At 42.6% G+C, this 72089-nt stretch overlaps 2 protein-coding genes and 1 pseudogene across 2 annotated transcripts in view; all 3 read right to left on the bottom strand.

Moving 5' to 3' along the window:
• The window catches only part of LOC115173686 (thioredoxin-interacting protein), a 4074-nt gene extending 2789 nt beyond the window's left edge, over positions 1 to 1285 (bottom strand). The window contains exons 1-3 of the mRNA XM_029731993.1: positions 782 to 1285; positions 145 to 220; positions 1 to 48 (exon numbers count right to left, since the gene is read on the bottom strand). The exon at positions 1 to 48 is cut by the window's left edge and continues 100 nt beyond it. Of these exons, the coding sequence (XP_029587853.1) occupies positions 1 to 48; positions 145 to 220; positions 782 to 1037 (380 nt within the window). The 5' untranslated portion in view covers positions 1038 to 1285. The remainder of the gene's footprint in view (positions 49 to 144; positions 221 to 781) is intronic.
• A 16398-nt stretch (positions 1286 to 17683) lies between these two features.
• On the bottom strand, positions 17684 to 48509 carry thbs3b (thrombospondin 3b). The gene is made up of 23 exons (XM_029731992.1): positions 48079 to 48509; positions 33000 to 33206; positions 31819 to 32072; positions 28570 to 28672; positions 26710 to 26736; positions 26481 to 26563; positions 26015 to 26066; positions 25262 to 25410; positions 24838 to 24978; positions 24513 to 24587; positions 24155 to 24307; positions 23569 to 23679; positions 23279 to 23386; positions 23011 to 23170; positions 22531 to 22649; positions 22385 to 22437; positions 21237 to 21430; positions 20748 to 20926; positions 20609 to 20657; positions 20246 to 20442; positions 19840 to 20012; positions 18411 to 18550; positions 17684 to 18322 (listed from the first exon to the last, which is right to left on the bottom strand). The coding sequence occupies exons 1-23, from the start codon at positions 48161 to 48163 to the stop codon at positions 18267 to 18269; spliced, it is 2868 nt and encodes a 955-aa protein (XP_029587852.1). The 5' UTR covers positions 48164 to 48509; the 3' UTR covers positions 17684 to 18266.
• Positions 48510 to 52072: 3563 nt separating this feature from the next.
• On the bottom strand, positions 52073 to 63534 carry LOC115173180 (metaxin-1-like; annotated as a pseudogene).
• Between the last annotated feature and the right edge of the window lie 8555 nt (positions 63535 to 72089).

Genomic DNA, 72089 nt, shown 5'->3' with positions numbered 1-72089 from the left:
AAGTACTGGACATAGCCAAACTTGCCTTTGTAGGAAGACACAATCTGCCTGTGGGGAAAGAAAAAAATAAGGCAGAGCCACATACAGAGGAAGCTTTATATTGTATTAACTCAATAAAATACAGGCCAATGCAAAAAGACTTACCCTTGCTGGGGGAGCTCAAATCCAAACATGTACTCGTACTTGTTGCCAGGTCTAAGGATAACTGATCCATCATGATCTGAAAATTTTAATAAAGTGATTTAATAATGGTGATTTGCCTGATTAGTGGAAACAGCAAGATACAAAGTTGCTTTTTTTAATGCTAGACAGTCAGCTATGTTAACTTCTAAAGCCTAGTGTTGGAGGTTTGCCAAGGACACCATGCTACCCTCAGCCTAGTACTGTGAAACATAGATAAATTCTTGAGACCTCAGAATGGGATTCCCTGTATACACTCCACATGTACTACTCAGCCACTGCTGCCAACAGCTTTTGCGTTGGCCAGTCATTCACTCCATGAAATTCAACTCTGAAATCATTGACTACTGAAGTAGTAGACAGTTTCAGATTAAAAACAGCTCATAACTGCTAGGTAAACTAACTTAATACTTCACATGATTCTGTAATTCGATCCTTACAGCGACAGTCACATTTGAAATGCATGTAATAGTCACAAACTGATCGTCTACTACAGTAACTAGTCATCAGCACCATATGGGTATCTACTTGGCTAACGTTACACTTGAAAATAAGTTCTTTATCATATTGATTTTACGGAACAATTCAATGAGGATCTTACCAGCTGGCTGGTCAACAAGTTGAACAACTTCTTCGTATCTCAAGTACTCATTCTCCTCTCTGCATTTCTGCTTTCCTTTGGCATATTCCACTTTGGCGCATCCAACTCCGAGCACCCTCATAGCCGAGACTCTGGTCACCTCCGCTACTTCCACCACGATCCTCCCGGCTACTTTGTCTCCACTGCAGTAGAAAGCCTTGCTAGCATCGCTGAAAATGACCTCGAAAGTCTTCACTCTCTTTGGCATAGCAACCATGTTTGCTATTTAGTCGATATAAGTCTAATAGTTACACTGCAAGAAGTTCAGAGTTATTCCAACTCCAAATCAATGTTTTGTTGTTCAATAAGACGGCCAAAGTCAATATAATGAATTGAGTGAGGTTTAAAGAACTACGACTGTGAAACAGGGCAAAAAGCTTGCTTTGGTGTAAAACTATCCTCAAGTATATCCAGCCTACTGTCACGTTAACTTTAGGACACCTACAAACAAAGGAGGAAGGCGCAGCTTTTATATGAAGAAGCCAGCCAGTGATTTACCAGCGTTGTTGATCGCTTCAGCTGAGCATGTGGAAGCAGAATGCACAGCATGGCACAGCGCATGAACATCGATGTTTGTGTCGTCTGTAACCAATCAGCGCCCGGGAACGGCGCGTGGACACCTCGTGCCTGAGAGGATAGAGCGAGTGCTCAGCAGCTGTCACAGAAGAAGGGCTTTTGGAGGAGTGGCTAGATTCTTGTTTGTAGCTTTTTAGTCTGTGGTCTTTTGGAGAGCGAAATTAACTTCACAAGCCTGGGACAGGAAGGATAACTCTTAAATATACTATTAGTATAGTTTTTTTTTACAGCCCCGTCGAGGTACGTTTTGTTCAGATTTGTCCCTCCTGGGAGTGGATAAAGAAGTGTTATGGCACTACAAACTACACTGAGTGTTCAAACAATTAGGAACACCTGCTCTTTCCATGACATAGACCAGTGGTTCCCAACTTTTTTCAGTTATTGTACCACCAACGGAATTTTGCTCTGCCCAGAGTACCCCTAAAGTACCTACCCCCTCATGTGCATTTTACTAGTAGGCCTATGGTCTCAATGAGTCTTCTCAAGTACCCCGTGTGGATAGGCTAAGTACCCCCAGGGGTCCTAGTACCGCTGGTTGGGAACCATTGACATAGACTGACCTGTTGAAAGCTATGATCCCTTATTGATGTCATCCGTTAAATCCACATCAAGCAGTGTAGATGAATGGGAGGAGAGAGGTTAAAGATGAATTTTTAAGCCTTGAGAGAAAACGAAATCAAATATTATAGGTCGCATACACGTTTAGCATTAGTTATTAATGGTGTTGCGAAAATGCTTGTGTTCCTAGCTCCAACAGTGTAGTAATATCTAACAATACAAAACAATACACACAAACCTAAAAGTCAAAGAATTTAATTAAGAAATATTAGGATGAGCAATGTCGGAGTCCGGAGAATAAATACATATATATATATATATGCAATACCAGTCAAAAGTTTGGACACACCTACTCATTCCAGGGATTTTCTTTATTTTAAATATTTTCTATGTTGTAGAATAATAGTGAAGACATTAAGATAGCCCTATTTGGTAAAAGACCAGGTCCATATTATGGCAAGAACAGCTCAAATAAGCAAAGAGAAATGACAGTCCATCATTACTTTAAGACATGAAGGTCAGTCAATCCGGTAAATGTCAAGAACTTACAAAGTTTCTTCAGGTGCAGTCACAAAAACCATCAAGCGCTATGATTAAAATGGCTCTCATGAGGACCGCCGGAGGAAAGAAAGACCCAGAGTTACCTCTGCTGCAGAGGATAAATTCATTAGAGTTACCAGCCTCAGAAATTGCAGCCCAAATAAATGCTTCACAGAGTTCAAGTAACAGACACATCTCAACATCAACTGTTCAGAGGAGACTACGTGAATCAGGCCTTCATGGTCGAATTGCTGCAAAGAAACCACTACTAAAGGACACCAATAAGAAGAACAGACTTGCTTGGGCCAAGAAACACGAATAATGGACATTAGACCAGTGGAAATGATGGCGTGGGGTGCTTTGCTGGTGACACTGTCAGTGATCTATTTAGAATTCAAGGCACACTTAACCTGCATGGCTACCACAGCATTCTGCAGCGATATGCCATCCCATCTGATTTGCGCTTAGTGGGAATATAATTTGTTTTTCAACAGGACAATGACCCAAAACACACCAAGATGTGTAAGGGCTATTTGACCAAGAAGTAGAGTGATGGAGTGCTGCATCAAATGACCTGGCCTCCACAATCACCCGACCTCAACCCAATTGAGATGGTTTGGGATGAGTTGGATCACAGAGTGAAGGAAAAGCAGCCAACAAGTGCTCAGCATATGTGGGAACTCCTTCAAGACTGTTGGAAAAGCTGGTTGAGAAAATGCCAAGAGTGTGCAAAGCTGTCAACAAGGCAAAGGGTGGCTACTTTGAAGAATCTCAAATATAAAATATATATTTTGATTTGTTTAAAACTTTTTTGGTTACTACATGATTCCATATGTTGTTATTTCATAGTTTTGATGTCTTCACTATTATTCTACAATATAGAAAATAGTTAAAATAAAGAAAAACCCTTGAATGAGTCGGTGTGTCCAAACATTTGACTGGTACTGTATGTATATATGATGGGATGTATAGACATTATGGACCAAAAGTATGTGGACAACTGCTCGTCGAACATCTCATTCCAAAATGATGGACATTAATATGGAGTTGGCCTCTCCTTTGCTGCTATAGCAGCCTCCACTAGATGTTGGAACATTACTGCTGGGACTTGCTTCCATTCAGCCACAAAGAGCATTACGCCTTGATCACACCGATAGTGTCATTGCATTTTGGTACACTAGAAGTGTATTAATTTCCATTGGAACGCTGTGTTTGCATTGCAGCCTTGCTTTGCAGAGGCAGTTGCAGTGCGTTCTTTGTGGTGCATGCATTGGATTTACATTTTTTTTTAATTTCACCTTTATTTAACCAGGTAGGCAAGTTGAGAACAAGTTCTCATTTACAATTGCGACCTGGCCAAGATAAAGCAAAGCAGTTCGACACATACAACAACACAGAGTTACACATGGAGTAAAACAAACATACAGTCAATAATACAGTAGAGAAATAAGTCTATATACAATGTGAGCAAATGAGGTGAGATAAGGGAGGTAAAGGCAAAAAAGGCCATGGTGGCAAAGTAAATACAATATAGCAAGTAAAACACTGGAATGGTAGATTTGTAGTGGAAGAAAGTGCAAAGTAGAAATAGAAATAATGGCGTGCAAAGGAGCAAAATAAATAAATAAATACAGTAGGGGAAGAGGTAGTTGTTTGGGCTAAATTATAGATGGGCTATGTACAGGTGCAGTGATCTGTGAGCTGCTTTGACAGTTGGTGCTTAAAGCTAGTGAGGGAGATAAGTGTTTCCAGTTTCAGAGATTTTTGTAGTTCGTTCCAGTCATTGGCAGCAGAGAACTGGAAGGAGAGACGGCCAAAGGAGGAATTGGCTTTGGGGGTGACTAGAGAGATATACCTGCTAGAGCGCGTGCTACAGGTGAGCGCTGCTACGGTGACCAGTGAGCTGAGATAAGGGGGGACTTTACCAAGCAGGGTCTTGTAGATGACCTGGAGCCAGTGGGTTTGGCGACGAGTATGAAGCGAGGGCCAGCCAACGAGAGCGTACAGGTCGCAGTGGTGGGTAGTATATGGGGCTTTGGAACAAAACGGATGGCACTGTGATAGACTGCATCCAGTTTATTGAGTAGGGTATTGGAGGCTATTTTGTAAATGACATCGCTGAAATCGAGGATCGGTAGGATGGTCAGTTTTACGAGGGTATGTTTGGCAGCATGAGTGAAGGATGCTTTGTTGTGAAATAGGAAGCCAATTCTAGATTTAACTTTGGATTGGAGATGTTTGATGTGAGTCTGGAAGGAGAGCTTACAGTCTAACCAGAGACCTAGGTATTTGTAGTTGTCCACATATTCTAAGTAAGAACTGTCCAGAGTAGTGATGCTGGACGGGCGGGCAGGTGCGGGCAGCGATCTGTTGAAGAGCATGCATTTAGTTTTACTTGTATTTAAGAGCAGTTGGAGGCCACGGAAGGAGAGTTGTATGGCATTGAAGCTCGTCTGGAGGGTTGTTAACACAGTGTCCAAAGAAGGGCCAGAAATATACAGAATGGTGTTGTCTGCGTAGAGGTGGATCAGACTCACCAGCAGCAAGAGCGACATCATTGATGTATACAGAGAAAAGAGTTGGCCCAAGAATTGAACCTTGTGGCACCCCCATAGAGACTACCAGAGGCCCGGACAACAGGCCATCCGATTTGGCACATTGAACTCTATCAGAGAAGTAGTTGGTGAACCAGGCGAGGCAATCATTTGAGAAACCAAGGCTATTGAGTCTGCCGATGAGGATGTGGTGATTGACAGAGTCGAAAGCCTTGGCCAGGTCAATGAATACGGCAGCACAGTATTGTTTCTTATCGATGGCGGTTACGATATCGTTTAGGACCTAGAGCGTGGCTGAGGTGCACCCATGACCAGCTCTGAAACCAGATTGCATAGCGGAGAAGGTGCGGTGGGATTCGAAATGGTCGGTAATCTGTTTGTTGACTTGGCTTTCGAAGACCTTAGAAAGGCAGGGTAGGATAGATATAGGTCTGTAGCAGTTTGGGTCAAGAGTGTCCCCTCCTTTGAAGAGGGGGATGACAGCAGCTGCTTTCCAATCTTTTGGAATCTCAGACGACACGAAAGAGAGGTTGAACAGGCTAGTAATAGGGGTTGCAACAATTTCGGCAGATAATTTTAGAAAGAAAGGGTCCAGATTGTCTAGCCCGGCTGATTTGTAGGGGTCCAGATTTTGCAGCTCTTTCAGAACATCAGCTGACTGGATTTGGGAGAAGGAGAAATGGGGAAGGCTTGGGCGAGTAGCTGTGGGGGGTGCAGTGCTGTTGACCGCGGTAGGGGTAGCCAGGTGGAAAGCATGGCCAGCCGTAGAAAAATGCTTATTGAAATTCTCAATTATAGTGGATTTATCGGAGGTGACAGAGATTCCTATCCTCAGTGCAGTGGGCAGCTGGGAGGAGGTGTTCTTATTCTCCATGATTTATCGAACGTATGTATCAAACTGTATGTGTAGACTGCTTGACAGAAATGGTAGCAGAAGATGAATGTTGAACTTTTGTTGCATACATATCCAGATGATGCTGCATACCATTTTGCGCAATGACGCTGTCGGTGGGATCGAGGTGTTTGCGAGGTCGGGCAATTAGGACTGGCTCACAGTCGGTGTTCCAATTCACCCCAAAGGTGTTCAATGGGGTTGAGGTCAGGGCTCTTTGCAGGCCAGTCAAGTTCTTCCACACCGATCTCAGCAAACCATTTCTGTATGGACCTCACTTTGTGCACAAGGGGCATTGTCATGCTTAAACAGGAAAGGGCCTTCCCCAAACTGTTGCCACAAAGTAGGAAGCACAGTATCGTCTAGAATGTCATTGTATGCTGTAGTGTTAAGATTTCCCTTCACTGGAGCTAAGGGGCCTAGCCCGAACCATGAAAAACAGCCACAGACCATTATTCCTCCTCCACCAAACTTTACAGTTGGCACTATGCATTTAGGCAGGTAGCGTTCTCCTGGCATCCGCCAAGCACAGGTTCGTCCATCAGATTGCCAGATGGTGAAGCATGATTCATCACTCCAGAGAATGTGTTTCTACTGCTCCAGAATCTAATGGTGGCAAGCTTTACACCACTCCAGCCAACGCTTGGCATTGCGCATTGTGATCTTAGGCTTGTGTGCGGCTGCTCAGCCATGGAAACCCATTTCATGAAGCTCTCGACGAACAGTTCTTGTGCTGACGTTGCTTCCAGAGGCAGTTTGGAACTCAGTGGTGAATGTTGCAACTGAGGACAGATGATCTTTACGCACTACGCGCTTCAGCACTAAATGGTCCTGTTCTGTGAGCTTGTGTGGCCTATCACTTTGTGGCTGAGCCGTTGTTGCTCCTAGACGTTTCCACTTCACAATAACAGCACTTACAGTTGACCAGGGCAGCTCTAGCAGGGCAGAAGTTGGACTTGTTGGAAAGGTGGCATCCTATGAAGGTGCCACGTTGAAAGTCAATGAGCTCTTCAGTTAGGCCATTCTAGTGCCAATGTTTTACTATGGAGATTGCATGGCTGTGTGCTCGATTTTATACACCTGTCAACAACGGGTGTGGCTGAAATAGCTGAATCCACTAATTTCAAGAGGTGTCCACATACTTTTGTATATAAAGTCTATGTACATCAATAGTTGAGTTGGATAGCCTTGACTAGAATACAGTATATACATATGAAATAGGTAAAACAGTAAGTAAACATTATTAAAGTGACCAGTGTTCCATGTCTACTGTATGTACATAGGGCAGCAGGCTCTATGGTGCTTGTATGAGTAACTGGGTGGTAGCCAGCTAGTGACAGTGACTAAGTTCAGGGAAGGGGACTGGGTGAACGCTGGCTAGTGATGGCTATTTAACAGTCTGATGGCCTTGAGATTGAAGCTGTTTTTCAGTTTTTCAGTCCCAGCTTTGATGCACCTGCACTGACCTCGCCTTCTGGATGATAACGGGGTGAACAGGCCGTGGCTTGGGTGGCTGAGGTCCTTGATGATCTTCTTTGCCTTCCTGTGACACCGGGTGCTGTAGATGTCCTGAAGGGATGTCCTGAATGAGACATGGATTGTGTATGTGTGCCATTCAGAGGGCGTATGAGCACGAAAAAATATTTAAGTGACTTTGAACAGGGTATGGTAGTAGGTGCCAGGCGTCAAGAACTGCAACACTGCTGGGTTTTTCACGCTCAACAGTTTCCCGTGTGTATCAAGAATGGTCCACCACCCAAAGGACATCCAACTTGACACAACTGAGGGAAGCATTGGAGTCAAATGGGCCAGCATACCTGTCAAATGCTTTCGACACCATGTAGAGTCCATGCCCCAATGAATTGAAGCTGTTCTGAGGGCAAAATTAAGCTGTTCCTAATGTTTTGTAGACTCAGTGTATGTCAGACGTGTTGGGAAAACCAAAAGGTGTTTGTGGATAAGCTTGCTTTTGAAATATTTTTTGTTAAACCATTTGGTCATGTTTCTACGTAGGCTTGCCCATGCCTACAGTTAGTGGACTAAACTCCACTCCATGTTGATACTTCAAAACATTTATTAAACGTCCAGCTTGTATCTATCTATGTTTGTCCTCTGTAGTTGTGGGCCTTTCTTTGTTTTATGGAATCCATACTTTTTCAATAAATGTTAATGAAATACCACAACGACTGTTTCCTGGTTGAGATTCAATTGGCACATCCACATTTGCACTGAGCTGCCATCTTAGAGCAACAGCAACAAGCAAACAGTCGGTGGTTGTATTTTAGTCATGTTTACTGAAAAACTCTATCAGATACTGGGTGCGCCCTCTAGTGAGATACCGTAGCATGACATTTAAAGAAAATGTAAAACACCAAACATGAGTCAAACTAATGTTGGGTTGAATACAGACTTGGTAAACAATTTCAGGATAAAGAAGGGTCACACACATAGCTCATTCCTGAACTTGTTTGGAATATCCATTGCAAAACCACAGCTGGTTTCATGCCAATTACATAATGTGTGAGTAAAGTTTGAAGAGACGTCGACTGCTGTTGCTTTTGCTTTGACAGCGGTTGTTTATGAGTATGCCAGGTGCTTTCTTGGAAGTAGGAAAACAGCAGACTCAAGCGATGTCAATGTTTGACCGCTGGCTTCCTATAGGTAATACTCATACTGTAAGTTTGACCTATTAATTAATATGACCGACAATATAGAGTTCCAAATAGTAATGGATTCTTAAGTTATAAAATGTATATAACTGGGCTTTACCTACATACCTTACTTTTTTCTGTGACTTCATTTAAATGCTGAAAAGTTATCAAGACTTCAAGTGTTCCCCATCTGCTCTAAAATCTGAGACATTAGATTGTTTGATTAGATGTCATGACTCATATTGTACCCAGATAGCACACATATTTCTCGCCAACGTTAGCCTGATGTTTACAGGATACATCGGGAAGATGTAGTATGGAGAGCGTTTGGTAATTGGCAAGATGTCAGTGAGACGTATGTGTGCTATCTGGGTATTCAATGGTCTAAATTGGTCAAATTGCACCAGATAATCTGCTTTACCCACATTTTACTGGTGGTTGAACTTGAAGGTGAATCAGAAGTGCAGAGAAAGTTGTTTCCCATGTGGTTTCCCCTGTCACCACTAAAACTGTGATCACATTGCACCATCTAGAGGCAAAAGTGAGCCTGCTATATCTTATGTCAAACCCTGCATACCAACTAGTCAAAAGCCTAGTTTATACCTGCGGTGTATTCATTACGTCTTGCAACGGAAAACACTTACCATTTAATAACCTAACAGAAACAGACAGAGCAAATGGAACGAAGGGACCGACCTGTCCAATAGAAACTCGTTTCGTTGCAAAATATTTTCCGTTGAATACACCCCTTGTTCTAACATGGATCCTGTGTCCTGATCTTATCCACATTCTGATTGTGCCCACATTATCAGGCGTGTCTGCACGGGGTATTGTATTTGATCTAGCACTGTCTCATCTCATTCTTCACATTGTGACCAGATTTCCTGGTCCTGCATGACGCATATTGAAGCCATAAGTCAATGTTGTCAGCTGTAAATGATTTTAGAGGGCGGTATAATGATGATTTAAATCAAATAGTATTTTATTTGTCACATGCGCCAAATACAGTTGAAGACTTCACTGTGAAATGCTTACTTACCAGCCCTTTCCCAACAATGCTGAGTTATAAAGTAAGACTGATTTGTAACACAATAAAATAACAATAACAAGGAGTACCGGTACCGAGTCAATGTGCACAGGTACAAGGTAGTTGAGGTAATTAAGGTAATATGTACATGTAGGTAGGGGCAAAAGTGACTAGGGAATCAGGATAGATAATAAACATAGTAGCAGCAGTGCATGTGAAGAATGTGAGAGTGTGAAATTATGTCTATGTGTGTGTGTGTGTGTGGCGTCAATATGCATGTGTGTGTGTTTTGTGTGTGTTAGCGTATGTAGTGTGTGTGTGTTGGTGTGTCACAGGGCCAGTGTTGTGGGTGGGCCTTACGGGGCCTGGCCCACCCTACCATACCTCCTCGCCCATCCAAATAAAATGTTGAAATATTGATCATTTATTTGACCGAGACGCACACCGACAGAAAGATGAGTCAATCTCAGATAAAGCATCGAACGAGCTAAACAGTGCCCCTTTGTCTTAGTATGTGTAGACCATGTGTCTGATACTGTCTGGACTAAAAGTGTATAGCATCTCGCACTATTTCTGTCTAGACAGCATCAGATACATGACTACATATAGTAAGACAAAGAGGCGCTGTTTCGCTCATCGGATGCTTTCTCTGGTGAGAGAGATTCTGCAGAGAGGAAGAGGCGAAGCAAAAGGGCTTACTCTCGCCATAGTCTGTCCAGAATAAGCCCGATGCATTTCTATGGGCATAATATGCAGACTTAAGCTTGACGCGTGCCTTCCCACCTTTGGGACAATAACTCCCATTGTTAGGGCGGAGACATGAGCATCTCATCATAATATACAGAACTCTGATTTCAGCCTCTTGCAAATCGGAAAGGAATGTTGGCGTGTGCACAGTGCACTATTAAGATGCTGGCTTCCCCTAAAGTATACAAGGCCCGAACTCCTTTCAGCAAATCTGACCACGACTCCATTTTGCTCCTCCTGACCTATAGGCAGAAACTCAAACAGGATGTACCCGTGACAAGAACTATTCAACGCTGGTCTGACCAATCGGAATCCATGCGTCAAGATTGGTTTGATCACGCGGACTGGGATATGTTCAGGGTAGCCTCAGAGAATAATATTGATTTATACTCTGATTCGGTGAGAGAGTTTATAAGGAAGGGCATTGGAGATGTTGTACCCACTGTGACTATTAAAACCTACCCTAACCAGGAACCGTGAATAGATGGCGGCAATCGTGCAAAACTGAAAGCACGAACCACCATATTTAACCATAGGCACAAAGTGGAGTCGCAATTCAACGACTCAGACATGAGACGTATGTGGCAGGGTCTACAGGCGATCCCGGACTACAAAAAGAAAACTAGCCACGTCACGGACACCGACGTCTTACTTCCAGACAAACTAAACACCTTCTTTGCCCGCTTTGAGAATAATACAGTGCCACCGACGCGGCCCGCTACCAAGGACTGCGGGCTCTCCCTCTCCTTCTCCGTGGCCGATATGAGTAACGTGTTAACCCTCGCAAGGCTGCCGGCCCAGATGGTATCCCTAGCCGCGTCCTCAGAGCATGAGCAGACCACCTGGCTGGTGTGTTTACGGACATATAAAATCTCTCCCTATCCCAGTCTGCTGTTCCACATGCTTCAAGATGGCCACCATTGTTCCTGTACCCAAGAAGGCAAAGGTAACTGAACTAAATGACTATCGCCTCGTAGCACTCACTTCTGTCATCATGAAGTGCTTTGAGGGACTAGTCAAGGATCATATCACCTCCACCTTACCTCCACCCTAGCCCCACTTCAATTTGCATACCACCCCAATAGGTCCACAGACGATGCAATCGCCATCACACTGCACACTGCCCTATCCCATCTGGACAAAAGGAATACCTATGTCAGGATGCTGTTCGTTGACTACAGCTCAGCATTCAACAACATAGTACCCTCCAAGCTCATCATTAAGCTTGAGGCCCTGGGTCTCAACCCCGCACTGTGCAATTGGGTCCTGGGCTTTCTGACGGGCCACCCCCAGGTGGTGAAGGTAGGAAGCAACATCTCCACTTTGTTGATCCTCAACACTGGGGTGCGTGCTCAACCCCTCCAGTACTCCCTGTTCACCCATGATTGTGTGGCCATGCACGCCTCCAATTCAATCATCAAGTTTGCAGACGACACAGCAGTAGAAGGCTTGATCACCAACAACGACGAGACAGCCTATAGGGAGGAGGTGAGGGCACTCGGAGTGTGGTGTCAGGAAAACAACCTCTCACTCAACGTCAACAAAACAAAGGAGATGATCGTGGACTTCAGGAAACAGCAGAAGGAGTACCCCCTATCCACATCGACGGACAGCAGTGGAGAAGGTGGAAAGTTTTAAGTTCCTCAGCGTACACATCACGGACAAACTGAAATGGTCCACCCACACAGACAGTGTGGTGAAGAAGGCGCAACAGCGCCTCTTCAACCTCAGGTGGCTGAAGAAATTTGTCTTGTCACCTAAAACCCTCACAAACCTTTACAGATGCACAATTGAGAACATCCTGTCGGGCTGTATCACCGCCTGTTATGGCAACTTCACACAACCGCGGGGCTCTCTAGAGGGTGGTGCGGTCTGCACAACGCATCACCCGGGGGAAAACTACCTGCCCTCCAGGACACCTACAGCACCTGTTGTCACAGAGAGGCCAAAAATATCATCAAGGACAACAACCACCCGAGCCACTGCCTGTTTACTCCGCTACCATCCAGAAGGCAAGGTCAGTACAGGTGCATTAAAGCTGGGACCGAGAGACAGAAGTTGCTTTTCAATCTCAATGACATCAGACTGTTAAACAGCCGTCACTAACACAGAGAGGCTGCTGCCTACATACAGACTTGAAATCATTGGCCACTTTAATAATGCTACTTTAATAATGTTTACATATCTTGCATTACTCATCCCATATGTATATACTCTATTTTTATACCATCTATTGCATCTCAATTAGTATTTGGTAGCATTGCCTTTAAATTGTTTAACTTGGGTCAAACGTTTCGGGTAGCATTCCACAAGCTTCCCACAATAAGTTGGGTGAATTTTGGCCCATTGCTGCCGACAGAGCTGGTTTAACTGAGTCAGGTTTGTAGACCTCCTAGCTCACACACACTTTTTCAGTTCTGCCCACAAATGTTCTATAGGATTGAGGTCAGGGCTTTGTGATGGCCATTCCAATACCTTGACTTTGTTGTCCTTAAGCCATTTTGCCACAACTTTGGAAGTAAGCTTGGGGTCATTGTCCATTTGGAAGACCCATTTGCGACCAAACTTTAGCTTCCTGACTGATGCCTTGAGATGTTGCTTCAATATATCCACATAATTTTCCTCCCTCATGATGCCATCTATTTTGTGAAGTGCACCAGTCCCTCCTGCAGCAAAGCACCCCCACAACATGATGCTGCCACCCCTGTGCTTCACGGTTAGGATGGTGTTCTTCGGCTTGCAAGCCTCCCCCTTTTTCCTCCAAACATAACCATGGTCATTATGGCCTAACAGTTCTATTTTAGTTTTATCAGACCATAGGACATTTCTCCAAAAAGTACGATATTTCTCCCCATGTGCTGTTGCAAACCGTAGTCTGACTTTTTTATGGCGGTTTTGGAGCAGTGGCTTCTTCCTTACTGAGCGGCCTTTTAGGTTATGTTGATATAGGACTTGTTTTACTGTGGATATAGATACTTTTGTACCTGTTTCCTCCAGCATCTTCACAAGGTTCTTCTACTATTGTTTGTACAGATGAACATGGTACCTTCAGGCGTTCGGAAATTGCTCCCAAGGATGAACCAGACTTTGTTTTCTGAGGTCTTGGCTGATTTCTTTTGATTTTCCCATGATGTCAAGCAAAGAGGCACTGAGTTTAAAGGTAGGCCTTGAAATACATCCACAGGTACACCTCCAATTGACTCAAATTATTTCAATTAGACTATCAGAAGCTTCTAAAGCCATGACATCATTTTCTGGAATTTTCCAAGCTATTTAAAGGCACAGTCAACTTAGTATATGTAAACTTCTGGAATTGTGATACAGTGAATTATAAGTGAAATAATCTGTCTGTAAACAATTGTTGGAAAAATTACTTGTGTCATGCACAAAGTAGATGTCCTAATCGACTTGCCAAAACTATACAAGAAATTTGTGGAGTGGTTGAAAAACGAGTTTTAATGACTCCAACCTAAGTGTATGTAAACTTCCGACTTCAACTGTACCTTAAAAAAAGGTAGGAGCATGGATCAGAAAACCATTCCGTATCTGGTGTGACCACCATTTGCCTCATGCAGCGTTACACGTCTCCTTCACATAGAGTTGTATCAGGCTGTTGATTGTGGCTTGTGGAATGTTCTCCCACTCCTCTTCAATGACTGTGCAAAGTTGCTGAATATTGGCGGGAACTGGAAAACGCTGTTGTACACGTCGATCCAGAGCATCCAAAACATGCTCAATTAGTGTCATGTCTGGTGAGTGTGCAGGCCATGGAAGAACAGGGACATTTTCAGCTTCCAGTAATTGTGTACAGATACTTGAGTCATGCATTATCATGCTGAAACATGAGGTGATAGCGGCGGGTGAATGGCACGATAATAAACCTCAGGATCTCATCACGGTATCTCTGTGGATTGAAATTGACATCGATAAAATGTTATTGTGTTCCTTGTCCGTAGCTTATGCCTGCCCGTACCATAACCCCACCTCCACCACGGGGCAGTCTGTACTTTGACATCAGCAAACCGCTTGCATACACAATGCCATTCATGCTGTCTGCCATCTGCCTGGTACAGTTGAAACCAGGATTCATCTGTGAAGAGCACACTTCTCTTATTTCAGCTCATGAAACATAGGAACAACAATTTACATGTTCCATTTTTAGATTTTTGTTCAGTATAAATTTAAGTTTTGCAAAAATTATATAATTACTCCTGTCTAAATAAAAATTATCTAAATACTTCACCAGAGAGCATGACTTAGCCTGGAAACCATGTGTTTGATGTATTGTATACTATTCCACTCATTACCACGAGCCCGTTCTCCCCAATTAATGTGCCACCAACCTCCTGTGGTGTAGACTTATGCCTATTTAGGAATCCTGCAATTGGGGCAGCACGCTAATAGCTGATTGAGTTGCGGCTGTCAGTGAAATGCATCTAAAATGTGTGTGTCTTGAGTATAATTTAAAAAGTTTCAACAAAAAGAAGAGGAGGGGTGGGTAGCTATGATGTGGCATGTAGAGGAGACCGGGGATGGTTGTAAAACATTTCACCTTTTCATTCGTTTCTCAGAGATCGTTTATGGTAGTGTATTCAAAACTTGATACAAACAACCTACATCTGTCCTGTACAACTTAGTGTGGTTACTATATATGTAAATCAAACTGCAAATGCATGGTGTTGTCTTAAATACAAGGAGTGAAGTGTTACAATTTACCCCATGGTCTGGGTTAGTTGTAACAGTACTTGTGGTGAATTGTAACAGAATGAAAAAAGTGCTTATATCATGACATGCAACTAATTATTGAACGCCTTAATTGAGACCACGAGAGCATCATTGCCCTATTTAACATTTTGTTTGGCAGAAATAATAATAAATAATAAATACATGTTTATTATTTTACCCTCTACTAAATGGTATTTCTCAAACAAACAACATCTAAGCTAAACTAAACATTTAAAAGTTTGTGGTCTGTGTCTGTGTGTGTCTGTGTGTGTCTGTCTGTCTGTCTGTGTGTGTGTGTGTGTGTGTGTGTGTGTGTGTGTGTGTGTGTGTGTGTGTGTGTGTGTGTGTGTGTGTGTGTGTGTGTGTGTGTGTGTGTGTGTGTCTGGCGGGTGTATCCGTCAAAATCACAGTTTAGTAATTTACCTGGGCCCTGCTTTTGGGAAGGGGCGTACATCAACTGTGTTGAAACCAGAAGAGTAATCAGGTGTTTCCCAGCCACAGCCTGATACATGTGGGGATGTGGCCTGTGAAGTGGCTGGAGAGGTGGGCTGGAAGGCAGTTGGAGAGTTGACCTGGAAGGCAGCTGGAAAGGTGGGCTGGAAGGCAGCTGGAGAGGTGACCAGGAAGGCAGCTGGAGAGTTGACCTGGAAGGCAGCTGGAAAGGTGGGCTGGAAGGCAGCTGGAGAGGTGACCAGGAAGGCAGCTGGAGAGTTGACCTGGAAGGCAGCTGGAGTAGTGGGTTGGAAGGCAGCTGGAGAGTAGGGCTGGAAGGCAGCTGGAGAGGTGACCAGGAAGGCAGCTGGAGAGTAGGGCTGGAAGGCAGCTGGAGTAGTGGGTTGGAAGGCAGCTGGAGAGTAGGGCTGGAAGGCAGCTGGAGAGGTGACCAGGAAGGCAGCTGGAGAGTAGGGCTGGAAGGCAGCTGGAGAGGTGACCAGGAAGGCAGCTGGAGAGTAGGGCTGGAAGGCAGCTGGAGTAGTGGGTTGGAAGGCAGCTGGAGAGTAGGGCTGGAAGGCAGCTGGAGAGGTGGGTTGGAAGGCAGCTGGAGAGGTGTGCCGGAAGGCAGTTGGAGAGGTGGGTTGGAAGGCAGCTGGAGAGGTGACCAGGAAGGCAGCTGGAGAGTAGGGCTGGAAGGCAGCTGGAGTAGTGGGTTGGAAGGCAGCTGAAGAGTAGGGCTGGAAGGCAGCTGGAGAGGTGTGCCGGAAGGCAGTTGGAGAGGTGGGTTGGAAGGCAGCTGGGCCTTTCTCTCCCAGTGATCCCTTGTTTTCGAGCTGCAGCTTTCTTCGTTCCCCTCGGACCGCTAGAAGATAGCGTACATTATTATGCTGATGTCCGGGAGGGCACTCGCCTGGGCCACGGCGGTGTTGGAGCAACACCCCGCCGTCTGCCTCAGTCTGGAGGTATTCGTGGTGGAGGTGAGAAATGTTTTCGAGGCTCCGGTGTCCGGGAGAGAGGCTGCCTGGAAGTTACTCCAGCTTCGGCAGGACACCCTCAGTTTGTGTGTGTGTGTGTGTGTTTTCTGAGTTAAAACCATGTCTGACTGCCCCTTGTCTCCTGTTTCCAGGCCCAGCCCTCTCCCCCGTATCATCGACGGCCGACCGGCGTACATGATGACCTCGGGGCAGGGGATTCCAGTACCTGGTTGACTGGGACGGTTATGGCCCGGAGGAGAGGTGCTGGGTCTCCGCTAGGGACATCCTGGACCCAGGCCTCATCTCTGAGTTCCAATGCCGGCACCCCGCTCAACCAGGTATGTGCCCAGGTAGGACGCCAAGTGGCGTCCCTAGAGGGGGGGTACTGTCACGCCCTGATCTGTTTCACCTGTCTTTGTAATTGTTTCCACCCCCTTCCAGGTGTTACCCATCTTCCCCATTATCCCCTGTGTATTTATACCTGTGTTTTCTGTTTGTCTGTTGCCAGTTTGTCTTCTTTGACAACTCAACCAGAGTTTTGTCTCAGTTCCTGCTTTTCCCCAGTCTCTCTTTTTCTCACCCTCCTGGTTTTGACCCTTACCTGTCCTGTCTCTGAACCCGCCTGACACCTCTGCCTGCCCCTGAACCTGCCTGACGTCCTGTACCTTTGCCCCACCTCTGGATTACCGACCTCTGCCTGACCTGACCCTGAGCCTGCCTGCCATCTTGTACCTTTGCCCCTACTCTGGATTATCGACCCCTGCCCGCCTTGACCTGTCGTTTGCCTGCTCCTGTTGCTGTAATAAACATTGTTACTTTGATAGATAAGGCTGACTTCCGGGTTAAGCGAGCAGTGTGTTAAGAAGCAGTGCGGTTTGCATATTTTAATCATCTACTCCTTAAAATGTGGACACATACTGAATGCAAATAATAACTGGACAAAGGACCAGGTATATACAGGGCTATAATGGCTGCATTTAGACAGCCAGCCCAATTCTGATATTCTTTCCACTAATTGGTCTTTTGACCAATCACATCAGATCTAGTCACTTAAAATACCAATTAGTGAAAAAAAATATCAAAATTAGGATGCCTGTGTAAACGTAGCCAATGGACCTTATGCATATGTTGGGTTGGCGAGATCTTGTATTATGGTTTACATGCAAACGCTCAGTAAAAAAAATTATATATACATATTTGGATGTTTATTACCGTGCAATTGGTTTCTCACAGGCTTCCACATAGGTCTGTCACGATGATCCTCATAAAAATAACAATTATAAAATTCCTTATAAACTCAGCCTTGGGTTAAGTTAACCCTTCATCATGACAAATATTGTACAATTTAACAGTGGATTCAGTGGTGTGTAATGTGACGTCAACTGTGAGTCTGAAACCTTTATGATGCTCAGTTTAAGTCTAAGAGTAGGCTTTTACACTTTTCAGACATATGTATTTAATTTTTCCTTATACACATAGTCATGTACCTTAGGATTTCACGATCCTGATTCCTTAAAAGTAGCTTTCATTCATCATTTTATATAATAATAAAAGCTATTATTTTGTCAAACAATCTTTAACTCTTGACTTGACCAACCTGCAGACAGGTGTAAGGTCGTTGTGGGGGCTAAAGACAGAAAGAGCCCCACATGAAAGTAAATGTACCTTAAAAACACACACACAACCATACACACACACACACACACAAGATACAGCGAAGGCACAGGTGATGTTGTGTATCTGCACAGATGCTGTGCTAGGCTCAGTCACACCCTGATGTGGATCTGCTTGCGGTAGAATTCATAGTCCTCTGGTACAGTATCTGATGGAAAAAGATAGAAAGAAATATTATAACATAGCCAGGTTAAATTCAAATTCAAGAAAATGATCTTCTGAGAGCGTTGACGTACCGTTGCAGCGATAGCCCAGGTTGGACCAGATGATTTGCTCCTGGGAGAAGCAGAAGACGCCCAGCCTCCCGCCCCTCATTGAGGTGTCCACCACCACGCCAGAGTCTGCCACCAATGTCATGCCTTCATACAGCCTCACCCTGTGACATGGGTATACACAATGATCTCTCTGTGTACAAACCACCTGCTCTTTCCCTGGTATTGAGTGACCAGGTGAATCTGGGTGAAAGCTATGATCCCTTATTGATGTCATCTGTTAGAGGGTGAATGGTCAAGACAAAAGACTGAAGTGCCTTTGAAACGGTTATGGTAGTAGGTGCCAAGGGCACTGGTTTGAGTATGTCAAGAACTGCAACGCTGCTGGGTTTTTCACTCTCAACAGTTTCTTGTGTGTATCAAGGATGGTTCACCACCCAAAGGACATCCAGCTAACGACAGGTCATTTATTAAAGAGGACAAAGGAGGCTGACACAAATTGTGCAATAGACGGGCTACAGTCCAGTATAACATTGGTGCCCAAAGACCCATAAAAAAATGCACAATTCGTCGTACCTTGACACGAATGGTGTATGGCAACCAACGACATTACAGAGTTCCACTTTCAGAAAAAAAAAAAAACTGCAGTTGCAGTGGGCTAAGGAACAAAAACACTGGACAATGGAGAATCCCGGTTCCTGCTGTTTCACGCTGATGGGAGGACTAGGGTATGGAGTAAACCAGTACATGTATCCATCATGGCGCGTGTCAACATTGCAGGCTGGTGGTGGTAGTGTGATGGTGTGGGGTGTGTTTTCATGGCACACATTGGGCCCCTAGATAAAAGTGGAGCAACGTTTGAATACCATATGATATCTGAACATCATTGCCAATCAGATGCATCCCTTCATGGCAGCAGAGTGTCCATCTGCGAATGGATTTCTTTAGCAGGATTATGTCCCATGCCACAAGGATAGGATTGTCTAGGAATGGTTCCACAAAGATGACAGTGAATTCAGCTTACTGCAGTGGCCTGCCCAGTCACCAGATCTCAATCCAATTGAGCATCTGTGGGATGAGATGGAACAAGCTATTCGGAGTAGAGATCCAGCCAACTTGACACAACTGTGGGAAGCATTGGAGTCAACATGGGCCAGTATCCCTGTGGAACGCTTTCGACACCTTGTAAAGTCCATGCCCCGACGAATAGAGGCTGTTCTGAGGGGAAAGGGGGTGCAACTCAATATTAGGATAGTGTTCCTAATGCTTTGTACATTCAGTGCATAATCTGAATTATATACAGATAGCCATGAAAAGCTATAGATATATCTCTATACAGGAAACGGCTCAATTAAACAGTGAGGAACGTTTGTGATGACGAAGTGCATTGGCAGGAGAATACAACTAGGAGTAGAGCATTTGTGGCTGTAATGCCCTTTGATGTTTTGCTCACCTGATGTAGCCCACCTGCGGGCGGTGGCTGAGGTGCCAACGGTAAGATGTCTTGTCCCTCCAGCCCACATTCCTGGGGTCCTTCCACAGCAGGGTGACCTCACCCGGGGTGTCGCCCGTGTGCCACAGGGCATTACGGAGGTACTCACCGGGACCCGTACGTGACTTAACTGCCTGTAGCGCAGAAGGAGTAAAGTCAAGTGTTTGGCTGTGGTAATCTAATATCTATTACATTTGAAGTTGAGGCATGTAGCTGGAACAACACAACAGGATGGAGGTGGGATGTGTATTCCTATTGACATAAGACAACTTTGAAGGTCTGAAAACATCTGACACAAGTTTGATGTTGGAGTATAATGTCCCTTTAAAGATGTAGATAAATAGATGCAGTTTTCTGTGTGCCCCACCTTCAGTTGCAGGCCTGGCTGGGCCATGGCCCTAAAAGGCAGCGACTGCCAGTAGGTCTGCTCCATCTGTTTCCACATGACCACGTAGAAGCTGGACGAGTCCTGGTAGCCAAAGATGAAGCCCACATAGTCATCGTCCGTGGCCGTGTTGATGTGGAACGTCCCCTCAAAGTCTACCCCGTTAAAGGCTGTGATGCCTGGTGGGGATCAGGTGGAGGGAGAGAGAGATACTTGACTTGTCATGCTCTTTATTGATACAGCTTCATTTAAAACTGAGAGAAAGTGGGATAAAGACAGGGGGAGGAGGAAAGAAAGACAGACAGAAAGATACACAGAGCGGCAGAAGGAGGTTTACAGACTTACCTATGGCCAAACCAGGGTCACTGTTCATGGTTTGAACAATTTCCATACCCTTAAACAAAATTCCAGAACAATTCTTAATTAATTAAAGTACATACAATATAATGTTTGTTTTCTATCTGGGAATATTCCAAATGGTCACCCGATTGAGCACTATCCAGTTGGGGTCGATTTGGGCTTCGCCCTCCTGGTCCAGGATGACCGTCTGATAGGCTCTGAAGTCGGTCATTGTGACCTCAGCGCTCTCTGGACACACGTCAATCAAGTCTATCACTGAGTCATTGTCAAAGTCATTCTCGCACATGTCACCAATGCCATTTCCTGATTGGACAAGGGGGACAGAAGGGAGAGATCAAAACACAAAATATACCAGTCTGAGAACACCGATGGGGATGGGAGTATAGAGAAAAATAGGTTACTCTGGTATGACATACAGTATATTTTAGCTTGTCAGCAGGCCAATAAAATTCCAAACATTTAAAACAGAATATGAAATTCTAATCTAACTTTAATTTCCAGTAAAAAGTGCCCCCCCTCTGTGCATGTCTGGAAAGTAAAGTAACAGATTGGGCCTTTAATCCTGTTTAGACTGGGCTACAAAGCATTTCTTTCACTGTGACTCCTTCCATACTGTCAGTGTCTGTCTGGCTGGGGTTGGGGATGAGACGGCAGTTATCCGGCCCGGGAGGTCCCGCATCTGGAATGCCATCATTGTCGTCGTCATCGTCGCATTCGTCGCCGATGCCGTCGTTGTCTGAGTCCAGCTGAGAGCTGTTAGGGACGTCTGGACAGTTGTCCCTGGAGTCCTGGTGGCCGTCCCCATCCCTTGACACGTGAGGACAAGACAGGGACATTAGAAACAGGCTCATTGACCCAGCAGGCAAGACTGGTTGAAATGATGTCAGCCTGACGTATTTTTCAACGTCATGCTCGCGTTTTTCTTTTTCCCAACACAGTTAAACCAAAACCATGCCCCGTTATTCAGAGGGGCGTTCTACTACACTCCCATTGGCTAGCTAGCATTGTAACACTCACAGGCCATAAGCACAGAGACAGTGACCTTCCAAGGTAAGGAAGGAAAGTGTAATTGAAAAATTAGCTGCCTACCGTAATGCAGGCCTATTATTATCATGTTCGGTAACATTTGCCAATGTATTTATTTTCAGAGTTTCAATGAGTTGTAAAAATGTCTCAGAGAACTCTGCTGAATTCCCTCAACTGAAGGTCAGCTAAGTTAACCTAGGCTACTTAACGTTATTAGCTCGGTATTTTAAGTTGTTATATTATTATTAGTAGTCTATTATCAGGTAAAAGCATATGCTTATTATTCATAATTTCTCAAATATTTATTAGCTAATCATTCTGCCGAATCGCTATGCTACAGCCATTGAATCTATCTTTGAGCGTTAAGGGACATCAATGGCTAGCTCGGTCCATGACATTATGTTATTATATTTTTCAATCTTGAAGTACACGGGCAAATGTTATTAATCAGTGACTACGTGATATTCACTTCCAGACTTGGAGACTTTGAGAGAGCTCAAAGCGTTGTAGGACGCCCCTCTGAATAACGGGGCGTGGTTTTGGCTTAACTGCGTTGAGAAGAAGAAAGACGCATCATGGTCAGTTTATATACTTATTGTAAAAGACAGCTTAACCTGGTTCAGCCTGGTTGTCATCTGGAGATATAACCAGATAACAACCAGGTAAAGGGGTCATTTTTGGGTTGTTATCTGGTTCTGAAGTCCCCTAAACCAGAAAACTAGTAGGATCACTCACATATCCTGGTTGGTGTCACACACATCTCCCACCAGGTCATTGTCCACGTCAGACTGAATGGAGAAAAGACGTTTCAAAGATTTCCTCAATAAACTATATTTTTATTTCAGCGTTAATCTCTAAGAACTGTATTCTTGACCTCTGACCTGCAAGGGGTCGTTGACTTCTGGGCAGCTGTCACATGCGTCTCCCACTCCATCCCCGTCACGGTCCGTCTGCATAGGGTTGGGCATCTTGGGACAGTTGTCCAGCACGTTTGGGATACCTGGCGAGAGGATGAGAAGGAGGAAGATGAGCGATTGAATTACGGTCTTGGGTCCGTATTCACAAAGCGTCTCAGAGTAAAAGTGCTGATGATCTAGGATTAAGTCCTCCCTGTTCATATACTCTTATTCATTATGATCTGAAAGACAAAAGTGATCCTATAACAGCACTCCTACCCTGGAGGACTGAAATACTTAGGTTTTCCATTCTCTTCCTCTAATCAGGAACTAAATCAGACAAGGAACACAATCAATACAATGAATCAATCAATTAACTACCAGGTGGGGAAAAAAACCTAGCAGTAATTTGGTCCTTGTGGGACAGTAATTGAATAGTCCTGTCATAAGCGATCCATAGCCTACCATCCCCATCAATGTCATTATCACAGGTGTCGCCAGCCCCGTTTCCGTCGGTGTCCTTCTGGCTGCCGTTGGGAACATTGGGGCAGTTGTCACACGCGTCCCCATATGAGTCTGTGTCCGAGTTCTGTTGGTCCTTGTTGGGGACCAGACGGCAGTTGTCCTAGAAAAACAAAGAGGAAATACAAAATGGTGGGAAGTGGAGTCAGGGAGATTCCGTTTTGCTTACTGAACATAACCCCGCACCGACAGAATACAAGGCTAGACTGACCTCCACGTTCTGGATTCCGTCTCCGTCCGCATCTTCGTCACACTGGTCACCTATACCGTCTCCATCTGCGTCTTCCTGGCCAGAGTTGGGTGTGTTCACACAGTTGTCCTGCACAGGGAACACAACACATCATTTTTATGGCAAGTAAGACATTTTGTGTGTGTGTGTGTGTGTGTGTGTGTGTGTGTGTGTGTGTGTGTGTGTGTGTGTGTGTGTGTGTGTGTGTGTGTGTGTGTGTGTGTGTGTGTGTGTGTGTGTGTGTGTGTGTGTGTGTGTGTGGACATGCTTACGGCTCGACAGTGATAGTCATTGTCTATGCAGGGGAGAGGCTGGTCGGGGTAGCCGTCGCTGTCTGTGTCTGGACCACACGTATATCCATTTCCTGCCCAGCCCACATTACACTGGAAGAGATATTCAGAGAGAATATACTAAGTAGTAAAAAATTGGAACATGATTTCTTAATGATGTGATACTGTATAGCCAGATTACAACCAACTGGTTTCTGTTACAACCAGATAAAGACGTCTTTTCCATGACAATACATTTTGGGAAATATGTCATATTTTGGTGTTTTGTCTAGTTGCTAAAACGATATTGAAGAGATAGTTCACCCAAATAAAAAATGGCATGTTGGTTTCCTTGCCCTGTAAGCAGTGTATGGACAAGGTATGACAGCAATCCGTGCTTTGGTTTAGTTTCCCTGGTACTAAAACATTAGCATGTGGAAACAGTGCTAGGGAACTAACCCAAAGCATACACTATCCATACACTGATTACAGGGTAAGGAAACCAATGTGTCATTTTGTAATTTGGGTGAACTATCGCTTTAACAACTTCCTTTTTTTAGCCTATTGAGATGTGCTATATGTGTCTTACCTCGCAGGAGACCTCGGCAGCACCCTTTATGACACAGTGGGCGTTGACGTCGCAGGGGTTGAAGCCCAGCGTGGCGCAGGACCTCCGCAGGAAACAGCCCACCGTCTGGTTGCCCACAAAGCTCTCCTTACACAGACCACACCTGAACGAGCCCTGAGGGAGAGGGACAGGAGGGTAAAGGGGGGTGTGAGAGAGAGGAAGGGTGAGAGGGAGAGATGGAGGAGGGAGTTGGGGGAGACAGAAGGGGAGAGAAAGGGAGACAGAGAAAGACATAAAAAGAGAGAGAGAGAAAATCGTATATTTCTTTAAGTGGTAAATCTTTACTTTAGAAACCTCTGACTCCCTTTCCTCTACTGACCTCTGTGTTGATGCAGACAGAGTTGGGGACGCAGGTGTTGGAGAGGTCAGCACACTCATCCACATCTGTGCACTCCTACAGAGACAGACAAAACACAACAATTTAAGGACAATACATCATGGCCATAGAGGCAATCACTTTGGCACAGTGCACATCCATACAGTGGGTGAGAAGAGGTGTCAATAGTGATGGTGTGTGTGCATGCCATGCATGTGCAAGGCTCCCGTGTGCGTGTGTATGTGTGAGTGTCGTGTGTGTGTGTGCAAAATGTTTATGTGTGTATGTGGGTGTGTGTGAGAGGCAGCGGGTCTCATGTTGGTCAGACCTGCTTGTGGCTTTTGGCAAACTCCATCCCAACCCCACTGAGGACGGATCCTGAGAAGCCGACGGGACAGGGTTCACAGGTGAAGCCCTTGGCTGTGTTTACACACCCCTCGGGCGAGAAACAGGGCCGGGCTACAGCACACTTAGACATAGAGACAGAGAGACAGAGAGAAACAGAACGTAACAATACAAATGTCATTGTATTCGTGTTATTTTCGCACTGCAAAGTGCTTCACTTAATGAAGGCTGGCCGCCAAACATCAATTTTCTAATTGTTATTCTCTTGCAGCTGGGTTGTCGAAAGAAATAATGTGCCAACTTAGCTACAAAGCTTTTGGGAAAATAACCCAAGAATGTTAAGTAAATGATGGGAACATATCATGCTTATCATTTTTGGTGCTCAAGAAATAGAACCCTTAGAATACCTCGTCAATGTCCTGGCAGTGGGTGCCATTCCCCGTCATGCCTTCTGGGCAGGCACCACAACGGTACCCTGGGTACTCCCGGGTCTCTGTACAGGGAGTGCCCTTATAGCAGAGGTTGGGCACGCAGCGAGAGTGGGGCTCGTGGAAGCCTGGTTAACAAAGACATAGAACATACCAGACCAGCGTACAAAATAGGATTAGACATTTTTCAGCATGCCTTCGAGCTTGCACAGAGTACCATACGGGCAGGGTTTTCACTTTTCTTTTTACGTATAAATGAATGATTATGTACCCATTGATTCTTGAAGAATAGCCCTTATAAATTCCTCGTGAGCTTAGTTCAACTGTCGTATCCCATCAGAACCCATAAGCAAACAAAAACTGTAGCCTCAAAATATAGTTAAAACTATAATTTTGACATCATGGAAGGTCAGTCCTTCCATCCATAGCTCTGTCTATGAATTTCAGAGTGGTTACATTTCTCCAGCCCCATCCCTCAGCTTATTACCAAAACAGTGGCGGGGAGATCTCCTTTTTACAGTGAATTGCCTTTTTAAGGGACTTTTCCATTGGTTGCATTGTGCCAGGCAAGACCAATAAAACACAGCTAAAGTATTTAATAGATTTAAATATATCTCTCTGTTGATTTCCTGTTTTTCACATCTATTTTTGTTTATCTTTTCTTTATTTTATCCCCTCTGTTTCATACACTAAGGCCCAGCCTTAGTATTGTACTGCTCTTCAAGCACTCACCACACGCTTGGCACTCCAGAATGGTGTTCCTAATCAGAGACATCTCCTTCACCTGTGAAGATCACAAACATACAGCAGTCACCAGAAATGTTTTGTACGTATACTGTAGTTACTCTCGAGAACAAGGGTATTTGTCCACTGGAAGGTACTTCATTTTTATTTATTTATTTATTTTTCAGTGTAAAATGTCATGTTTATTTAATGAATAAAGCTAATATTTTTTTATGACATACCTACAGTAGAAAAAGGGATAATGCAACTTTATTTCTCAACTCCTAATATTGACCAATTACACTCAATGGGGTATCTGACTTAGGCTTTGATAAACTATCTAGCAAATCTATTCATTTTAAAATGTTGATTACTTTTCCTTGCCATTATCATTCACCTGATGATAAGACAATACGTGAATCACTGTCACTTCCTCCTGTGCCTGTCTCCTCCCCACCCCCTCTCGCTCTCTTACCTGTTCCCTGATGTCCTCTCGGAGTTCACCCAGGATCTGGTTGAAGATGATCAGCTGGCCAATCAAAGCCTTGGTATGGTCACCTGACACAGAGATGTCCAACCATTAGAACATAAGCACAGGGAAACATTTAAAGAGAATGATAGCATTATACCGGTAACTATAATTGTTAGTTAGCATTTGGGTAGGGGGAGGTTGATAAACCAGAGTTTTTCTGATTGATACTCACCCAGAATGGCATTAACATCGGCACCAGCTATGGAGACAGAAAAGTCCACTTTAATCACAACACAACACAGTCTAGTTACTTTAATCCCAACACAGTCTAGTTATCTTGATATACTATTCCTAACAATGCCTCTCACATACATGAACTACTACCTGTAAACATCCCTGGCATTCAAATGGTCATGCTGAAAATAGAAAGGAGGAAAACCAACTTGTAATGAGATGAAAAAAGAACAACCAATATGACGTTTATGTTATTTATGTTGTCTCACCACTAGAGGGGGTTAAAGTGATAAGAATACAGTACTGAGATCAGCTTCTATTAACCCAATGAATCCCACCGTAACGCCGGCACGTTTCGGACTTCTAACCCCTTTTTTAAACATTGTGCGTTTGAGCTACAGACTTCTGGGGTGGGTCCCAAAGGGGTCCGGGGCCGGGTCTTTTATACAAAAAGTCTGAATGGTTTGAGCTACTAAACTATTAAAAGCTATTTATGAAAATCTGAGACTTTCACGAACACGTACATTTTGCTCTATGATGCTCACAAGCTACACAAGAGTCGTTAGAAGGTAAGGGGTTCTTCTACATAGAAGATCATTGGAAATTCCAGGACATACTGTAGTGTCTATAATACTGTAATAAGCTTACATAGTTGCTGTCACAAACTCAAAACTCCACACAGTTGTCACTGACTAGTTGGATATTCATTTCCCAGTGAGCAAACAATTTCTGTACTTACAGCATTCGTATACATTTATTTTGATCAGGTTTTTGCTTTGGCAAACCTTATTTCTTTATTGACATGTCAATAAAACTCATGAATGCAACTGTTTATGTCAAATGTTGTGTTCTACTTTATTGTGAGCTTAAATATAACATGCAGATAAAGTCAGATAAATGAAAAGCCAATTTTTGCTGGGCTCTCTGGACTGACAGTTAACTGACCAACTACCTAAGGTGAGGTTTGTGTAGGAGGATGTGGATGGGCATATATATCAGCAGATACCAAAGGTAACATTCTCTCTATATAGATGGGTTGCCTCCCAAAATGTACCAATGTTCCAGCTTTCACGTCTGTAAGTAATACATGTCAATTTGGCATAGAGGAAAGGGCAGTGTTGGGATAACTGGCTTTCCTACATCACTGCCTTATGCACCTGTTGCCCTAGCTTAAACATCCCCCCGGACACAAAATTGTACAGTAGCTAGCAAGATAGAGATCACGGAGGTAATTGTTTATGAGTGCATTTCCCAAGTGGCTAGTCTGAAACAACTACCTTCACTAAAACCACTACAAATGTTTTGCCTGCAAACATCTTCCTTGTGATTTGTTTGGAGAGTTGTCTGTCTGAAGAGGACCTTCCCCGGAACATTTTTTTAGCCCTTTTCGAAGTTACCATGACAATCCGTCATTAATCCCAGACCTAGTGCTGTTGCTCCTAGGTCTGTGTTTCCGAGACTAAAGTGAACACAACATTATAATAAATGAGTATGAGGATCATTTGCATGTGTTTATGGTTGTATACCATAAACACATGGGGTGGCAGGTAGCCTAGTGGTTAGAGTGTTGGACTAGTAACCGAAAGTTGCAAGATCAAATCCCTTATCTGACAAGGTGAAAAGCTGTTACAGGTGTTGTATAGAGGAGACCAAGGCGCAGCGTGTAGAGTGCTCATTGTATATATTTTAATGAACTCTAGACAAAAATAACAAAATGACAGCCAACAGTTACAAACTAAACAGAAAGCAACTACCCACAAAACAAACAAGGCTGTTCCTAGGGTGTCATTGGAAATAAGAATTTGTTCTTAACTGACTTACCTAGCAAAATAAAGGTATAAAAATACAAAAATTTTACCTGAATTTTGAAAATATGTATCACCCTGAAATGGACAATCGGTCAAGATTCCTGCTTTGGCTATGGAGCCACCCAGAGCCAGTTTCAGAGAGTCCACTGAGCCCTGAAACACACACGTGCACACAGTACAGTTAAAGATGCACTATGTAAAAATCATTTAATGGTTGCTAAAATTCTATTAGTTTGCCTAATTTCAGTTTGTGTGACAAAACAAGCAAGTATAGTGTAAGTATAGTTGTACCATCTAAACCGCTGTGAAGTACATTTTCCATAACCAAAAATATTGTATTTTCAGCTCTTTGAACACAGAACAATGAGCCAGATATTTCTCCCAGTGGAGGCTGCTGAGGGGAGGACGGCTCATAATAATGGCTGAAATGGTGTTTGATGTATTTGATACCATTCCACCTATCCGCTCCAGCCATAACCATGAGCCTGTTCTCCCCAATTATGGTGCCACCAACCTCCTGTGATTTCACCGGATGTATAAATGTGAAGCATCAGGTTGGAGTTTCCGCTCACTACCAAATATGGTGATGAGAGGAAGCCCAATGACTGGCCGTGGCATATTGTTCTGCCCAACATGATTAGTTGCATTAATTTGCTCCCATTGGAAACGACAGTCTCTGGTCTGTCTTGGGTTAGTTATCAAAATCTTTAGTGCGTGTTGCAATAACTCAATTCGCCCTTGAACTCCTCCTAAACAATGCAAAACAATGTACTTTGTCAAAGGGTAAAGTCTACATAACGCAGTCCACTCTGTTTGTTACAGATTCTAGTTTTGGAAACAGAAAATTTAATATTCTGTATAGACCAAACGTTTCATTGAAAGTCGGACAAAATCCATCTCGCTTCATCTTCTCACCGTGCCGGTGTTGTGCCGAAAATCTCCCCTAGACAGAATCCCCCCCCTACTTCTAATTTCCTTAATTTTTTGACTAGAGTCAAATACTTTCTGTGACACATCAGAGTCAATTACTTTCTATAGAACAAACTTCACGTCAGGATAGGCAACCAAAATGAATAATTAATGTATGTGTGTTATATTAAACATAGAGGAGGAAGTAAAATGTTGGCAAGCAATAAACATTTCAAAACAATGGCTGAATTATCCTTACACTTTCAAAAATACTAGTCAAATAAGACATGGGAGAGATGATGAATTTTGGCAAAAATATTTATTTATAGACTAATACAAAAAATCAGTAGCGGATTTAGTTACGGGCGACACCCATGGCGGCATCCGCCGCTCCCGCACTGAAGGGGGGGTTTGCCCAGGGCGCCATACAAGCTACACTTGAAACAAATAGCTAAACCGAAAACCGTAGACAAAAATGCTTTCTGTTACTAAAATCAGTGAAATGTGGGCTAAACTGACAACGGAGTGAAGAGCAGAAATCTCAACTAGCAAGCAAGTCGCAGCATGAAGAACGCGAAAGGGGGGAGAATTCTGGCAGGGGGGAGATTTTCGGCACAACAAGTGGGGAGAATTCTGTCAGGGGGGAGATTTTTGTCACAACAAGTGGGGAGAATTCTGTCAGGGGAGAGATTTTCGGCACAACAGCCGGCCACTGGGCTTCCTCTCATCACCTCATTGGTAGTGAGTGAAAACGCCAAGCGGATGCTTCACATTTACACACCCAATGAAATATCTGTCTCAGTGTTCTATCTGTGTGCGTTCTTCACAGAGTAGGCCTTCCCTAACGGAAAAATATGCAAATCAATTATAGAACGCGCCAATAGGATATCACTAGCTCGTCCTTAGCTCTACCCACCTATTTGCTTGTTCTGCCCACTATGATTAATTTGGTTCCATTGGAAACTACAGGCCTTGGTCTTATGACAGAACAGCTATTTCCATGTTAAAATGTTACGGGTTGCATTTTCTCCCAAAAATTGCTTATGGTAGGCCACTCCGGTACAGTAGGTCTACCTGGCCACTTTTAAAATTGTAACTTAAAGTGGGTACAGCCTCAGTGTTCACAGTAAACACGTGCAGGAAGTTCAGCAGACCTGTAATTTGCTCAGTGTCCGAAAACAATTAGAGGGAGCAATGACCCCAGGTCTTACTTAGACATATTGAGGCACATGCTCTGGGTTGTGTTCATTGGGGCACACTGTGGCAAAAAATTATCAAAGCGTTGTGAGATGGAAAACAACTGTTTCTTATTGGACAAGTTCTGATAGTACCTCCCCTGTTTCACTCCCCTTCCGACCGTTCCTTCTGTTTTATGGCTAGTGAACATGATCCTGGTCAGTACCCGTGTACACCTGCATGCATATCTCATGAGCGGCCCATTCAAGATAAGAGACACAAACTAGGAACAATAGCTGCAGTGTACCCTCTCATTTTAGATCTTTCCTTCCTCCCTCCCTTTCTCTTTCATCCATCCCGACACAGCCCTCTCTTTGTCCACAGCGAGTGTGGTATCTATCAGTCAGATAGTCATACATGCTGACAGCACCACATGGTTACAGCTAACTAGTTCTCTATTTAAGCTTCAGCATGAGCCATAGACATGTAGCTGAGAGATAGGATGTGCAGCTCAGCTCTGTTCCATGTATTGGATGAAAAGGTGCTCATAGGAAAGTAGACATTTAACTGCTCACAAAACTTGAAGTTGCCTGTGAAAACTAATGTCTACAACATCTTATTAGCCATGCAAAATCTAGGCAATTTGCTTAAGTGGCATAGATGTCAGTTGTGGATAGAAGATTAGGCATGTAAAACAACCATAAATGAGCAACACTCGTGAAATGAAGAATTTGTCTATCATCGTGGGCAGACTGGGTTTGTGTTTCATGTACTGTATAGCCAAATGAATGACCTAATTACATGATTTCTATGGGGATCTGAAATACTCTCTGTATTTGCTTTAGTCTTAAAGTAGTGTAGTAAAAATGGTTAAGTTAGGAAGTACGATTAGAGACTTTCTGAGTCTGAAAGCATTCTCTGAAACGTGTTCTGAAGAAATAGAGGTAGACTAAGCAATATGACAATTTGCAGCCGTGCCACTTTCTGCTTCACAAAAACTATTGGCTCTTCCCAATTATTGCACTCCCTTGAGGCATGCCCACATTGGGAAGAGCCAATAGTGGCAGACATAGGGCAGATTAAAATGTTGTTGTTGTTGGTTTCTGTAAGCAGGATGCCGCACTGTGTATGATGATTTCTTATTTCTGAGTCTACCTTTAACTTCAGTCTAGGACTGCTGGGAACTTAGAAAAAATAAAGTTGTGTTTTATCACCTGTAGCCTGGCATAGGCCTTCTGCCCATTGCGAATCTCCACAGACTCTGCCTCTGATGGGAGCTGGACCAATGACGGCAGGACCTGTGCTGAGTCAGCCAATCGGCAGTTAACATAGAGTTCCATGTGGAGGTGGTTCCGTCGGAGCCCACCCACGTGGAGGATGAGTGACTGGGTGCGTCCGTCGGAGAGGCCGGGGTTCTGGAGGTTCACTGTGTGGAGTTTACCGTCCTCACGTACATAGCGCACCAGAACTGAGAAATATAGAGGATTAAAAAAAATCTGGTAATCTCTTGTCGACAGATCCACGGAACTATAACTGGTACCATAGAATTTGTCTGGAAGGAATGGAATGCGAGGGATAACAAGCAGCAGTAGTTCCTGTGTTTGGATTTTCGTCACTGGTTATTTGGACAAATCACGATTTCGCAGGTGTTAGCATCTTTAGATTTTTGGAAGAGGAGGGGACATTTGGCACATAGACTTTCCCCTAATATCTCTTGGACAGTAGTTCCTAGTTTTGGGTTTTCGTTGTTCCATAGACACAAAGACAAAATTGGCTGTATCGTAAAAATTCATGAAAATATTTAAAAAAGTGATTTTTGCTCAAGATAAACACAGTTCAAATTAGCAGAAGGGAGGGGTTTGGCTGAGAGTTTCTGTTTGAAAGGGGGAGGAGACTTCGCTTTCTACAAAGGTAATCACAGTTAATGGAACCCTCCCATTTTTTTTTACAAACTTTCGAGAGATAATTTGACTTCTAGGTAACTGAGATGAACTTGCCCATAATTTGCAAAGAAAGAGGGTGGAGCTCCATGTTCTGGTTCCACTCCTCATTCTAGGATATCTTAATCCCTTCTCTTAACATGTATGGACCCAGAATTTAGAGATCAGGCAACTCCGAGCATCATTGAAGCTAGCCTACATAGAACAGTTTGTAGAACGAGAGCACCATATGAAAAAACAACAACATGCATATTGGTCATTGTTTTGCAACTATACAACCCTCTCAGATCTCCAAGTGTCAATGAGGTATGGCTAGGGGTCGATTGGGGAATCCCACTATTGGGATTGGGTGACTATGTCTTAGGTATAGGCCTTGAAGAGAATCAATTTAGGCTACAACAAAATATCTATCTACCACACTTCCCTCCCTAGCCCCTCTACTGACAATACCCTACCTTTGTTGACCTTGCCCATGAGGGCCACCTCCAGGTACTTCCTGTTGTCGTCTTTGTTGTAGACGCCCAGCAGCACTCCTCCCAGTTTGGGCGGCAGTCGCAGATTGGACACCAGGTACAGGTCCGACACGAAGCCCAGAGCCCCCGACATCTTCCCCACCGCGGACGCACTCTGCTTGGCGTCGTGCAGTTCCAGCATGTCAATCACTGAAAGATGGTGGTCCAGTTTGAATACTTTGGAAATGCATCCGTCAACCTCTTTTCTGCAGTCAAATGACCATGGCCTCATGGGTGGAAAAGCCACCGAAAATCCAGTGTTTCTATATCAAACGTTTTTGTTAAATTTCAGTCTTCTGTGATGTATATAAAGTATAATATTGGGATGCAAACTCAAACTTGAATACTCAACTCTATATCTGACATGGTACAGGTGTCTTCTTTTTTAAGCACATAACCATGTTTGTGAGGTGTACACTTTTGTTTCAAAGTAGATTTGTTTCAGACTACCAAGAAACACTGTGTGACCCTGATTTAGCCCACTGCAGTAAATTAAGTGTGCACATGTGTAGGATGTGAAAAAAAGGAGGGATGGATAGTGATGCAAAGGGTAGAAAGAGAGGGATATTGCAATAGAGAGAAAATAAGCATACACAAAAGAAAGAAGGCGAAACAGGCGACACAAAAAATGTATATGGGAGAGAGTCAGAGATGCAGTGAGAGAAAAAGAGAAAGGGTTAATTTATTGACAATGAGGGATTCATCCTTTTTGAGTTTAATGCCACTTTGGAAGGTTTATTGAGAAAGTATAAGCCAGACACAAACTCAATGCCTCTTGTCTTCATCGTTCTGGTCCGTTGCCCCTGCCGCAAAATTAACACATCTCACAGAAAATACCAGCCTTTGCTGTCACTGTTGGTGGCAGAATTTATGTCTGTCGGTGAACTGGGTGCTGCTGGAATCTTTTCTTTATGAGATGACTCTCCATTTATGGTGAAATGTATTGGTCTTATAAACATAAGTTAATGGCCAGGGTTTAGCAATAGCGCCTGATGTGCAATACACAATACGTTCCTTTGCTTTTTTCTAGGTGTCTGAACATATTGGAAACACTTTGAGAGGTCAGAAATACTGTAGGGAGAAACAAACTGGAGTGCAGTTGACAGGGAAAGTCTTAAAATGCTTGTAGCTTCATGAGTTGCCAATGTGTGCAGCAAACAAAAATTGAAATGTATAAGTTCTCACTTGTAAAGTAACAAATACTGTATGTACAAGGCCTAGATAAATGAGATCATTTCCCCTACGAGTGTTTTGCCTGTTCTCTCGTCCAGGTGTGTGTGTGTGTGTGTGTGTGTGTAAGTGTGTGAGTGAGTGGGAGATGAGAGAGGGAGATGAGAGAGATGGCAGAATAATCTGATAGACATACCAGCCTCTTTCTAATCGTTCTCTTGCCTCCCTAGTAGATGCAAATTCAGCAGTCTGCATGACACTAAAGCCAAAGACATCAGGGCTGCCTCTAACCACCAATTCTCCCCTTGCGGGTGCCGTTCTCTACATACCTTCCCCCCTTATAGTACAGGTCCACACTGTAAGACTTTTATGTAATTTCAACAGTAAAATACTGTAGAATGCACAGTAAAATAGCTTATATGTGTTTTACAGAATTAATGCTGTAGATTGTACTGCATTATGGGTAAAATGCTGAAAAATACTGTTATTAACTGTAATTGTAAGCCTCCTGTAAAAAATACTCTAACTTACTGGATTTCTTTACAGTAGTACCCGAACACTACTGTAGTTGGCAGCGCCAAACAGTCTGTGGTGTGTGTGTGTGTGAGAGCGAGAAAGAGAGCTGTATCTCGTACTTCTCAGGGCAGGTCTGCCGGTTTTGACTAGCAGAAGTTACTTTTCTTAGCAGGTTACGAGAATTAACGCAGCGGGTTACGATAATTAGCTTAAAGTTAGGGAAAGCTAAAACGCTAACAATGTCCCCGACATGACTCGACCTATCTACAACCAGGCCTGCGAACAGAATTGATTTCCACTAATGCGATGCTCCGCGCCAAACGGTGCACCAAACGGTCTGTGAGGGAAGACTCATGAGAAAATTAGCTTTCTGTTCTACGCGAGCTATTTTGTATTTTCATGGAAAAGTTGCCTAAATATTTTTGAGCAGCTGCTAGGTACAGTTGAAGTCGGAAGTTTACATACACTTAGGTTGGAGTCATTAAAACTCGTTTTTCATCCACTCCACAAATGTCTTGTTAACAAACTATAGTTTGGGAAGTCGGTTAGGACATCTACTTTCTGCATGACACAAGTAATTTTTCCAACAATTGTTTACAGACAGATTATTTCACTTATAATTCACTGTATCACAATTCCAGTGCGTCAGAAGTTTACATACACTAAGTTGACTGTGCCTTTAAACAGTTTGGAAAATTCCAGAAAATGATGACATGGCTTTAACCTATCAGAAGCTTATATTTGACATATTTTGGGTCAATTGGAGGTGTACCTGAGGATGTATTTCAAGGCCTACCTTCAAACTCAGTGCCTCTTTGCTTGACATCATGGGAAAATCAAAAGAAATCAGCCAAGACCTCAGAAAAAAGATTGTAGACCTCTACAAGTCTGGTTCATCCTTAGGAGCAATTTCCAAACGCCTGAAGGTACCACGTTCATCTGTACAAACAATAGTACGCAAGTATATACACCATGGGACCACGCAGCCATCATACCGCTCAGGAAGGAGACGCGTTCTGTCTCCTAGAGATGAAACTACTTTCGTGCGAAAAGTGCAAATCAATCCCAGAACAACAGCAAAGAACCTTGTGAAGATGCTGGAGGAAACAGGTACAAAAGTATCAATATCCACAGTAAAATGAGTCCTATATGGACATAACCTGAAAGCCCACTCAGCAAGGAAGAAGCCACTGCTCCAAAACCGCCATAAAAAAGCCAGACTACGGTTTGCAACTGCACATGGGGACAAATATCGTATTTTTGGAGAAATGTCCTCTGGTCTGATGAAACAAAAATAGAACTGTTTGGCCATAATGACCATCGTTATGTTTGGAGGAAAAGGGGGAGGCTTGCAAGCCGAAGAACACCATCCTAACCGTGAAGCACAGGGGTGGCAGCATCATGTTGTGGGGGTGCTTTGCTGCAGGAGGGACTGGTGCACTTCACAAAATAGATGGCATCATGAGGGAGGAAAATTATGTGGATATTTTGAAGCAACATCTCAAGACATCAGTCAGGAATTTAAAGCTTGGTCGCAAATGCGTCTTCCAAATGGACAATGACCCCAAGCATACTTCGAAAGCTGTGGCAAAATGGCTTAAGGACAACAAAGTCAAGGTATTGGAGTGGCCATCACAAAGCCCTGACTTCAATCATAGAAAATGTGTGGGCAGAACTGAAAAAGCATGTGCAAGCAAGGAGGCATACAAACCTGATTCAGTTACACCAGTTCTGTCAGGAGGAATGGGCCAAAATTCACCCAACATATTGTGGGAAATTTGTGGAAGGCTACCCGAAACGTTTGACCCAAGTTAAACAATTTAAAGGCAATGCTACCAAATACTAATTGAGTGTATGTAAACTTCTGACCCACTGGGAATGTGATGAAAGAAATAAAAGCTGAAATAAATCATTGTCTCTACTATTATTCTGACATTTGACATTCTTAAAATGAAGTGGTGATCCTAACTGACCTAAGACAGGGAATTTTTACTAGGATTAAATGTCAGGAATTGTGAAAAACTGAGTTTAAATGTATTTGGCTAAGGTGTATGTAAATTTTCAACTTCAACTGTATGTATTAATTCCATATACTATATACTTCTATATACCTACTGCAGGTTTCCTTAACTAAGCTACTAACTAGCTAGCTAACGTTAGCTTGTTTGTATTGTGTTCGCTAACAGTATAGCCAAGATGACATGTCGGTCTGTTGCGTTGATCTTTCTTGCTGGTAAAATAATCAGTGATATTGTAGCTATAGAGCAAATCATTTTAGTATTAACAACGTGCAGAAATCCATATGTGTGTTTCTTTGGATAGGCTACTTAACCGGTGGGTGCATGACATGGGTGACATGGTGCTAATGCTATGGTATTAGTGGCAAAGTGGTCGTAGGCTTCACCGGACAAAAATACAGTTCGTCTAGGGAGGGAGCGAAAGTTTAGCTATGTCAAATACACATTTAGTTTGTCAGCAGGCACGGATTGACATTTTGCCTTGGGATGTATACTTTTTGGGTGATTCTGTAGTTGGAATGAGAGGAATGGAACTGTCAGATGAAAGGGGAATGGTGCTTGCTAACGTTAGCTATAGCTCAGAGATGGCAAACTCCATTGGACACTTTTCTCTAAATATCTCTGGTTAACTTTAGCTCTATTCATTCTCAGGGTGCGTCTGATTTAGTAAAAGTGTAGTGGAATATTCCCCCTATGCTTTTGTTATCCTTATTAGTCCAGTAAATTAATAAATTCAGCAACAACAGGCACAGACTGATATTTTACCCTGCAGGATATTAAAGTTATCTTTTATTTTCTTCAGATTGTGTGGTTAGCTTGTTAGCATTATTCAGGGAGATGGTCGTGGCATTTTTCCCACGTGAGTTGAATTTTCATCGTTCTTTTGCTAATCTTTCAGAAGTGATCCTTATCAACCATTAATTAGGCAACGTTAAATTAATGATATCTGAAACATCAGGCACAGACTGATATTTTATTTAGTCTTGTAGTCTCTAATTATTTTGTTTAGATTGTGTGGTTGGCATAAGTTGCATATTAATGTATTGCTTGATAGCTCTTTTGGTGTGTGCATGCAATTTAGTGGCTGGGGGGTAGTGTAATTTTCATATTGCAGGCTGGCTGGTAGCTGGAAGTAGCTTTATTGGCAATGTACACGTGTAAATCCTGCAATTTCTGTTTCCTACATATTAAAGCATTCATTACACATGTAAAAAAACATAGAAATGTTGCGAACTACAGTTTTCCTTGTGGGGTGGAGTGCCCTTGCATCAAAGCATCACTACTTGTTACACTACCCCGACCTCATCCTGCAATTTCGGTGACTCATTCGTTTGTGGACACCAAGGTTTGAGAGCAAGCAATCCGACTTCAAGGAGTGTGCCAGAAAACTTGTCTGAGAGCCACCAGTTACTCCAATCTTACTTATGCAGCGGCCAATTGTTTCCACATAGCATCGAAGTTGTTGGTGTCATGAATTAATTTGAGGAGCAATTATATAACAATGCCATTCAGGGAGCTGGATAGTCAAAAGGGTTCACAAAGCAAAGGACTGCAGCGGTGTCTAAAATGGTATACAAAGTAACAACATACACTAAAGGCCTTGTTGTAATGGAAGAAAATGATGACGGATACACATTTGGAAAGATCTCACTGATTCAGGCCACAGAATCACAGATCCATTTAATTGTTGGGGTGTATCAGTCTGTGTCACTGGTCGATCTCGAGGTTCATTCTATACCAAATTCTCTGATTAATTATGTGTGTGTTAATAAAGATAGACTGAGTAATTATTACCCACTACCAGTTTATGAAGTGTCAGGTTTCTCTGTTGTTTCCCTGCATCACTCAGTGTGTTCTCCTTAAACCAGTGTAGGCATGGAGGGTCTTCAAGAGGCAATTAAACACCAATTGCCCGAGTTGGAGACCGAGATGGTGACATCTTTGCCGGAGCATCTGAGGGCAAATGTTGGAGTGGAGGATATTAACGACCTTGAATATGTTCAGCCGGAGGACATAAAATACCATTTGACGCAAATATAGTGCCGGGAATTGCTTCAGTCCTTCAACCAAAGAGGTGAGATCTTGATTGATAAATGTAACAAATGTATGTAATTGTTATGAAAAGGGTGCTATCTAGAACCTAAAATGGTTATTTGGCTGTCCCCATAGTGGAACCTTTTGAAGATCCCCTTTTGATTCCAGGTACATGTATAACCCTTTTTGGCTCCAAGTAGAACCCTTTTGGGTTCCATGTAGAACCCTCTCTACATGGAACCCAAAAGGGTTCTACTTGGAGCCAAAAAGGGTTCTCCTATGGGGACAGCCAAAGAAACCTTTTGGAACCCTTTTTCTAAGAGTGTAAACACACACACAAGGTTAAAAAGGTTCTGTAAATAATGTGTTTGTTTGCCATCAAAATAAATGGTTTATGCTATGATGGAGCGAGGCATATGCAATAAAAGGGACGGAAATGACAAAAATACATAAAAGTACACAAATATACAAATGTTTCTGTAAATTGTTTGTTTGTCCTCTTGTGCTGGTATGGAGTGCAGCGCATAGCCTAACATACTGTTTTTCTTTGTATTTCTTTTTAAAGAAACTGAAGATAGGATCTGCAACAATGGATAGGACACTTGTCCTCCTCCAAGCATCAGTGACCTCCAGGAACAGTGGCCTTTCCTTTTCACCAAGTTATGGCTTTGCGACCACTTCACTACCCTCACTGGCATCGTGATTGACAGTCGCCTGACTCAAACTCTCCTGAACAAGGGTAAGAGAATTGTCAACTTTTTTAAAAGCCAAAAGACCAGGTTGAGGAAAGAGATCCAGTGCCTGCTGAATGAAATTGACGGTTACATCAAAGGCAGTGACGATCTAACAGCCACTGCTCCCATTCTTTTGTTGATGACCCACTTCAAAGAGAAGGACAAATCTTTGCTCCTCTTGGCAGATGTAAGGAATAGTGTTTTTAGACTTATAAACTTTATATGATTAATGGTGTTTATACTGTACACATGATTTTAATATGTTTTATATGTATGTTTAGTGATTTTAGGTCACTGCAACTCGGGTTGATGTTGAGGCGCAAATTCCTTGGCCAGACACACCAAGGCTGATCATGCTTGGTAATACATTTATTGGATTTAAGGTGGAACAGAAATATATAGTATTGTGGTAGCTATCTAGAGATGTCTAGTAAGTATACACTAACACCCTTATTTTTGTGTATTTCAGGAAATACTCTATTGGGTTCCTCAAAATGGATGGTGTCTATCGAGAGGAGAGTGGTCTGTGTTATGAGTGATCTGAGTGGTCTGCTGCCCTCTCTGTGCTCTTCAGCACTTTACCAGGAGTCGACCTCTGCAGCCTTGGAGCTGATACAGAGGTAAGCATTGAACATTCATTGATCCAACACTTACATTTAGCATTTGTTAGTTACATTTCAATGATATTTCTCATTGTTATTTTTTCAATGCCTCAACTGATTTAATATACACTGCTCAAAAAAATAAAGGGAACACTTAAACAACACAATGTAACTCCAAGTCAATCACACTTCTGTGAAATCAAACTGTCCACTTAGGAAGCAACACTGATTGACACATTTCACATGCTGTTGTGCAAATGGAATAGACAACAGGTGGAAATTATAGGCAATTAGCAAGACACCCCCAATAAAGGAGTGGTTCTGCAGGTGGGGATCACAGACCACTTCTCAGTTCCTATGCTTCCTGGCTGATGTTTTGGTCACTTTTGAATGCTGGCGGTGCTTTCACTCTAGTGGTAGCATGAAACGGAGTCTACAACCCACACAAGTGGCTCAGGTAGTGCAGCTCATCCAGGATGGCACATCAATGCGAGCTGTGGCAAGAAGGTTTGCTCTGTCTGTCAGCGTAGTGTCCAGAGCATGGAGGCACTACCAAGAGACAGGCCAGTACATCAGGAGACGTGGAGGAGGCCGTAGGAGGGCAACAACCCAGCAGCAGGACGGCTACCTCCGCCTTTGTGCAAGCAGGAGCAGGAGAAACACTGCCAGAGCCCTGCAAAATGACATCCAGCAGGCCACAAATGTGCATGTGTCTGCTCAAACGGTCAGAAACAGACTCCATGAGGGTGGTATGAGGGCCCGACGTCCACAGGTGGGGGTTGTGCTTACAGCCCAACACCGTGCAGGACGTTTGGCATTTGCCAGAGAACACCAAGATTGGCAAATTCGCCATTGGCGCCCTGTGCTCTTCACAGATGAAAGCAGGTTCACACTGAGCATGTGACAGAGTCTGGAGATGCCGTGGAGAATGTTCTGCTGCCTGCAACATTCTCCAGCATGACCGGTTTGGCGGTGGGTCAGTCATGGTGTGGGGTGGCATTTCTTTGGGGGGCCGCACAGCCCTCCATGTGCTCGCCAGAGGTAGCCTGACTGCCATTAGGTACCGAGATGAGATCCTCAGACCCCTTGTGAGACCATATGCTGGTGCGGTTGGCCCTGGGTTCCTCCTAATGCAAGACAATGCTAGACCTCATGTGGCTGGAGTGTGTCAGCAGTTCCTGCAAGAGGAAGGCATTGATGCTATGGACTGGCCCGCCCGTTCCCCAGACCTGAATCCAATTGAGCACATCTGGGACATCATGTCTCACTCCATCCACCAACGCCACGTTGCACCACAGACTGTCCAGGAGTTGGCGGATGCTTTAGTCCAGGTCTGGGAGGAGATCCCTCAGGAGACCATCCGCCACCTCATCAGGAGCATGCCCAGGCGTTGTAGGGAGGTCATACAGGCACGTGGAGGCCACACACACTACTGAGCCTCATTTTGACTTGTTTTAAGGACATTACATCAAAGTTGGATCAGCCTGTAGTGTGGTTTTCCACTTTAAGTTTGAGTGTGACTCCAAATCCAGACCTCCATGGGTTGATAAATTGGATTTCCATTGATTATTTTGGTGTGATTTTGTTGTCAACACATTCAACTATGTAAAGAAAAAAGTATTTAATAAGATTATTTCTTTCATTCAGATCTAGGATGTGTTGTTTAAGTCATTTATTAAAATGCCTTTATTAGTATGGCATGTTCAATAGAAACAATGTTTTTAAAAAACCGACGCGTTTCGGCTGCATGGCCTTCATCAGGGTGTACAAAGAAATAATACAATGTTCTCTGTTTAACAGCTTTTCCAATTAACCCTAATTAGAAGGGGGAGTGGTTAAAATTGATTGGACACACCTAGTAAGCAATAGTATACACACTTTAAACTGAAATGCTGTAGCTATGTTATCATAAAAATGTAACTCCAAACTAGAACCCGTATGGCGTACTTGTGTTCCTCTAGGCGATCTTGAAGGCGTCTCTTTGTCCGTCCAATGTAGAACACCTTGCACTGAGGACATTCCAATCTATAGATGACATGAGTGGTTTTGCAGTTAATGAAATGCTTGACGTAATACTCCATTTTGGAAGCTGTATCAACGAAATACTTTTTCTGTGCAATATTTCTGCAATGGTTGCACTGGTTACATTTAAAAGAGCCCTTGGGTTTGTGGCCACAGTTATCTTCCGGGTGACTCTCAAAAAACTTGGCTTGGCCACAAACCCAAGGGCTCTTTTAAATGTAACCAGTGCAACCATTGCAGAAATATTGCACAGAAAAAGTATTTCGTTGATACAGCTTCCAAAATGGAGTATTACGTCAAGCATTTCATTAACTGCAAAACCACTCATGTCATCTATAGATTGGAATGTCCTCAGTGCAAGGTGTTCTACATTGGACGGACAAAGAGACGCCTTCAAGATCGCCTAGCGGAACACAAGTACGCCATACGGGTAGGCAATGAAGACTACCCCATGGCAAGGCACTACAAGTCCTTACACCATGGCAACCCTGCCTCCCTACAAGCTATGGGTGTTGATCATATCCCGGCCTCTATTAGAAAAGGGGACCGCCTTATTAAACAGTTAAACCAAATGGAAAGTTTTTGGATTTACAAACTACAGGCCACTAAATACCCGGGTTTAAATGAAGATATGGATTTCTCACCCTTCCTGTAGGGTTGTGATGGGTACATTTGCTGTCATCTAGTGGATATTTTTGCTCAATTGCCCTCAGCTATGTTTAGACTCTTGTTGTTCATGTTTTGCTGTGTTCTAGTGTACTATGGAATGTATTGCTTTCTTATTCTTGACACTTCGCCCAGACATATTTAAGGTTAGAACTACCTTTCTAAGTGTTCTGATACTTCTAGTTTGGAGTTACATTTTTATGATAACATAGCTACAGCATTTCACTTTAAAGTGTGTATACTATTGCTTACTAGGTCTGTCCAATCAATTTTAACCACTCCCCCTTCTAATTAGGGTTAATTGGAAAAGCTGTTAAACAGAGAACATTGTATTATTTCTTTGTACACCCTGATGAAGGCCATGCAGCCGAAACGCGTCGGTTTTTTAAAAACATTGTTTCTATTGAACATGCCATACTAATAAAGGCATTTTAATAAATTATATGAAGAGTGCCTTGGTCCTCCTTTCTTTTTGAAGACCAACTCAACCCTTTTACCAAAGAGCACCTTCTGTCTACCAACATTTACTATTGTGTACCTTAGTAGCGCTTCCCTTCCTCCTCTTTCTACTGTGTTGTTTAATTAAGTGTTCCCTTTTTTTTGAGCAGTATATTTTATGTTGGGTTGTGCCGGTTCCTGGTTCGAATAAACCCTGAAGGAAACAAATGCACAGCGAAAGTAGAAGTGAGCCGCAAGACCGGAAAGGTCGTTCAGAGGAAGCCATTACCAATTGACCTACATGTTACACGCTTTCTCACAGACCTGAAGGAGTTTGAGTGGAAAAACTCCAACAAGTAAGTACACAAACAGACACACCTGATGAACACAAACTTTATTTGTCAGTTGTCATCTGCCTTTTTACCCAGCGAGTAGTAGCAGCCATAGCATTAGTAATAGTAATAGTAGTAGTAGTAGTCATAGTCATAGTCATAGTAGTAGTCATAGTAATAGCAATTTCTCTCTTTCTATTCTTTCTATTTCCATGTTTGTCTTAGTTGACGTATCAGAGCTAAGGAGGATCAGAGTTTCAAAGATTGGGGTGATAATCTGCATGCCACCGAGATTTATTCGAGACTTTATTCGAGCATCTCTCATTCTCTCAGAAATCCTGCCCAACGAAATCCTGCCATGAAGGTTGGGTCAACAAATGATTTGCTTGCGCCATCCCGGAGCCTGTTTTGACTTGCGGTAGTGTGCTTCTCTGGCTCCAGTCTAGCCCTGCTCGCTCCTCTCTATCATCCTTCTCTCTCAGGCCCTTTCTCTCTCGACCTCTCTCTCTCATTTCTCTCTCAAAGACAGGCAGGCAAGCAGTTCTTGTTATAGTTCTTTGTAAAAATGTCTCCCTGTTCAAGTGTTGTTTTCCTCTTTTTTCATTGATCTGTTTAGATTTTTTCTTACATAATCCTGTATTTTCAAGAATGACCTATTCTGATGTTTTGGTTTGTGTATGGAGAAGTACATTTTTGGCCAGTGTTTGTCAATATTCTTATCACTGTATCTCTCTCTGTCGCTCTGTCTCTCTCTTTCTCTCCCCTACTATCTGGAGTTGTAATGTTGCTCTTTTCAAATGTTGTTCTTTATGGTTAAAGTGCAATTCATGTGAAATTCATGTTATGAATTTGAATAAATCTATTTGTACACGTATTGTTTTTCTTACAATATTACATTTCAGGGAGCTGTCTTCTAAAGACAACCTGCAATGCTTTTAGTATGGTAAAATAATTGTATATTACTGTAGGTATTTCCCTGTAAATTTACAGCATTATACTGACACCACAGTTGCCATAGTACTGTAAACGATATTACAGCATCACTGCTGTAAAGCGAAATTACAGTATTAAACTGGCAACTGTGGTGCCAGTATATTGCTGTAAATTTACAGGGAAAAGCTTCACAGTGCAGGATTTGTTCAGTTTGAATTATATCAAGTATAGTAACCAACTGCATTCAAACCCAGTTCTTCTGAGCACCAGAAGAATAGCCAATTAAGCTAAAACGTTCAGGTGTCAGGCAGTTACAGTACTTATCTCTGCATGGTTTACCAAATCACCAGTTAGTAATGAACCTAATGCCTAGGCTTTAGTTCAGCGGGTTAACACAGTATCGTGGTGTGTAGGAGACCCGGGTTCTAAAAAATGATGTATATAAACCCTGGATTGCTGATACTATGTATTGGCCAATGAGAGGCTTAGAAGCCACCAGTCAGCCATATTGGCACTCCTCAGAAGAAGCAGTCCTCCATATGAATGAATGGAATTCGACAGTATTTCAATTAAATGTTACAAGGACAAAAATACATGTATTTCAGTATTTCTTTGTTGTAGTGGGGGCAGTAACAGAACTTTCAATAAAAAATACTTTATGTTTTTTATCTTTATGTTAAGCTCACATAATATACAGTGCATTCGGAAAGTATTCAGACCTCATCACTTTTTTGTACATTTTGTTGTTACAGCCTTATTCTAAAATGGATGAAATGTTTCTCATCAATCTATACAATACCCCACAATGAAAAAGCAAAAACTGGTTTTTAGACATTTTTACAAATATATAAAATAAAAAACAGTAATACCTTATTAAAACCTGTTTGGGATAGGGGGCAGTATTTTCACGGCCGGATAAAAAACGTACCCGATTTAATCTGGTTACTACTCCTGCCCAGAAACTAGAATATGCATATAATTAGTAGATTTGGATAGGAAACACTCTAAAGTTTCTAAAACTGTTTGAATGGTGTCTGTGAGTATAACAGAACTCATATGGCAGGCCAAAACCTGAGAAGATTCCATACAGGAAGTGCCCTCTCTGACAATTTGTTGTCCTTCTGTAGCATCTCTATCAAAAATACAGCATCTGTGCTGTAACGTGACATTTTTTAAGGCTTCCATTGGCTCTCAGAAGGAGCCAGAAAGTGTAATGGGGTGTCTGCTGTCTCTTGGCGAAAAACAGTTGGAGAATTTGTTAGTGGTCAGCCTGGGAACAGTGAGATTGAGAGGCGCGTTCACGAGAATTCTCAATTTTTTTCTTTCAGCCTTTGAATGAATACAACGTCGCCCGGTTGGAATATTATCGCTATTTTACGAGAAAAATAGCATAAAAATTTATTTTAAACAGCGCTTGACATGCTTCGAAGTACGGTAATGGAATATTTTTACATTTTTTGTCACGAAATGTGCTCGCACGTCACCCTTCGGATAGTGACCTGAACGCACTAACAAAACGGAGCTATTTGAATATAACTATGGATTATTTGGAACCAAAACAACATTTGTTGAAGTAGAAGTCCTGGGAGTGCATTCTGACGAAGAACAGCAAAGGTAATCCAATTTTTCTTATAGTAATTCTGAGTTTAGTGAGCACCAAACTTGGTGAGTGTCAAATTAGATGGCCTGTGATGGCCGAGCTATCTACTCAGAATATTGCAAAATGTGCTTTTGCCGAAAAGCTATTTTAAAATCTGACACCACGATTGCATAAAGGAGTTCTGTATCTATAATTCTTAAAATAATTGTTATGTTTTTTGTGAACGTTTATCATGAGTAATTTAGTAAATTCACCGGAATTTTGCGGTGGGTATGCTAGTTCTGAACATCACATGCTAATGTAAAAAGCTGTTTTTTGATATAAATATGAACTTGATTGAACAAAACATGCATGTACTGTATAACATAATGTCCTAGGAGTGTCATCTGATGAAGATCATCAAAGGTTAGTGCTGCATTTAGCTGTGGTTTTGGTTTTTGTGACATATATGCTTGCTTTGAAAATGGCTGTGTGATTATTTTTGGCAGGGTACTCTCCTGACATAATCTAATGTTTTGCTTTCGCTGTAAAGCCTTTTTGAAATCGGATAATGTGGTTAGATAAAGGAGAGTCTTGTCTTTAAAATGGTGTAAAATAGTCATATGTTTGAGAATATTTCGCGCCACGCTCTACCATTGGATATTGGTGAGGCGTTCCGCTAGCGGAACGTCTGTCCCTAAAAGGTTAATTAAGTATTCAGACCTTTTGCTATGAGACGTGAAATTGAGCTCAGGTGCACCCTGTTTCCATTTATCATCGTTGAGATGTTTCTACAACTTGATTGGAGTCCACCTGTGTTATATTCAATTGATTGGACATGATTTGGAAAGGCACACAACTGTCTTTAAAAGGACTGTTGTATGGGCCAGTACCCATTAGAAGTCAGTATGATGGACAGGTGTAATTAGAATATCTCAACTATCTCCTCACTCTCAGTGGGTCATAGTTAACGTTTACACAGACACACACACACCTTGAGGTGACATCCATTCGATCGCTGCATCATCATTGTGGGCAGGTCCTTGTGAAAAACTATGCCCATCATCTATTGTTTGGCTCCATTGCACCATATGGTTCAGCAACCACCTACTAGTGGGAGGTGGACCCATGAGTGTTTGTTTCACTGGTGGAATCTTATTGCTATCTTAACAGCAATTAGCGGACATCTGGTCATCTATTTTGTCTTGTATAGAGACAGCCATTGTATCCCAAATTAAGTACAATTTTTTTTTTGACTATAGCTGTTTACCATTTCAAGTTTAGGAGCTCTTTAGAAAGCAAATGTATGCTTAATATGTGTCATTTACAGTGCAATCATAAAGTATTAAGACCCCTTGACTTTTCGCACATTTTATTGCGTTACAGCCTTATTCAAAAATTAATTAAATTGTTAGATTTAACGGTGTGTAGATTGATGAGGAAAAAAATAAATGTAATCCATTTTAGAATATGGCTGTGAGGTAACCAAATGTGGAAAAGTCAAGAGGTCTGAATACTTTCCGAATGCACTGTATTATTCACATGACATTGCAATGTAAAATGATAGAGATTATGTAGTATGCAAAAATCAACTGGGGCGTTTTTGTGGTGTGGTCCTTCAATTTGCATGACCCCAAATATTGAACGAGGTGATGAGCGATTGCAAGCAGTTCAGAAAAGCGCACATTTTGCTTTCGGGAACAGAAGTGTCCATTTGTTTTTTTTTAGACACTCGAGTCTATAATTGGGTAAATTGAACGTAGCCTAATTAGAATGCCTCAACACCGCTTTCATTAAACATTCTAGTGAATTTGATAGGAATTACAACAGTAATCTTTAGCCTTTTTACTATTGAATTATTTTACAGAAGTTGTGGCACACAGTCAGTGAACGATGCAGAGGGGCTTCACTAACATTGCAATGAAAACTAACATCATAATAATACTTTGTCAAAGCATGCGTAATATTTTTTAATTACCTTGCATTTCTGAAGACCTGCTGATGCCCAAGAGAAGCGACGCGCTCACAAGTAGAACATTTTGCACAAGCCTCCCCATATCCATCGTAAAGGCACAACGTTTATGAACGTTCCCCAAATAACCTAATGTCTAACTTTTCAACTGTGACTCCACCGAAGTAAAGAAACGCAGGTGGAACTATGTGAAGACTCCTCGACGGGCACGCTGACCAGCGCGGATGGGTTGTCAAGCAATTTTGTTTCGCACGGTCGCACTCCGCACTCCAGGCAGAAGAATGCTTCGGGTGAAGGTGAAAGATGTCAGCGTGTCTCACTCGTGATCCGAGCAGCTTGGGATGTGCTGCGCCGAGCACTTTCCTCATCTCCCAACTGAGGAACATGAGATGGGCTGCGAGCTACTACAGACAGTGAACAGGGCAATATAACGATGCTTGTCAATCAAATAAAAGTTTTACTGCCTCTGTGCGCTCACTGTCTCCAGCTTGCATAGCCTAATGATAAACTGACAATTATAAGACTGCTTACTTGTACATGACAGCAATCACACTGCATTTTCTATTATGGTGCAATGAGTTAGTTTAATTTGTGTGCATAAGACTTGTTTCATTCCCTTACAGAAAAAGATTGCAGTTTTGAAACTGCTGTAAAAATGCAGTAACTGCAGTGGACTCTGGTATTTTGGACATAGTAATTACAGAATAACTGCAGTATACTGCATTCTAACTACAGTTATACTGCACTCTGACTGCAATCTTTTTTGTAAGGGTTGAGCTCTCATAAATAAGGGATATTCATTTAACAACAGCACCATTTTATAAAAAAAGAATCCCACAGGATTGAATTGACAATCCTACTAGACCAGGGCCAACAGCCAAATTTGACCCTTGACAACATCTGGTATGACCTGCCAGCGTCTTCCAGAATGATCGTATGTATTTATGAACATTTGTTTTTATTGTCTCTTGGCCCAAGTACCACTGCTGAGATTATGTCATGGCTTTGGGTTTATGCCTTCAGATTATACTTTTCTTTTCTGAAATAAAGTGGTTGCAGATTGATTCTTGAGAGACTGTTTAACCTAAAGTATAATTAGTGTGATTGATCTAATCCATATATGTCTCATTGGCAATGTTTTGGCCTGCATTGTACAAAATGGCAACACAGACAGGTCAAAAGGTTCATGTCGAGACAAAACATATGGTGAAAATAATATCCCCCTCCTCATTGTAGTTGCCTCAAATGTAGATCATCATAGAACACACAAACATTGTTGTCAGTTGGAGACATTTATCAGCATATTATTGAGTGTGTATGTATTTCACTGTTTATATGCAACCTCAGAAGAGCAAGAACAAGGGCTTGTTCAGGAAAATGTAACGTAACATAACATTCAGATAGAAATGTTTTGTGGAGACAATATATGATTGTTTGCCCAGTAGACTATAACGGATTGTGTCTGATGCTCTATTTATGACATTTCTATACTGCATGAACAAAAGTATGTGGACAACTGCTCGTCGAACATCTCATTCCAAAATCATGGGCTTTAATTAGTGAGGTCGGGCACTAATATGGAGTTAGTCCCCCCTTTGCCTCCACTCTTCTGGGAAGGCTTTCCACTAGATGTTGGAACATTGCTGCGGGGACTTGCATTCAGCCACAAGAGCATTAGTGAGGTCGGGCACTGATGTTGGGCGTTTATGCCTGGCTCGCAGTAAGCGTTCCAATTCCTCCCAAAGGTGTTCAATAGGGTTGAGGTCAGGGCTCTGTACAGGCAGGGTCAAGTTCTTCCACACCAATCTTGACAAAACATTTCTGTACGGACCTCGCTTTGTTCACCGGGGCATGGTCATGCTGAAACAGGAAAGGGCATTCCTCAAACTGTTGCCACAAAGTTTGAAGCCCAGAATTGTCTAGCATGTCATTGTATACTGTAGCGTAAAGATTACCCTTCACTGGAACTAAGGAGCCTGAACCTTGAAAAACAGCCCCAGACCATTATTCCCCCTCCACCAAATTTTACAGTTGGCACTATGCATTCTGGAAGGAAGCGTTCTCCTAGCATCTGCCAAACCCCGATTGGTCCATCGGACTGCCAGATGGTGAAGCGTGATTCATCACTCCAGAGAACGCGTTTCCACTGCTCCAGAGTCCAATTGCGGCGAACTTTACACCACTCCAGCTGACGCTTAGCATTGTACATGGTGATCTTAGGCTTGTGTGCGGCTGCTCTGCTATGGCAATCCATTTCATGAAGCTAATGACGAACAGTTCTTGTGCTGACGTTGCTTCCAGAGGCAGTTTGGAACTTGGTAGTGAGTGTTGCAACCGAGGACAGACAATGTTTACACGCTACGCGCTTCAACACTCAGCGGTCCCGTTCTGTGAGCTTGTGTGGCCTACCACTTAGTAGCTAAGCCGTTGTTACTCCGAGATGTTTCCACTTCACAAGAACAGCACTTACAGTTGACTGGGGCAGATCTAGCAGGGCAGAAATTTGACAAATTGACTTGTTGGAAAGGTGGCATCCTGAGCTCTTCAGTCAGGCCATTCTACTGCCAATGTTTGTCTATGGAGATTGCAAGGATGTCAGGAACGAGTGTGGCTGTAATAGCCAAATCCACTAATTTGAAGGGTGTCCACATACTTTTGTAGTGTAATGTATCTACAATAGATGCGTAAAAGAGTTCAATTGAACACAAACTGTGGGGTATAGAAGGACGCCAGATTGGCGCACACTGAACAAATCTGATCTAACAATGTGAATATTCATCAAATCCGTCATGATTTATGTATTGTAACAGGCCCACATTGTGTATATTAAAGTCAGATTTTGATATATTTGGCTGTTTTCGCTGCATAACATTAATAGAAGTAGTCCCTTTTCAGGTTTAGAAGAAGTGACTGCTAAATGCTAACTCCCGTTCATATAAGCTGGTAGCATAGCTAGCATAGACAAATCGGTGGTGGTATTCAAAGTTGTTTTTAACTGTAATGCAGTTGTTTGGTCATGATGGCATGAACATATATTGGGGTTGACATCCATACAAGCATTATACTGCGATTTTTACCTCAACATAGAGCAATATACCATAAACAATAGCCTAAATGTAGGATAATTTTGCTGGTTGCAATGAGGAAATTCGGGATCTTTACCCCACGGCATCTTTCACCCACGTGTTTCCATGGCATTTCCATTGTTTGGATGCATTCTATTGACCTCGTTACCGCATCTATGTTCTGTACGTTTTATGCCACTGAAAACTCAGAGTGGTCCGTTCTCACAGAAAGGAGAATTCTGACAAGCAATAATAGATTGTTGAGTGGTAAAGAAAGACTAGCATGGGTGCCACAAAAGAGCATACGTTTAAAAAAATAAAAAAATCACAGGAAAGGAAGAGGGACAGCATTCTGTTCCACTCAGTGCTCTTCCATCTTACAGTCTACTAGTTAATTGCAAAGGGCTGGGAAGCAGAGCTGTACAGCATCATTATTTCCCAATACCAAACCGTATGCATGTTTGCAATAAGTCACCTTTCTTTGGGTGATCGATAAAAAGAATACTGCCTTCGTGAGACAGAAACATTCTCTGTTACCTTAAAGTCCCCTTGGAAAGATCTCAAACAATGTAAAGTATAACTTCCAGGTAATATATCTGCTCTACTGCATAATTCTGTCAAATATGTTTTCCATTGGGATTTTAGGGGTTAAAAAAGGAAAGGCATACCATTCTTCAATTATATTACAACTTACTTGAAGAATCTGAGACAATAAAAGGTATGCCTTCCTAGGATGTCAAGAAAACAAAAATCAAGCACCAAAAAAGGAGACTGCCCAATTAGGCATGTTAGTGGATGCCAAGAGTGGTCTGTTCTGACAAAGGATTATCGTGCAGTTCCCATATTGCAGTACACAGAATAAATCAGAGAACATCCATTTTCCCTTCACAACGTCTCCTTGTCCCTAGTCCGAACAGAGCCAGTACTGCTCATTCCTCTTCCTCCTCTTTGATGTGGTGGGGACCCACGAGCACTGCCTGCGGTCAGACGTGCTGGATGCTGACGATCCCCATCAAAATGGCATAGCCCAGCATCGAGCCCATGGCGAACAGGACCAACAGGATTTGGTTGCGTTGTTTATGGGGCTCGTTGTCAAAGTCCCTACCGTCCGAATGGACTGACACCTAGGATGAGTCAAAGAGAAGAAAGCATGAAGTGTCTGCACACAGCGTATCATAACAAAACCAGTTTTTGCAATTGATCTTACATCTAGATGTGCCGCTAGCGGAACGCCTCGCCAATATCCAATGATAGAGCGTGGCGCGAATTACAAACACCTCAGAAATCCAAAAACTTCAGTTTTTCAAACATATGACTATTTTACACCATTTTAAAGACAAGACTCTCCTTTATCAAACCACATTGTCCGATTTCAAAAAGGCTTTACAACGAAAGCAAAACATTAGATTATGTCAGGAGAGTACCCAGCCAGAAATAATCACACACCCATTTTTCAAGCTAGCATATAATGTCACAAAAACCAAAACCACAGCTAAATGCAGCACTAACCTTTGATGATCTTCATCAGATGACACTCCTAGGACATGATGTTATACAATACATGCATGTTTTGTTCAATCAAGTTCATATTTATATCAAAAACCAGCTTTTTACATTAGCATGTGACGTTCAGAACTAGCATACCCACCGAACACTTCCGGTGAATTTACTAAATTACTCACGATAAACGTTCACAAAAAACATAACAATTATTTTAAGAATTATAGATACAGAACTCCTTTATGCAATCGTGGTGTCCGATTTTAAAATAGCTTTTCGGTGAAAGCACATTTTGCAATATTCTGAGTAGATAGCCCGGCCATCATGGCTAGCTATTTTGACACCCACCAAATTTGGCACTCACCAAACTCAGATTTACTATAAGAAAAATTGGATTACCTTTGCTGTTCTTCGTCAGAATGCACTCCCAGGACTTCTACTTCAACACCCAATGTTGTTTTTGTTCCAAATAATCCATAGTTATATCCAAATAGCTGCGTTTTGTTCTTGCGTTCAAGACACTATCCGAAGGGTGACGCACCAGCGCGTATCGTGACAAAAAAAATCAAAATATTCCATTACCGTACTTCGAAGCATGTGAAACGCTGTTTAAAATAAATTTGTAAGCGATTTTTCTCGTAAAATAGCGATAATATTCCGACCGGGAGACCTTGTTTTCGTTCAAACACTGAAAATAGAAAATGGAGTCTTCACATGCACGCGCGCACCCGTCTCATTGTTCTCAGAAGGACCACTTTTCAAAAGCCCTACTGTTTTTCGCCCAGGGACTGCAGAGTCATCATTCCCCGTTCTGGCGCCTTCTGAGAGACTATGGGAGCCTTAGAAAATGTCACGTTACAGCAGAGATCCTCTATTTTCGATAAAGAGGCTATAGAAGGACAAGAAATGGTCAGACAGGGCACTTCCTGTATGGAATCTTCTCAGGTTTTGGCCTGCCATATGAGTTCTGTTATACTCACAGACACCATTCAAACAGTTTTAGAAACTTTAGGGTGTTTTCTAATTATATGCATATTCTAGTTTCTGGGCAGGAGTAATAACCAGATTAAATTGGGTACGTTTCTTTATCCGGCCGTGAAAATACTGCCCCCTATCCTAAACAGGTTAATACAGTTAGAGTTTTAAGTGTTTTGGAGTTGAGTATCACCCTGCTAGACTAGGCACTCAAGATCAGTACGTCTCAACTCTGGTTCTCGAGTATCCCAAACAGTCCAACTTTTTGAGACAACCAATCAACCAATCATCCACTTGACAAGTTAAAATCAGGTTGTAACGGTCGTCGTAGTGGATGGACCAAGGCGCAGCGGGTTGGGTGCTCATATTAACTTCATTAGAACACTTATAAACAAAACAAGAAAAATGAACGGACGACAAACAGTCTTGCAGGCAACACACAGCTATGCAAAGAACAACCTCCCACAAATCACATGACCAACACTTTCCTATTTATAGGACCTTAAATCAGAGGCAACGATAGACAGCTGCCTCCAATTGAAGGCCCCAACCCCAATTACCTAAACATAGAAATAGAAATGACTAGACATAACATAGAAATACACTAACATAGAACATAGAAATACACTAACATAGAACAATGACAAAAACCCCGGAATACATAAACCAAACACCCCTCTACATACACACACACCCCGAACCATATAAAACAAATACCCCCTGCCACATCCTGACCAAACTATAATAACAAATAACCGCTTTACTGGTCAGGACGTGACACAGGTGTGTTTGCCCTGCTACAACAAAAGTGTGTGTACTGTTGGGGATACTACTCGAAGAACGGAGTTGAGAAATAATACTCCAGGGAACTTACCTCTGCCCTCTGAGGGGAAATAGAGGACCAGGCCATTGGTGCAGTAGTGCCACAGGTTGTCCTGGGAGTTGAGGTGTTGGTGGAGTTTACCATTAGGCAGCTTCACCTTCAGCAGGGGGACTAGGTGACCGAACACACAGGCATCCAAAGAGGATAGGCTTGGGAGACAATGCACAAAGTGGCTTCATCACGGCAGTATACACACTCATATGAAAGACAGTATTGCTTTTGAACTTAGCCGAAGTTCACATAATTTGCTTCGCATGCAATTTAGCAAAAACATTTAACATAATTAGCATTTTGTGCACAGCAGCCACGTACGAATCCCTGAAGAAGAACTTGTGTAAGCCCAGGCGGTGAGAGAGCAGGGTCATGCACTCCAGCACGTCATGGTAGAGCTGTGGAGGGGATACAAAGCCCCCAGACAACCGTTAGCATGGACATACAGAAGCATTCACAGCCTGAACAGCTGTATTTGCATTTATGAAAAAGGTCATCAGCAAGCAAGTGCACATGGAGCTTATTTATGACCCATCCCTCAATGAAGCCTGAACGTTGTTATGTGTACAGTTAGTTCCACCCTAGGACCGGAGTTGCCCATCCCCCAGTTACAAACCGAGTCAATGCACATGTTGATATAGCATTAAAAAAAAATTACAGAATCTTTTAGGGTGGGATCTTTGAGAACAATACCCCTTTATTATTAAACCCCCCCTGAAACCACCTCACTAATTATTCCTGAACGTGGTTTCCATGGAGACGAACCGCCTGACCCAATTACCACGTGTTGTGAAAACACAGACTGTTTTGGCTTTTTTTCAATTACTATGAACTACCCTCTCCACGTCAGGGTACCAAAAAGGCAATCCAGGGGCCTCTCTCTGGCAATAGCTAGCTGCTGTTTTCAATGTGGACTACTTTGATGATAGTCCATCCACAGACTTGACCATATAACCCCTATAATTTCACATCTTATTATCAACTCATGTTTCACCTCCTTTCTCTGTGCTTCTCAAGACACTCTTTCATCACTCCCCTCCATCTCTTATTTCTCGCTGTCTGAATTATCAACTCTTTTGTTCCTCTCTTTTGCATCACTCTCCTCTTCTTTACCTTTCATCTCATCCCTCCACCTGCCCATTTGCCGAATCCCATTGTGTCAATTCATACTCTCTCTTATCTTCTCCCACAATATGTATTTTACACCCTCAACCGTCCCTTCTCACCTTCTCCAGCTGATCCCCGGGCTCCAGTGTGGGGTCTCCCCTCACCAGCCTCAGCCTCTCCAGTTGCTGGTTGTGAATGCGGTTGGGCAGCAGGAAGTTGAGTGGGAAGGTGATGTTCTCGGTGTTCCAGTGCCGCGTCACGTCCACCGTTCCCAATTTGTTAATCTAGGTCCAAAAGGCTCCATAACAGCTTCTACCCCCAAGCATAAGATTGCTGAACAATTAATACAATGGCCACCCGGACTATTTGCATTGACCCCCCCCCCCCCCCACTGCTGCTACTCGCTGTTTATTATCTATGCATAGTCACTTTACCCCTACCTACATGTACAAAAAAAACTGCATTGTTGTTTAAGGGCTTGTAAGTAAGCATTTCACAGAAAGGTCTACACCTGTTGTATTCAGCACGTGACAAATAAAATTTCATTTGATTCCAGCAGACACTGGGAGATGAATTCACCTTTCAGCAGGACAACAATCTAAAACACAAGGCCAAATCTACACCGGAGTCGCTTACCAAGAAGATAGTGAATATTCTTGACTGGGCGAGTTACAGTTTTGACTTAAATCTGCTTGAAAATCTAAGACAAGACTTAAAAATAGTTGTCTAGCAACAGTCAACAACCAATTTGACAGAGATTGAATAATTTTGAAAATAATAAACGGGCAAATGTTGTTGAATCCAGGTGTGCAAAGCTCTTAGAGACATACCCAGAAAGACTCATATTTTTATTCATTTGTATATATTTGTACTTTTACCCCCTTTTCGTAGTTACAGTCTTGTTCCATCGCTGCAACTCCCCTACGGACTCGGGGAAGACGAAGGTCGAGAGTCATGCGTCCTCCTAAACACGACTGTGCCTAGCCGCACTGCTTCTTGACACACTGCTCGCTTAACCCGGAAGCCAGCCGCACCAATGTGTCAGCTTGCAGACCCCCAGCCCGCCACAAAGAGTCGTTAGAGTGTGATGGGAAAAGGAAATCCCGCCTGGCCAAACCCTCCTCTATCCCGGACGACGCTGGGCTAGTTGTGTGTCGCCTCATGGGTCTCCCGGTCACAGCCGGCTGTTACACAGCCTGGGATCGAACCAGGTCTGTATGCATGCGCAATTGCTTGCACTGTGATGCAGTGCCTTAGACCGCTGTGCCACTCGGGAGGCCCTATGTATTTCATTTTCAATACATTTGCAAAAAAATCTAAAACTTGTTTTCACTTTGTTATTATGGGGTATTGTGTGTAGATGGGTGACAAAAAAATCGAATCTAATCCATTTTGAATTCAGGCTGTAACAACAAACTGTAGAATAAGTCAAGGGATATGAAAACTTTCTGAAGGCACTGTAAATGGATGGAGGGGAATAGAGGGGGCATACAGTACTCGCTTGAGCAGTGGTCACCAACCGGTCGATCACGATCGATTGGTCGATCACCAAGGCATTTTCTATTTCTTATTTGTTTCGGGTGAGAGGCAGCTTCAGTCAAGTAAAACAAATAAGTGAATTATTATGCTCACTTAGCTGTGCCTTAATTAATACAACAAATATATATTACCAGTGTGAAATTGTTTAAATCTAATTTCATAATGGTCTGAGAAGAACAACATTGGCAGGTAATTCAAGCACAGCCAATATAAAAAAATCTGTGTGGTAGATCTCAGCTTGCATTTTGACTCAGAAAAGGTTGGTGACCACTGGCTAGAGCAACTACATACAACAAATGATGATCAAAAGGTACTTTATAGATCCAACACAACAATGAAGATCAAATGCACCTTTTTTCAAAACAGATCTGTGAATTAAGAGGACAAGACCACCCTGACTTTTCAACAGTTGATCCTTTTGTTGAAAATAACTTCACTGGCTAGGACTCCTATTTTGATATCTAGATGTTTGATGACATAATGCATGCAATTTAACCAGGGGCACAACAGTATTTAACCTGACCATCTTGGGGTCCCATTTCCCTAATCGTAAGGCCATACTGTTGCTTTATTCCCAGAGGCTCGGTGCAGATGCAAGGGGTCACCCCAGGGGTCGTCAAAGATACTTGAGACTCTTCTGCTTGTTTCTAGATGCATCTCCATCCACCCTGAGACACAATGTCTGTCGTCTGTTTCATTACTGCCCTCTTTTACACAGGATGCCAGATGCTTTTATACACGAAATGCGGCACAGGTTGGTGTCGGTAAACTTATGAGGATTCTCCACAGGGCCCAAAGAGTAAATTCAGGCAAGCCATGTCCGTCCCTGAGCCTTGTTCCAATGTTCATACTAGCCTACTACTAAGAATACATGCTCGATATATATTGCTGCACACTAAGTGCTATGCTAGAATGGAAATTGGAACATGGCCATAAAGCTTGGTCCTATAGCTGCTAATCAATGCTCAATTAAGCTTCAAAAGTTTTGAAGACTTCAAAGGCTTTGACGATGAATGCCTACTTCCCCTTTAACCTTAAGCTGAGTAGAAGTCAAATATTTCACAGTTCTAAAGAATATTTCACAATAGCTTACTTTTCTTGTAATGTTAAGAGAGAAACTGCATTACCAAGGCAGAACCTGGCATTTAACCTTGCCCATGGAAGGTCATGCCAGGCGAAAGCATATCTATTAGGAGTGGGTCAGACAGAGTTTCTTTTAGCTTTTTCAATGACTTGAAAGCGTTCCTGAATCCACAGGGGTATCTGCTCCGACTCCTCCCCCTGGCACAGACTAAAAGAGCAGAAACCTTTGATATTTTTTTTATCATCAACCTCCACCGAAAGGCGATAATGGGAATGTTAAAATGTGGGGATGTTTTTTATGTGTCTGTGTGTGTGTGTGTGTGTGTGTTGACCCCATTCCCCTACTTTAGCATGATCTGCTACACCATAGCCACCCTTTACCTGCTCTTTCTCCTCACTTCCCTTTTCTTTTTCTCTGTTCTACAAGGTACGTGATCAGAGAAAAATAATCTACTAACTGTCTTCTTTTTCGTTCCTCCATCGCCCTCTCCACAGGCAGAAGTTATTTCACCAATGCAGGCAGCAGTTTCTCCTCCAGTAGTGACACAAAGGCCAGAGTGTCTGCTCCTTCCTTGGCTGAGAGGTCATAGTCAGCGTTGTATTTCTGAAAGACAGGACAGTCAGCCACTTAGTTTAGATATTGGGATATCAGGTCCTAGATGAGAGCATGGATGCATGGTCCCCCTTACAAAAGAGTCAATAGAATTCACTAGGAAAAAAGCATTGCAAAAGTTAAAGTTCTGGTGAAAAGGCCTTTACAAAGCTCAAAGAGTTTGAAGAATGTGCTCAACATCCACTGAAGTAGCTAGCAAGTTTACTAGATAGCTAACGTGGAGTGGAGGCTGCTGAGGGGAAGACGGATCATAAGAATGGCTGGAACGGAGCCTATGGAATGGCATCAAACATGTTTGATACCATTTCAGTCATGCTGCTCCAGCCATAACCACAAGCCTGTCCTCCCCAATTAAGGTGCCACCAACTTCCTGTGCTCCAGTAGTCGCCTTGGTAACCAAACAAACAGACTTGCTAGTTTAGCTAACCAAACCATCAGTCCTAGCTCGCCATTATGAAAATCAAATTCAACAATGCCAATAAGGTTTTCAACTTGACTTTTGCTTTCGAAAGTACAGAAGCTCAATAGAACATGCAATAATGAACTATAGCCATTGCTGATACACCATGCGTTATAGGGAAATAATGCACGTTCTAGAATGCCCTTCAAGCTAATCAGAAACAAGTATTCAACAATGCCATGGTATAAGAAGTTTTATAACAGTGAAAACTAACTGTAATCTTTAAGAGAAAAGTGCTGCCAGCTTATTCTGTAGTGTAAGTTTGAGCACTAAAGTTTGAGCACTGTTGTCAACATAAAGCAACCACAAACCATCTATTAAAAACCTTGTTACCAAAGGAAAGACCATGGCAATCATCAGTGTCAATAAATGGAAGGGTCCTAGAATGACACCTTAACTTACCCCTCATTGTTTGTCCACTTACTCTACACATGGACCCTTTGCCAGGACTCATTAACCATAAACCTCTTTGCCAAGAAGCATAACTGTCAAACCGCTTCCGTAAGCCACAATAACTATAAAACACTTTGCCAAGACCCAAGACTAAACTAAATGCCATGACCCTGACTTGCACACTCATTTCCAATGAAGTGTTATATTGTCAGTGTCCAAAGAAAAGTATAATGAAAGCAATTGAAAGCAGTCATTCATTTATAAATACTGTGAATGCTAAGGCCAATATAAGTATTTGAAAACACCATTTGAATTTAAACGCTGGCCTTTTCCTATGGTGAAATATCTTCTTTTATTTTTTGGTGAAAAAACTAGTTTTTCTTAGGACTCCAATGAGACGGTCCCAATTTGATCCCTACCCCTCCACCTTGGCCCTAACCTCTCAATCTGTAAGGTGGAAGCAATATGGTGGAGGCTTACCACAACACTGCTAAACTGTTGCACAATCTGAGAGGTATACTACAAAGCAGGATCAATGAGTTAACTTTGAGAAAGAACCAGAAATACAGTGAGGGAAAAAAGTATTTGATCCCCTGCTGATTTTGTATGTTTGCCCACTGACAAAGAAATTATAATTTTAATGGTAGGTTTATTTGAACAGTGAGAGACAGAATAACAACAACAAAATCCAGAAAAAACGCATGTCAAAAATGTTATAAATTGATTTGCATTTTAATGAGGGAAATAAGTATTTGACCCCTCTGCAAAACATGACTTAGTACTTGGTGGCAAAACCCTTGTTGGCAATCACAGAGGTCAGATGTTTCTTGTAGTTAGCCACCAGGTTTGCACACATCTCAGGAGGTAATTATAGACTGATCATTTCTTTGTCAGTGGGCAAACGTACAAAATCAGCAGGGGATCAAATAATTTTTTCCCTCACTGTAACTATTGATTGATTTCTGAAAGCTAAACTTAGATGTGTTTTGTTGAGTCCACCCTCCCCCCACTCCCAGGGTGCACGTTTTTGGTTTTCACCCTAACACTACACAGCTGATTCAAATAACCAACTCATCATCAAGCTTTGATTAATTTAATCAGCTGTGCAGTACAAAGATGTGCACCGCGGGGGGGCAAACCGAGTTTGGGAAACTCTGAATTAGACCATGTCCATTTCAAGCTTATCTCCCTAAAAAATGATATTAAGGCATGTTAGCTGGCTAACTCATTGATCCTGATTTGTACTATACCCTCTGGTGACTTTATGAGAGACCCCTCCAATCTATGCATAGAGTTTATGATCTACGATTTCTACACCTGAGGCGCATAACCCAGCCTATAACACTAAATTAAGCCTAGTGAATCAATATGCCAAGACTTTCTACCAATACAAGTCAATGCTCATAGCCAGTTAACCTCAACTTATAGCCAGTTAACCTCTACCCCAAGACTCACTGTCCATGATCAATAAACCACCATTTCCCTAGACACTAATATATAAGGGCCTCCAGTTTTGCCTACCATCTTCCTTTTGCATACCAGTAGTATCAGTATGGTACAAGTGAAATAAACCTCACACTGATGCAGGTGTCCCTTCTTAATACGTTGTGCCTTGGCTAAATCGGATTTATTCTGAATGCCCAGGATATATAACCAAGAGAATATCCCTTGGGGCCAAAAGCATTACACATCGGACATCAGTTCCTGACTATGACGATCCCTACAAATGGCTCCGCATGTCAGTCACCTGTTTATTAGAACCGTTTAGTGTTACATTAACACACATATGTTTCCTACAGAACAGCTCCTAATTTGGAAGGGCATGGTTACCCACATGTTTCCTGTGCAAAGCGATGGGGGGGTGGAGGGAGAGGCTGTCTTTCACCTGTTTAGTACTAATCTCCCCTGTGGGAAGGGGAAGAGACATGGTGGGAATAGGACACACCTGTTTTCTAAGGTGAATGATGACATTACTGGGTTTGGAAAGACTACCAATACTTTCCTCTGTGGTCTTCAGTGCCGGCAAGGTACCTGAAACGAAGGACCAGAACAGTCAGACCAAAGGGCGCTTTCAAGGTCGTCTTTATTGCATTCATGCTGAGCAAATTATCAGACCTCACAACACCTGGAAAAGTGTTTAACATCTCAGCAACCACATTAATATGATATAGAGATCTTCTGAGATGCGTAGCGAGATTGCAAAGAAAACGACCAAGACCGTAACCATTACAACCGCAGACTCGTCTGAACCCCCTGTGGCGTGAAGAAGTCAGGAGGCTAGAGCCAAAATGGGCTGGAACACAAAGGAGGTGTTATTGGGAGAATTAAGAATGTCAGGTGCTTGCAAACCTTTTGATGCTTGCAGAGGTTTTGTTACCCCACAACCTGTGACCCCTGTTCTACTCTAGTGAGAAAAGGGGGAAAGTGAGAGCTTCCTGTCCTCATATATCAAACCATCGCTCTCTATGTTCCTAAGGGTGAGTGAACGCAGACTGTGAAGTAAAGCTATGTTCTACTCAGGTGATGTGTGACCCCAGTGACTGTATGAACTGTGACCCTTTACTGAGTTCAGTGAGGAGGGAAAGGTCGGATTTCCTTTTCTTCTCCCCCTTTACTCAGAAGAGTGTAATGTCGCGTTCACCGAGGGAAAGTTCATTCCATAAAAAGGCATGGTGAGTACATGGGACCTTGCCAGGGACCTTACAATACGGTATTATCACGATACTCAGGTGTCGATAAGATATGTATTGAGATTCTCTTGATTCTATAGTATTGTGATTCGATTGCGATTTAATGTTCCAAACATATTGCTCACTATACAGTATGTCTGCTGCAGAGAGACGAGAGAGGATGAGAAAATTACTTTCGATCTGTCATGGAAATAAAAGTGATGAAAACATGTTGGCTCACTATTTAAAGAAGATGGAGAACAAGCTGAAAAGGATGAAAAATAGTGGCATTTTGGCGCAGGTACAGCCGACTAGCGCTAGCTAACTATACCTAGCAGAAAAAAATGTAATCGATACTTGGAGTCAAAGTATTGATATGATATCATCCAAAACCCAGTAATAGCCAACCCCATTTTCTGAACCTGCCAGAAAACCGCTGTTAAAAAACATTAAACGCAGATACCCTTGCCCGGGACTGTTTGCAAATTCCGCTGAGGATTGAGGCATTCTGTGGCGAGACGAAGGACAAGCTCGGAGCGCTTTATAAATCATCCTCGTTTTTGGGTGACTGCAGGGATGGAGTGAAACGCATAGCCTTTTTCAAATAGAGAGAGTATTAAAAGCCTACAGAGCACTAAACAAACCAAATACAAGCCAAGTACGCTAGCCTCAACTTGGCCCAAATTTCAAATTTAATTTTAAATTCTTCTTGGAAAAGTTCAAAACAAGGGCCTGAACATGGCCAACAGCATACTACAATTGGCCTAGTCTGCTCCAGAATTTAGTTCCTGGAAGGAGCTAGCCCAGAGTAGGCTACACAACAAAGTACGTCAACATTAAAGGTAGGCTATGCCTGGATAATAACAAAATCATTGACTTTTCAAAATTCCCTGGTTTTCCATAAATCTTGGTTGTGATATTCCTGGAATCAGGAGGGAAAATAAGTACAAAACCTGGGAATTTTAGGAAGGTTACTGGAATGTTGCAACCTTCCTCCTGACCAATATGCTTTTATTGTTAAGTAAAAAACAGGTAGGTGGAAAGTCAAAGAATGAAGACAGCAGCTAGACCAGAACATTGGTACTCAGGCAGATGGATGTGTATACAAGAAAATGACCTTTAACCCTCCCACATGAGCATTAGCTGTAGTGCACCGCACCCCTCCCACCCTCAGAGTAGGCCATGTGTGTGAGTGTAGTTATAATAATAGAGAAGGCTCAGGGCATTGTGGCTACTACCATACGTTAGAAACCATACTCCACCCCTCTCGGGTGTGGGTTCAGTAATGGGAGACCCCACTTTGTTGTAGACGAGAATGAAGTGATTAAACAGAAGCTGACCTGAACATTGTTCATTAACATGGTTTTAACTACTGCGGATTATGCCATAGCTGCCCGAGATAGGGAGAGAGATGAGATAGTCATCTGTGGTCTGTGCTGTTTAGATACAAATCATGGAAGTTGAGAAAGCTTGACAAGCATTCGGGTTTTAGACCCCCTAAAAATACATGTCAAGGAGGGAGCCACAGTAATTGTGAGAGGCCTTTATGGGTCGGCAGGACATTTTTTTGTGGCTCCCAATCACATCTACTCATTTTTTTTGGAACTTATTCACTGGTGCCATGGTAACCAACTAGGTGTGGGGCATGTTATCAAGATAACTCTAGTAAGGATTGTAGTACTCAAGACCAGTCTCGAGTCCGGTCTCGAGACCACGTATTGAGCACATATTGAGTCTCTCGGTCCTGATACATTTGTTACTCAGTCTTGACTGAGACCATAATTTCTTCCCGAGACCAGCCAAGACCAGCGGAGTAAAAAAACTCAGAATGATCAGCTTCCATTCAGACATCGCATAAAAGTGCTTCGGCAGGCCAAATATATACATTCTTGAAACATGAATATATCTTATCGCCTACTGAAACCTGTGATTCCTACTTTACTCATAACATTACTGTCCTTTACTTTCATAAAAAAATATCCTGAAAACTTTTCGCAATTTCCTTGTCTCGCTGGTAGGGAAGAGTGGGGGAAATTGTTGGAAAGTTGTGCGCTCACTATTAGTAAAGGTCAGACTGGGAAATTGTAATTGTATATGTATTTATTATAGAGACATGTTTTGGCAGTGGCAAACCTATTGGACCTAGGCCTCCAGCGTGTGTCAGGCTTGTGATGCTGAAAGGACAGCAACCGTAATACCAGCGAACTCATGTAGGAGAGGCAATTTTTACTTACAAAAAAATATTGTGGTCAGAGTGCAGTATAACTGAAATACTGAGTCTAAATATTTATGTTATCTTCCCCTTTCTTGGCTTTGCTCAAGTTTCTTTGAACCCCTCTCGTGGTGGTGATGGCTGCATGCTGTTTAGACAGCTGCACTGGACGGTGAGATAATCCATGCTGGGGTAATTGAAAACAGGCCAGCCAGGGTCCAGAGCAAGTCCCTATAACACCAACAAAAGTGAGAGCCAGTCCCTTTCCATGTGCCACCATTCACAATGACATCAGCATGAATTGTGTGTTAGTTAGATGAACAGACATTGAATTAGGATTTAGAATAATTTAATAGGATCGCTATGTTAACAGCTCTCTGATGTTCACTGAGGTAATTAACTATATGAATTACCCTATGCCAAATACAGAGCAAACACTAGGCTAACCCCTTAATGGTTTAAACAGTCAATGATCTCAAACAAACACCATCTGGTAATCATGGTCACGAAATAGCCTAGTGTTTACTCTGCCCATAAATATTTCAGTGTATGACCTCAGATAATTGTATATTTAGTTACTGGTAGTAAATTAATCTAAACAAAAAGTCAATGCTATTTTAAATAATGTTAATATTTCACTTCACAAATGAATGCATATTGTGGACTTGATATTGCAGTGGCCACTGATCAGCCAATATATTCTTATTTGGTGAGGTTTTAATGGCAGTTGGCATCCAATATGTTGCATTACCGCTACCAAATGAACGGGAGTACAAATCCAGCCAACCTACATTCCATAAGATTTTTTAAAGAAAAACATGCAGGGCTTGACATTAGCCTGTTTATCCTTCAGACAAGATGTGTGATGTAAGAAACCACTTTGCAAAATAAAATGCATTATTATTCCCATTATTACAGAGAATCAGACAAATTATGCTACCTTCTGCCTGTTGGCTACTTAGCTTATTCAAGCCGGTCTCAAAATACAACACTGCCCCTTTAAGACATAAAATAAATTCTTTACCTGACTCGTTTTCCAATGATGTATAGAAATGTACGCATTTTGTGCTCTTGTAGGAAGCAATCACTCCCCTATTTGTGACAACAAATGATCTATTACTGAGCTAATAACTCACTAACTAGCAAAGGATATGAACAAAATGTGCACGTGTCTACATGCAGCTCTTGCTGTGATCTCAAACCAAGTGCATCTATTCACGACTGCTCATGCTGTCAACACAGTCCAGTTCATAGTAAATGGCACAGATCCATATATGGCAATGGTCTATTTGCATATAGGCCTACTGCAGCTCTGATTGCACTGGTCTGTGTAGAGTACGGGCTGAGTATCAAGTGTCAATGCAATAGATGCATTCTGCCTACAACAACATTTCTTAAATAGTTTGTTTTGTTTCGGTATTTTGCATTGAATGTGGTTAATATTGTGTTGATTCGATCACAATTGCCACAGTAAAGGGAAAGGTTGATAGTGTTAACATGGAAAACCCTAGAACAGTGGTCACCAATCTTTTCTGAATCAAGATCACTTTGAGTCTAAATGCAAGCTGAGATCTACCGCTCAGATATTTTTTACATGACTTGTAAAATGCAAGCATTAACCAATTAAAACGTTAACATGAACCATTAACCAAATAAAAACAGTACTGTAGCAATGAGGTTTGTTCAGTAATCTATTGGCCCAATACATTAGCAACGCATATTGGCTTTGCTTGAATTGCCCTGCCAATGCATTGTTGTTTGGGCCATTTAAAAATATATATATTTCCAAATTAGAGGTAGGCTATATGAACACATCAGTAACAGATCCATTGTTGTATTATTTTGAAGCAAACCTGAGTGAGCATACATTTAAATAATTTGCTTTAGATTTGTATTTTACTGGGCTGATGGTGCCTGCATCTGATGGTCAGTCTCAGTGGAGGGAGAGAGCAGCGGACTGAGGGTCTGCCTCTCAACATCCTCCGCTCTCCCTTTCCTCCACTTACACTGACCAAAAAGAACACATCTTCAAGATGATTTTGAAACTCAAGTTGCATCGCATAATTTATGCCGCAAGCACAAATTCATGTTTTTTAGTCATATGAACAGTGAAAGTGAAATATTCCTCGATATTAAAAAAGACCCAAGCCGCTAATAATAACAACGCAAGCCTATAGATAAACTTTCCTACTCATTCATTACTACTGCAGTGCTTGTTGTAGCGCTGGATGGAAATAGGAAGAACGTGCATTTTATGGCTTATAAAAGTGGTGAATACAAAGTGCTGACAGTGGTGAATGAACTCACTCATAAAAACCGCATCTATTTGCTGCATTCGTTGACAGTCTCTCTAGTCATGATTTAAAAAAATGGAAATCTCACAGTATAAACTTTGCTGTAGCTTTCTTTTATGTCTGCTACGTTACTGCAGACATGGTTATCTGAGCCATCTGATTGGCCAGCGGTAGGCCTATAGTGCACTTGATTTGCTCTCTGGGCTGGGAAAACAGAGTTTGTACCTTTTAGATACATGAAATGGTTCAAAAAAGCTGAATCGGGTGCACCTACTGCCAACAGCCAGAGACAAATAAAAAAAAATAGGAACACAAGGCTATTGTTGTTTGGTGATCGGCTAGGAACGCCTTGGAGATTGACACCTGTGGTAAATGCAATTGATTGGACATGATTTGGAAAGGCACACACCTGTCTATATAAGGTCCCACAGTTGACAGTGCATGCCAAATCAAATCAGAGCAAAAACGAAGCCATGAGGTCGAAGGAATTGTCCGTAGAGCTCCAAGACAGGATTGTGTTGAGGCACAGATCAGGAGAAGGGTACAAAAAATGTCTGCTGTATTGAAGGTCCACAAGAACACAGTGGTATCCATCATTCTTAAATGGAAGAAGTTTGGAACCACCAAGACTCTTCTTAAAGCTGGCTGCCCAGTCAAACTGAGCAATCGGTGGAGTATCCCATCACTGCAACTCCCATACAGACTCGGGAGAGGCAAAGGTCGAGAGCCATACTTCTCCCGAAACACGAACCCGCCAAGCCGCACTGCTTCTTGACACATTGCTCGCTTAACCCGGAAGCGAGCTGCACCAACGTGTCAGAGGAAACACCGTACCACTGGCGACCGAAGTCAGTGTGCAGGCACCAGGCTGCCACAAGGAGTCGCTAGAGCGTGATGGAACAAGGACATCCCAGCTGGCCAAAACCTCCCCATAACCTGGACAACACTGGGCCGATTGTGCTCCACCTTATGTGTCTTCCGGTCGCGGCTGGCTGTGACACAGCCCTGGATCGAACCCGGATCTGTAGTGACGGCTCAAGCACTGTGATGCAATGCCATTAGACCGCTATGCAACTCTTGAGGTGCAATGCTATGTTTTACATGAGTCATTGGAGATTAAAAAAGTTGGATTAAAAAAGTTAACCATGAGGTCAAAGGAATTGTCCATAGAGCTCCGAGACAGGATTGTGTCGAGGCACAGATCTGGGGAAGGGTACAAAAAATGTCTGCAGTATTGAAGGTCCCCAAGAACACAGTGGCCTCCATCATTCTTAAATTGAAGAAGTTTGGAACCAACAAGATTCTTCCTAGAGCTGGCCGCCCGGCCAAACTGAGAAATCGGGGGAGAAGGTCCTTTGTCAGGTAGGTGACCGAGAACCCGATGGTCACTCTGACAGAGCTCCAGAGTTCCTCTGTGGAGATGGGAGAACCTTCCAGAAGGACAACCATCTCCGCAGCACTCCACCAATCAGGCCTTTATGGTAGAGTGGCCAGACGGAAGCCACTCCTCAGTAAAAGGCACATCACAGCCCGCTTGGAGTTTGCCAAAAGGCACCTAAAGACTCTCAGATCATGAGAAACAAGATTCTCTGGTCTGATGAAACCAAGATTGAATTCTTTGGCCTGAATGCCAAGCATCACATCTGGAGGAAACCTGGCACCGTCCCTATGGTGAAGCATGGTGGAGTTAATTTCATGCTGTGGGGATGTTTTTCTGTGGCAGGGACTGGGAGACTAGTCAGGACCGAGGGAAAGATTGAACGGAGCCGGGGCTTGTTGGTTCAATGCATGTCAAGATGTCATTAGCACACAATGAAGTTAGCTAGCTAACTAACATGTCATGAGTGGGTGTGCATTCTATTTATTCAGCAAAAGGCCGCTAACGTCAGACCACTAGCTAGTCATCTCAGTCCTCACCCTCTGTCGCATTATGTTGAAGGGAAATTATTTATGTGACGATGGGACCCTGTAACTTACTTATTGTAATCAGCTATTGTATTTCTTACCAAAACGATTAGACAGTCTGTATCAACAGAGGGTAAACCCCAATCGCCTTTCCAGCAGTACAACTCCAAGAGTTCATTCTGTTTGTGCCTTTGTGAGGTATTGTTCGTTTTGACTCTACTAAGCCTTTTCCTAGCTCGTTTGTGAGAACCAGTTACATCCTTCAGTCCTAGTTTTGATTCACCTTCCTGTTTGCCTATCTGTGTATGACCATTGCCTGCCTGTGACCACAATTCCTGCCTTCTGTGAAGGCGAATTAAACATCTGCCGCGCTCTGCACGTGAATCTACATCTTTTTCTCCCTGAGTATTCATTACAGAAACTAGGAAACTGCCGACTCGTTTTTAGTCGGAGTGAGAGTTTTGGACCAATGATACCTGGGAAATCCGTTTAATATCTAGAGGAAAATCTGCAATGTGTTGGAGTCGGTGAGAGTCACAGGAAATGGTCTTATTTAGATTTTTTGTGTGTCTGCGGATCAGAAGAAGCGTGTTTTAAGCCATCATGCAGGGCATAACCCCATCTGTTTTGAGCCCCACCTGGTTAACAAAAAAACAAAACATTTTGTTGTTTTGCATGTTATGCATTAATATGTGTCACATATCAGTTTGCAAACAATGTAATTTTTCTTTTGAGTTAATAAAGCCGTATACAAAAATGGTCTTTTTTTTGCTTTCTTGAGTAAGGCAGCTCCAAAATGCAGGTGTTTCAGCCTAGCTCAGTACTTTCTGTGGTGGAAAATACAGAGCGTCGGCGTTAGTAATCTTCTCCAGTTGCGCCATGATTATCTCAGTGTAGGAGTGCCCTGTTAGGGTGAAGGAGACCGAGGTTTTATCTGGAGGTGGTGAGCAGAGTGGAAGTAATGAGTGAGTGGGAAGAAACATTGGTTGTAGAGCCATCACAACCAGTGAAGGTTTCTCATCAATCGAGGGATTGTGAAATGTTAAAAAGGTGGACTTTGCATTACTTATTGCAATGGGCATAAACTTTACAGCACAAGCGGAGAAGTCTGAGAGAATTGGAATCAGTGTGAATGCAGCTTAACCTTTCTTGGGTCTTTGGGATTTCAGAGCCGAGGCCTAGCAAGAAATCCTGTCGGTGAATATTCCACCCTCACAGGCCCCCGAGCCTGTGTAGGCATGTATTTTGGAATGGACTGTGATCGAAGAAGTGGGATGGGTTTTGTTTGTTGACGTGTCTATTTTTGTATATTGTATTTTCTCGTCTTTCCCACAATGGATTTTTTATTTTCATGTTCAATGCCCCGTCCAGCTGGTGGCGGTAATGCACCATTAACATTGGATGCCAACCGCCGTTAAAACCCCATCGAAGAAGAGCGAGGCCCAACTCTGCAGATAATCTGTCTTTCTCCAGCAAGGGGGCGTTTCTTTCATTCTATCTCCGGCCAAGCAAGAAGTTTTAATATGGAGGTCAATGAGAGAGTGTCAAATTTGCTCAACAAAAAAATAATAGCTTGTTTGCTTCGTGAGGTTTATTTGATCAAATAGAAGTTGCGTAATGCTAAAGTTGTTACGAGTGTACTGATATAAGTAGGACAGGTGACATCCCGGCAACTTTGAGAAAAAACCCTTTATATCAGAGTTATCTCGAGATGATTATTATTCATATAATAAGGCTAGTAGCATAGCAGCACTATTCTTTGAATACTGGTCATTGACGTCAACAACCCTCATTGAATATTAAAAAAAGGATTGCAGTAATGAGATGTATCCACCAATTCAAAGAAAGCATAGTTGGGAGCTAGACAGCCCGCCATGCCGCTTTATGGACAACGACTACCATTGTTAGGGCGGAGAGACTTGTATCTTGTCAGTATATCCATAATCTGTATATCCATAATAAGGCACAAGAACAGAGGACAAAGATGGTGGATACATGAAGATACTGAATTTTGTAAACCAGTAGTTCACACAGGCTGTTTACCATTGAAAAAAATAGTCAGTTCCTGTCTACTTAATAGGGTGGCTCTCCCATACACACCAATGTGATTGCATCTTGGTCTGGTCTACTTAGCTCATTGACTTCCATTGAGGTCATTGGAGGACATGACACATTTTTATTTACCTTAAATGTACATAAATGATGATATTATGTCGATTTGAACTACAACCAGTACATCCAGATTTCAGAGATAAGTGTCATTACATGTAACAGTGTATGAACCATAGTTTTGGTCCGTGTTTTCGAGGGGACCTTAATTGTGACTCATTTCAGGAATCTAGGCGTATCTCGTGCGTCACTACTTCACAGGAGAGCCATTTGAACGTAAACTAATGAATACACAACTGGTGGTTTAATAGGCTACATTTTATTCCAATGTAAAACACAATTTAAAATCTTGCTACATAAAACTGAATCGAACCGGTCGTTCACAATTGGCAAACAAGTTGTTTTGTTGTTTTGATTTGTTTGTTGAGAAACGTTTTGTAACGATCTGCGACTAATGAATACACCCCAGTCCTAGAGACAAACGGTTTGGCTCTCACAGTGTACCAATGTTTTAGCTCTGTTACCCTAGATTTCCGAGACTACTGTCCCGAAGGTCCTGTGTAGAGTCTGTGCTGCGTCGTTACTGTAGTCTTTTTTCTGTGAGGGTAACCATCTTAGGACCATGCTTTTCTTGAAGAATTGTTTGGGTGTGGTCAAATAATATTTACCTTTCCTTTGTTCAATTAACCCTTTACCACTAATTCTGAGAAACTGACCAATACTGAGAAATGATTGTTTAACCGTTAGTATGTGTGTGCACAACTGAAAGCTTGTAGTAAGTGACTGAAAGTGTGACTGATTGAAGTCCTTGGTCCAAAAGAGTCCTTATCCTAAAGGGCAGATGAGCTGTTGCTGGAGGATCTCAGTAATGGGCAGCAGATCAGATAGATGTTTTGCTGATGCATAACACCCTTTTCCAACAGTCTGACAGCCACACTAAAGTCCGGCCAAAGGGCTGTGTTCACAGGAGACACAGTGACACTGACCTGTATTGTCGAGTCCTCTGGGTGGACGATCTACTGGTACAGACACAGCCAAGACTCTGATCCTCTCCTACACTCGCAGCCGAGTCAGTGTCTCAGATGGAGGGCAGTACTGGTGCAGAGCTGGGAGAGAGGACCCTGCCTACTACACCCTGTACAGTGATCCAATCCAGATCAACGTTACTGGTGAGTCTGAAAGAAACAATATTTCCCACCTAAACATGAATGGATAATTC

Source organism: Salmo trutta, chromosome 34 (assembly GCF_901001165.1).
Source record: "Salmo trutta chromosome 34, fSalTru1.1, whole genome shotgun sequence".
Lineage (NCBI taxonomy): Eukaryota > Metazoa > Chordata > Actinopteri > Salmoniformes > Salmonidae > Salmo > Salmo trutta.
This window is presented reverse-complemented; position numbering and strand designations above follow the sequence as displayed.

Coding starts and splice junctions, on each gene's coding strand:
- thbs3b (XM_029731992.1), bottom strand. CDS start 48,163: ATGGATATGGGGAGGCTTGTGCAAAATGTTCTACTTGTGAGCGCGTCG. Junction 24,979..25,261: donor ACTGCCAGGACATTGACGAG/GTATTCTAAGGG, acceptor TCTATGTCTAAG/TGTGCTGTAGCCCGGCCCTG. Junction 18,551..19,839: donor CCGCAGGTGGGCTACATCAG/GTGAGCAAAACA, acceptor CCCATGTCACAG/GGTGAGGCTGTATGAAGGCA.